Source organism: Ursus maritimus, unplaced genomic scaffold, assembly GCF_017311325.1.
Source record: "Ursus maritimus isolate PB19 unplaced genomic scaffold, ASM1731132v1 scaffold_26, whole genome shotgun sequence".
NCBI lineage: Eukaryota > Metazoa > Chordata > Mammalia > Carnivora > Ursidae > Ursus > Ursus maritimus.
This window is the reverse complement of record NW_024425119.1, coordinates 10,850,031-10,922,119: the sequence shown is the minus strand read 5'-3', so window position 1 is coordinate 10,922,119 and position 72,089 is coordinate 10,850,031. Positions and strand designations below refer to the sequence as shown.

Below are 72,089 nucleotides of genomic sequence, written 5' to 3'. Positions count from 1 at the left end.
AGCAGGAAGTCTGATGTTTCCATTTGTATGGTCAGTTTATTGAGGTGTTACTTTCTAAATGTCACATTAGCCATTTAAAGTAATGAAATGGTTGGTTGTCAAAGTGAGACTTTTTCTTTTGTCTTAAATTTTAACATTCAGGCATTGTGAGTACTTTTGTATTATATCTATGCTGTTAATTTTAGTTTCTCAGTATATTCAAGAAAACCATCAGCAGAGGGAAGAGATAGGAAACCTGACTCGAGAGCACCACATTTTGCAAAATGAGAGCTACTTAAAGGAGCGACTTTTGATAAATAAGACTTTAGAACATAACATTCTGAAAAATGAATCACTTCAGCAGAAAAAGGAACAGGATTTACTGTTTTCAGGTAGGACATATCAGAGAGAAAATGAAGGTATGAAGGGCATCTTGCATGAATGATTGCATGATTTGCTGTTATTTCTTCCCCTTCCAGAAGCCTTGAGGCCGAATAGGCAGGCTTATGACGTGTGCTAGTGGTCTAGGTTACTACACAACTTTCCATTTGTACCTCTGAGATGTAACATGAGTGTTTGGGTTTGCCTGAGTCAAATGTGAGACTGAGACCCCGGAAGTCGTGTTGGGATCAATAGAGTTCTCTATCTCCCCAAACTCAGTGGCAGTTCCTGCATTGGTACTGCTCCTAGAAGGTGAAATAGTATGTTGGCTTCCCTGAAAATGTGGATCATTTTGGACCTGGGGGTAAATTAGACACTCCACTTTGTGGGTGACACAAAAAATGGAGGCTATTAGTAAAACTATACTTAGGCTAAATGGACCCAAGGCCTTTTATTTGGATGCTCTCGTAAAGGTAATTGTGGGTATGTTTCCATTCTGCCTTGACCTCAGATATTTGGTCTATACACTCTCTGTAGTACTTCTGCCAGGTTTGCTGAGGTGTTGATGTTTGTATGACTCTGTGTGGTAATACCCTTAAAACACCGAAGAGATAAGAATATTAAATCTCATACAATAAAATCTGTTATGCAAATGATGGAACAAATTGACCTGGTTAATCCATTAGTATTAAATATTTGTTTAGGATTTGGGGTTTGCAAAAAGATTTTCATACTTAATATCATTTAGATATGGTAGCAGGAATTTATCTTCTGTGTTATTAAAGAATCAATAGTATTTTAAAAAATTGGTGCATTATGAAATATATGAGGAAAAGAAAATTTCCAAAGAATCATGTTTCTTTTATTTAAAAGGCATTCCAGAATCTTTTTAAAAATTTACTTTATTATTTAAAAAACAGCTTTATTTAGGTATTATGAATATGTGAAATATTGGGCATATTTAATGTATATTTTTGACAAGTTTGGACATAAGCAAATAATCTGTAAAATCATCCCCATTAGAATAATAGACATATCCATTACCTCCCAAAGTTTTCCCATGTCTTTTGTTTTAGGGGAGGGGATGTGAAGAACACTTAACATGAAATCTACCCTTTTAACAAGTTTTTAAGCGCACAATTCAGTATTGTTAACCACAGGCAGTATGTTGTACAGCAGATCTGTAGAAGTTAGTCATCTTGCATACCTGAAGCTACATCCCCAGTGAACAAAATCTCCTCATTTCCCCCTCCCCCAGTCACTGGCAACTACCTTCCACTTTATGTTTCCCTGAGTTTGACTATTTTTTATGTCTCATATAAGTGGAATCTCCCAGTATTTGTCCTCTTGTGATTGGCTTATTTCACCTAGTATAATACCCCCAAGGTTAATCCATGCTGGTACATATGACAGGATTTCCTTCTTTTTAAGGAGGAATAGTATTCTATTGTAGGTATATACCACATTGTCTTGATCCATTCATCCATCGATGGACACTTGGGTTGTTTCCATATCCTGGCTGTTGTGAATAATGCTGCAATGAGCATAAGAAATATATCTCTTGGCATTCCAGAATCTTGATGAACCTAATATTGTCATTATTGATAGCCATTAAGATTTTATTTAATTTTGGGGGGCTGATAAGTATATTGCTCTGTTTAACAGAATACCAGATAATGTTTCACTTTATACGTTGTAGGCAAACTCTGTGAAAACCGCCTGTCCTATCGTGGAATAAAGTATTATTATTTTATTCCTGAAAGTCAAAACTGGAAGGGATGTAAACAGACTTGCCAAAGTTATAATTCATCTCTTTTGAAGATAAATGATGAAGATGAACTGGTATCGTGGACTGTTTCATTCACTTTTATTTTCCTAACTATGTCTCTCATGCTTGGACCCAAGACATTGAGGAAGGGGGAGGCCAGAAAGAGGGACCTTCAGTTATTCTCTGTGTTGTGTCTGTCATGTGAGCAAAAATTGTGTAGGTAAGAAAGGTAAGGGTTCTGGAAAACCCTGCCTACTAATAGGCATATATGATCTTGCTACTTTCTAAGCATTCACTATGTATTATTTATCATGATGACCATTATTATTTCCAAGATGGAAACCCCCTTGAAGATTCAGTTTGGGTCTTTGCATTCATTTCCTTTTGTAAGGTGTGTGCAGGAGAACAGCTCACTGAGCAGCATGCCTCTCCTTCGATGGAGCCCTTAACCCTTTGGTATTTGCAGCCTGGAAGCAGTGGCTATTTATCCTTGCAAGGTGGCACCTAAGAACCTGGAGGAACCTAATGCAGTGGGTGCTATTAGGAATCCAGGATCCAGATTGCCTGCGATCAGGCAAACCCAGTTCTGCCACCTGTTACCTGGGTGACCTCGGGTGAATACTTGCCTTCTGGATCTCAGTTTTTCCATCTGCAGAAAGGAGATAATAATGAGGAATATAAAAGTGATAACAGTTTTACAAATTAGCCTCATGGTGATTTTCATGGCAGCCACGGGTAACTTTTCTTGATCAATATTCTCATATATTGTATAGTGATGTCTATCTTTCAGAAGGAATTGTGAAAAGGGAAAATGAAGTGACAGCAATTTCAAAATTATCTTTCAAGTTTATTACTAGGAAAAACTATCCATGCACAAAATGTTTTTGACAGGGAAATATTTTGAAAGATCAGCCTAAAACCTCTCTGTAGCCCTTAGGAAAGCAATACATTTATATGCAAATCTAATAGATGTGTCAAGTCACAACATAAAAGAATTTATGATATCAAGTCATGAAGTAATGTTTGTTTGTTGCAGTAAAACTCACTTAATTTAAACCTATATTTTAAAATATATTCAGCCGTTTAATCACACAATATATAAAATGTCTCTTTGGTGTATTTCATTTTTTGACCTAGTAAATATTTCCAAATACTGCCTTTTTACCATTCACCCCTTCCAACTACTAAACGTCTGCAAGCCTTTCTCTAATGAGGCACAACTTCCCACATGTAGTTGTTAGTGTAATAATTTTTTTGTGAAGATTCCTTTTTTCATTTAATAATAAGTAATGATCCCCTTCCACACCATTAAATATTTTTCTGGGCATAATTTTGAGTAGTTTCATGGTGATAGACATTACTTAACAAGTCTAATGTTAGATATTTAGATTTAAAGTGTTTTCATGTTTTAAATAATCCATGAGAGTGGGAGGCATTTTTAACAATAGTACATAATCTTTTTTATTTATTTATTTATTTATTTATTTATTTATTTATTTATTTATTTTTAAATGATTTTTTATAGTATTGTGTTAGTCACCATACAGATTAGTACATAATCTTTGAGGAAAAACTTACTTTGGACAATAAAAGCATGAGGATGGAGGGGAGGGAGGGTTTTATAGGAAGTAGAAATGAAGGATGGTGTGATGCGTAGCTGAGTGGTGTCCATAGAAATAGCTGGGACCTTCACCTTCCTCCTGTTCATGCATCTAACAGATGGGGCTAGTCACATATCTTTTGTTTCCTTACAGGCCTTTATTCAATCCCGAACTTATAGCAATAACTACTGGATTGGGTTATCGTATGATGATAGAGAACAAAAATGGAAATGGATTGACACTGGCCCACCTTTTGGGATGTAAGTCTCTGGAATGCAGTCAAGCTCCAACATTGATTAGTGTTGGGGTTGGGAGGATTGTATCTAATAAGAATCTTCTCTTATGTCATATGGTTTTCACACAGACGTCATTGGTAAGAATAAGTAGAATGATGAAGAATATATTTTAGGGAGTATAATTAAAAAGGAAGAGAAATGTCATACAGATTATGAACAAAATGTGAAGCTAAGCACATGCCCGTAAGTATGCATTATGAGGCACACCAAATAAACCCAAATCATAAAGTGATATGAAGGGATTGGACCATCCTGACTGAGCTATGGTATCCCTCCCACAATCACAAGTTAAGTATTTGGAGGATCCCCAAGTTCATTTGAAACTTTATAGGTGGTCCCTGACTGACAACGGTTTGAGTTACAATTTCTCTACTCCGCATTGGTGTGAAATCAACATCCATTCAGTAGAAACTGTACTTTGGATTTTTAATTTGATCTTTCCCTGGGCTGGTGTTGTGCAGTATGATCTTCTGCTGTGACGCTGGGTGGTGGCAGCTGGAGCTCCCAGTGAGACATGTGGTCCCAAGCGTCAACAACCCAGTACACTTGCAACCATCCTCTACCCATATGACCATTCTGGTTTTCACTTTCGGTGTAGTATTCAGTAAATCCCATGAGATGCTCAACACGTTGTTATAAGACGGGCTTTGTGTTAGATGATTTTGTCTAAGTGTGCTGATCCTATTTAAGGTCCACTAGGCTAAACTAGTAGGGTGGGCGTATTTCATGCATTGTTGACTTATGGTATTTTCAATTTGTGTTGGGTTTATCAGGACATAACACCATCAAACAATCTGTATATTATTAGTTTATGTTATTTAGAAGTACAAATATAAGTGAGTATACACACACAGGCATACATACATATGCCTTCACTGTAGGCTTTTTTGGGTTTGTTGTTTGTTTCTTTGTTTAACTAATCTCTACACCCAATGTGGGGCTCAAACTCATGACCTGAGATCAAGAATCACATGCTTTTCCAACTGAGCCATCCAGGCATCCCCATAGTTTTATTTTGAAGTGCAGTATTTTGTGAACTCTTGTGTTTGCACTTCCGTTAAAGTGTTCAATGATTTTTTAAAAATGTTAACTTTTATCCTTTTTTTTTCTAGGTATTCTGGTTTAACTTTTAAAATCTTCCTAGTTACTCACAATTTCAAGCTGTCTTTTATTTCTCCAAAGACATCAAACATGCTTATTGTATATTCGGCATCTGATAATTCTAATATTTGAAGTTTTGTGGGTGTGCTGTGTAGTTTCTGCTGGCTTTTGTTCATGGTTTCATTTTCTTTGTAGTGTATAGTGATTTTTTTTTCTTTTTGAGCTGCTGTGGAGATTAGTTGAGAGCTGAGATGAAGGTGGCTGCAAACTTACAAGAGATGTCATGCAGGAACTTACCTTGATGCAGTCATAGCCTGTGAGTACACATCCAGGCAAACGCCTCAGAGGCACAGAACAGAAATGCTCACGGGCCAAATTAAAGCAACTTGGACCAAGTAGCCCAATGCAAGGGGAAAGAAATGGGATAGCTTGTTACCTTGGGATGGGATAGGATCAGTTATCACACTCAGGATAAGGTGCAGTTGGGTGAAAGGATCACCGGAATCCTGGGTTACATAGTCTTCAGATGGCCTGACTCTTCTGCATCCCCTTTCCTGATAGTGGTGTGGTTTCTAGGGCATCAGTTGAGTTTTGAGTAAGGGGGCCCAACAAACAGAAGGCTCTATGGCCAGCATACACAGTTTCTCTAGTGGGGAGATGCGGGAGCGTGTAAGCCCGGGGACAGCTGCAGCTTTTCAGTGAACCTGAGGAGCAGCTATGGATTTTATTTGTGTTTGTTAGAGGGTCAGTATGAGTGTCAGCCAGTAGGAGGTGAATTTAAGACCTCATGGATGTAAGTGTCTATGTGCATAATGTATATTTTGAGTGAGACATGTAGTGCTACTTGGTTCTTTCTTCCTTTCTTATGTTGGGCATGCTGTACTTACAGTATCTATACCTGACACGTCTCCAAGGCTACTGACTTCCTCATCTGTACATATTGAACACATCTCATGCTCTCTGCTCATGCCTCCCAAACTACTTAGTTTCATTTATTTTCCTATTTATTTATTTATTTTCTGTAGGAGATTTGGATATTTAAATAATGTAGCAAATATAGATTGCATGAGGGATAGTTGGTAATTTTGGATTCTTAGGTGGGATTATTCATTTTTTCTTCTGCTTTAAGTTCAAGGTTCAAGACTCCTCAAGGGTCATTTTCATTGAAGATGTCTTAAGGGCCTCAACTCTTTGTAGGCTGTCTTCCATATAGAAACTTCAGTGGAATTCATATTTAATTTACTGTGTCAATTAAGGGAGAAAAAGACTTCAGTCTTTCACTTACCATCTTGGGTACCCACCTTTTCTTAACCTCAGCCTGAGGATGAATTTGCTTCTTGCCAGGTTATAAATTTATTCAAGAAGGTTTTAATTTTTTTAAAGATTTTATTTATGAGATAGAGCAAGAGTGAGAGCGAGAGTGAGAGAGAGAGAGAGGGGGAGAAGCAGGCTCTCCACTGAGCAGGGAACCCGACTTGGTGCTCGATCCCGGGACCCTGGGATCATGACCTGAGCCAAAGGCCGTTGCTTAACTGACTGAGTCACGCTGACATCCCTAAACAGTTGACCATGTGTGTTTTCTATTCTACAGTAACTATACATTCATGAGTTCTTCTGGAAGAGGACAATGTGCATTTTTAACCTCAACAAGAACAACACCTATCGAGTGCTCTAAGACCTACGGTTGTATCTGTGAGGGGAGAATTGATGATGTTTTCTCTGCCCACTTTGATAGATACAAGAAAAAAAGGTGAAATGGATCCTGTCACTGTTTTTTTGTTCCTGTGATAATTTGTGAATACTTACAAACTAATGTTTTTGCTAGTAGGACTTAGTTTCCTGCGGAAACAGACACAAGTGGGAAAAGGAAGGAAATGTTCTTTTGGACTATGATTTAAGAGATCAGATGCCATCTGTCTTCTTGAGGAAGAGTGCCTCCCTTTGTTTTGGAGAGCAGTTTCCCCTCTCTTTAATGGCCCTGAGAAATTCCCTTTGTCTTTCCCTGAACCATCCATACAACCAATTAGATAGCTCTGATAGCCTGGTCTTTTCCTTATTAATAGCCTGGGTCTTTTCCTTATTAATAGGATAAATTGGATAAACCATTTCAATAGCCTCCAGGTTTTAGAGATGGCACAATTAAGAACTAAAAAATAGTTATTTTTCCTCCCCTCCCCCATCTAGATAATCACCTCTCGTTAAAATGGTTTTACTTTACTATAACTTCATAGTTCCTCAATAGTTGAAACAATAGTTTCATATAACTCTCATATAACCTTTGTACATCATTACCATGTGTTAATATTTTGTTCCTTCTGTGCTTTACAGTTCTCTCTCTCTCTTCCCTACTCCCTTGCTGTTCCATTTGATAATAAATTAGGGACCTTAGGTCCCTTTATCTAAATATTTTATAAGAACAAGTATTTTGTCTTGTATAACCTTAGTAATATTATCAAAATCAGGAAATTTAGCATTGATAAGAGTACTGTGATTTCATCTATAACCCATGTTCAAATTTTGTCAACTGTCCTGATAATGTCATTATAGGTATTTTTCCTGCAAGTGCAGGATCATGTGATCCATTTAGTTGTGAAGTCTCTTTAGTCTCTTTTAATGTCGGAGAAATCCTCAGGTTTCTTTGTCTTTTTGACCTTGACTTTTTTTTTAATTTTACTTTATAAGATGTTATTTATTTATTTATTTATTTAGAGAGAAAAAGTGAGCGGTGGGAGGGGCATAGGGAGGGAATCTCAAGCAGACTCCATGCTGAGTGTGGAACCCTATCCCTGGGTCCATCTCAGGACTCTTGAGGTGAAATGAAGAGTTGGTCATTTAATGGACCGAGCCATCCAGGCACCCCTTGACGTTGACGTTTTAAAAATCAACTCTATTTAGTTATTCAGTCATGCAATAAAATGCACCCATTTTAATTTGAGGTCAATGGGTTTTTAGCAAATGTGTACATTTCTTAAACCCCATCAGGTCAAGATACAGAACATTTCTATTGCCTGCAAAAGCTCCTTTCTTCCCCCTCACTACCCACCTGGCCCCAGACAACTAGTGGTACACTTTCCGTCACTATGAATTAGTTTTGCCTCTTCTAGAATTTCATAATCATTTACTCTTTTATATCTGACTTCTTTTGCTCAGGATGTTTTTGATGTTAATCCGTGTTCTTTCGTGTATCAGTAGTTCATTCCTTTGTTGCTGGTGGTATCCCATTGCACTGATATACCACAATTGGTTCATTCACCTGTGGACATTTGGTGTCTTTCCTCTTTTTGGCTATTATGAAAAAACCTGTCATGAATACTTCTGTGCAAGTTTCTGTGTGGACAGGTGTTTTCATTTCTTTCTGTTTGTTAAATACCTAAGAATTTGATCATTGAGTCCTAAGGTAAGAGCATGTTTAATTTGATAAGAAGCTTCTAGTTTGTTTTCCAGTGTGGTTGCAACATTTTGCATTCCTGGTAGCAACATATGAGAGTTTCAGTTGCTCCATATCATTGCCAGTACTTGATATTGTCCATGGCTTGAAACTTAGCCATTATGGTATGTGTGTAATGGTATCTCATTGTTTTTTTGGTTTGCATTTTCCTGAAAAGTACTAACGTTCAGCATCTTCTCATGTGTTTATTGGTCATTTGTTTATCTTCTTTTGAGAAGTGTCTGTTCTGTTTTTTGCCCATTGAAATATCCATTCAGTCTTTTTAAATTTCTATTTTATATAATTTTTAAAAAAGATTTTATTTATTTGACAGAGAGAGAGAGAGAAAGAGCAAGAAAGCACAAGCAGGGGGAGCGGCAGAAGCAGGCTCCTCACTGAGCAGAGAGTCCAACACAGGGCTTGATCCCAGAGCCCCAGGACCCCAGGATCCCAGGACCCCAGGACCCCGGGATCCTGACCTGAGCTGAGGGCAGATGCTTAACCAACTGAGCCACCCAGGCACCCCTGTTCAATTTTTTTTTTTTAACTGGGTTTGTCTGTCTTCTTATGGAATTGTAAGTGTTCTCAAATAAATAAATAAATAAATAAATAAAATCTTTTAAAAAAAGGAATATAGAAAAGTTTACTTCTTCCTTCCCTTCCTTTTTTCTTCTTGCTTTATTCTACTGCTTAGGACCCCTGGTACAATGTTGAAGACAATGGTGATAGGAGTCATGCTTGTCCTGTTTCCCATGTTATAAAAAAAAAAGGTATTTAGTTTCCCACTTATATGTGAGGTGTGCTGCAGGTTTTAGGAGATCCTCTTTATCATGTTTAGGAAGTTCCCTTCTCTTCCTGTTGATTGAAACTTTTACCATGGATGGAAATTGAATTTTGTTATATGAATTTTCTGTATCTTTTGAGACTTTTATGTAGATATTCTCTTATATTTGTAATATGATAGATGGCATTATGGTTTTCAATGTTAAAGAAAACTTGTACTTCTTGGGTAATTCCCATGTGGTCATGTTGTTTTTATTACCATTTTTTATATATTGGTAGATTTGCTTGGGTAATATTTTGTTAAAAATTGTGTACCAGTATTCATGATGGATGTTGGTCTGTCATTTTATTTATTATTTATTTTTATTTATTTATTTATTTTAGAAAAAGATATCTTTATGTAAGAGAGAGAGAGCACATGTGAGCCAAGGGAAGGGCAGAGAGAAAGGATAATGGACAGAAGCAGAGCCCCTGCTGAGCCAGCAACCCAAGGCAGGGCTCCATATCATGACCCTGAGATTATGTTCTTGAGCTGAAATCACGATTGGACACTTAACCAGCTGAGCCACCCAGGTGCCCCTAATTTGTTTAAATGTCTTTTTCTGTTTATGGTATTGGAGAAATACTGGCCTTATGTATTCATTTGGGATGTTTCTGAATAGCCATCCATTTTGTGGGGTAACATTTGAATTTTCATTCCTTAAGTGTTTGCTCAAATGTACTAGAGAAATAATCTGTGTCTGAAGTTTTCTTTGGGAGATTGTATTTCATTAGGAATACCATTTTTTAAATAGAGGCTCTTTAGTTATTCTGTTTCTTGTCAATTTTGATAATCTTTATCTTTTGAGGAATTTGTTGATTTTGTCTAAATCGTCAGATGAATAGTTTTAGTGTTTTTCACAGTTGTATTAATTTCCTAGGGCTGCTGTAACAAAGTACCAGGAATTCAACAGCTTAAAACCATCACAATTTATTTTCTCACTATTCCGGGAGACGGGTCCAAAATCCAGGTGTCACTACGCTTCTCCTGAGACTTTGGTGAACTCTTTCTCTGCTTCTTCCTGGCTTTTCCTGGTGGCCGTTCCCTCATGGCATTACTTTACGAAAACTCTGTAGAATGCAGAAATGCTAGTAATCTGTAACCATCTGATGAGCACAGGAAGCAGATCTTCTGTGCTGTGAGTAGATATTGGATGTCCCGAAGAGGTAAAGGCAAGGCCAAGTCAAGACGCTTAGTCATTGATCATTGTCTGAAGCTAAGGGCCCAAGTCTCACAATGACCTCTTAAACTTTACCTAGTGCAGAGGGCATACGATGCAGACGCAGAAAGTTGTACGGAGATGGGACATCTGTAATGGGGATGTCCCTCAGTGCAGCTGTGTGCTAACTCCCTAGTGTGCCTGATATGGCAGGGTTAGTTTCTTCTTTTCTTATTTGGATGCCTTTTCTTTCTTTATTAGAAATCATAAATAGGTTCTATAAGGCTAAAGGATATAAAATAAACATAAAACTCAGTTGTGTTTATATATACTAACAGTGGAAATTAAGAGACAATCCCATTTACAATAGCATCAGAAAGAATACAATGTTTAGGAATAAATTTAACCATGGGGTGAAACACAAGTACAATGAAAACCTCAATACAGCAATGAAAGAAATGTAAAAAACCCAATTGAAAAAAAGTTTTTGTTTATTCATTGGTTGAAAGACTCAGTATTGTTAAATGTCCACACTACGCAGAGCTCTCCACAATTTCAATGAAATTCCCATCAAATTCACAATAGACTTTTTGCAGAATAGAGAAAAACAATCCCATAATTTCATATGCTGTCACAACGGACCCCAGACAGCTCAAACAATCCTGAGAAAAAAGAATAAGCTGGAGGCACACTATATCCTCATTTCAAGATACAGTACAGAACTACAGTAATCAAAACAGCATGGTGTTATCACAAACACAGACACATAGACCCATAGAATACAACAGAGCTCCCAAATAAACACTTGCATATACAGTCAAATGATCCTTGACAAGGATGCCAAGAATACACAATGGAGGAAGGACAGTCCTCAACAAATGATGTCAGGAAAACTGGACATCCACACGCAAAACAATGAAACTGGACGCTTATCCTACATCATACTCAAAAATCAATTCAAAATGGATCAAAGACTTAAACATAAAAACTGACACTGTGTATATTCTATAAGGAAAGATGGGGTAAAGCTTTATGACATTGGTCATAGCAATGGCATTTATACGTATTACCAAAAGCACAGGATAATCAACAAAAATTAGAAAAGGGATCCTACATCAAAATAAAAGATTCTATACATGAAAGGAAACAGCAGAGTTAAAAGGCGACTGACAGAATGGGAGAGAGTATTCATAACCTAAGTTTCCTATAAAGGGTTAATATCCAAAATACACAAGTGACTTCTACTACTCAATTATTATAATAATAGTCCAATTAATAATAGGCAAAAGACCTGAACAGACACTTCTCCCAAGAAGATATGCAAATGGCCCAATGATATGTGAAAAGATAGATGTTGAAGACAACTAATCACCAGGGAAATGCAAATCAAAATCACAATGAGAGATCATCACACATCTGCCTGGACAGCTACTGTATTGCAGGATTAGTTATCAGGTGGTTTTATTAGTACAATAGTCCAGAGGCTCCAAGGTAAAGGAGGACATAATGGAGATGTCCAATTAAATAAAACTTGTATGTAAAGTAAAGTAGGAGAGGAACAGGTAGGAGGGGTCATTCCACTAGATAAAGAATCCCAACTTGTTGAGTAATTAGAGCTAATGAATGAGTAGTGGGAGGAGAAAGTGATAAAATCAAGTACAGCTTCATGACCTTCACTGGAATGAGGATATTAGTAGCTGTTTTCGTTATGTCTATGTGATAAGGGATTGTATATTTTTTCTTCTTCCTTTTCCATTGCCATTTTGTATAGGAAGTGTTAATAGGATTTATCAATGGTGTGCATATTTCCAGATTATGAGGGGCCACATGTGGAGCTGGTGGGGAAGATTCCATACCATTTGGAGGGCCCATGTTTGAGGTGGATGCAATGCCTAATGGGGCTCTGTGTGTCTTTTATTGGGAAGAGGGTGAGAGCCTCTTTCTTGGTATAGCAGGAGTGGCCTCATACTGGGTTGAAGCTTGAAACTGTTAAATAAGATTGACATAAGAATATAAGGATGGCAATGCCTTCTGGGCCTCTTTGTGCTCAGATGTATTCTTTGCTCTTAGTCTCCTCAACTTTGCATGGTAGGGCAGCTAACTCTTCCAGGTTGCATTTGCCTGTGTCCTAAAACAAAGCCTGAGGGCAAACCTTCAGTGCTATCAATGCTTTCCAGGGCAGTGGAAATAAGGGAAAAGAGCAGTGGAGCTAGAGAGGATGGGAAGCAAGTACAAGGTGACACATAACTGAGGTGGCCACAGCTCCATGAAGCAACAAGGCTGTCACTCGACCACGGGGAATGTGGCTGCACAGAAACATCCTAGGTGTAAGCAGTCCACGGAAGGGAGGAGTGGACAGATAATCCATGTGCCAATTCCTTTCCATTTCTTGTCTGTCATTAGTTATAGTTCATGCCTAGAGTAAACAAGTAACCTGCCCTTGTAGTGTGTACAGCTGCTAGTGAATCCCCATCTCATATATTGTGTTGTGGTGCTTCTCTGAGTCTGGAGATGGTATTTAGAGCTCGACAGTCCAGTGATTGACTTCACACAGTGGAAACACGAAGCCTTACCTGTGGGTGATCATTGCAGGGGCAACGGTGCAAGACCAGGGGTTAAGGCCCCGAGAGATGTGTGAAGCTGAGGTTGAGATTCTGAGAAGGTGCATAACATGTGTTTTGCAAAACCAAGTTCCAGGATTTAAGGTGGGTTTTGTCCATAGGAGAGGGTGACGGGAAGTTGGAGGATGGGAAACAGAGAGAAGGCAGGGTTGTTTTAAAACCTCTGGACTTGAGGTTGCATCTCCAGCAACAACTACTTTACTTCTATGTTCCTGCCTCTTGTTGGATGTCTCTTCTGCCAGTGATCCTGGCTCTGGGAAACCATCTCCTTCTTTTGATCCTAGAATGGGGCATAGTAGAGGCTTCCCTGTGTTGTTAAACTCTGAGTGTCCTTATCCTGGGTGGTTTCTGAGCATATCTGTCACCTTCTTAATTCCCTAAATTAAATACCCTTTGTTTTAAATACTCAGAGGCATTTCTCCCCCCTGTGGACACTTACTGATATGCATGTATCTTCTTTACCACTTTAACAATCCCATGAGATAATACATCATCCTTGTTCTATGGATAATGAAACTGAAGCTCAGTAAGATCAGTCAATTAATTAATTGTTGGTGTTGGGGTTTGTGCCCTGGCTGCTTGCCTCCCCTGTGACAATGGTGTAGCTCTGATGATTAGCTTTAGCTCGGATTCCTTTGCATTGTCTTAATAGGTGAGGAAAAATGCTTGATAATAATAATTAGTGATAATCGTGAATATGTTCCTGGGTACCAAGGCAGATGTATATGGTCTCGTAGGCATTTAAAAATGATAGGTGCAATGGTTCCATGCAAATTCTCAGGCTAATTATTTCCAATAGACCTTTCAGTCTGTTAGAGGAGCAGTAAGACCAGGTGTAGATATAAATTGAATCTGATAATAGAAAACAAAACAAAACATGAGAAAACAAAACCAACAATTGAACCTGATACTAAGTTCCTTGGGCAGTTCCCTACTCATGATGTAAAGAGAAGGAGAGAGCACCCAGTGCTCATAACCACACCTGCTCTCCTTAATACCCATCACCCCTCCACCCCCTCCTTTCTGTAACTTGCCCTTTGGTTCCTGGATTTCAGAGTCTGTCATGGTTTGTCTCCCTCTCTGATTTCTTCCCATTCAGTTTTCCCTCCCTTGCCCTGTGGTCTTCCCTGCTATTCCTTATATTCCACATATGAGTGAAACCATACGATAATTGTCTTTCTCTGCTTGATTTATTTCACTTAGCATAATCCCCTCCAATTTCATCCATGTCGATGCAAATGGTGGGTATTCATCCTTTCTGATGGCTGAGGAATATTTCACTGTATACTTGAACCACATCTTCTTTATCCACTCATCTGTTGAAGGATATCTCGGCTCCTTCCACGGTTTGGCTATTGTGGACATTGCTGCTATGAACATTGGGGTGCAGGTGCTCCTCCTTTTCACTACATCTGTATCTTTGGGATAAATGCCTAGTAGTACAATTGCTGGGTCATAGGGTAGCTCTATTCTGAACGTCTTGAGGAACTTCCATACGGTTTTCCAGAGGGGCTGCACCAGCTTGCACTCCTGAGCATTTTGATGGTGAAGACGAAATAATACTTTTAACATGCCTCCTGGCTGCTGAGGCTGACTCTAATATCTCAGAGAATAGGTCATCATCTCTTTCTGGGTCTGAGAATTCATCAGAATACAGAAAATACAGGAAAGATAATCCTGTTTTATTTGAGGTAGAGTCAGTGTGTGTTTGCTATTTAAGAGTTTTTTGTCATTTTGGGAGATAAACACTATGTCAGGAATTGTGTTCAAGTGAAAGGAAATGTCACTTGATACAGCAAAGTTCATTGTTGTCTTAGTTTAAGAAATTGCCGTGGCCACCCCAGCAGTCAACAACCAGCATCCTGGTCAGTCAGCAGCCATCAACATGGAGACTCCCCACCAGCAAAAAGATGGTGACTCACTGGAAGCTCACATGATGGTTAGCATTTTTTATCAACAAAGTATTTTTAAATTAAGGTATGCACATTTTTTAAAGACAATGCTATTACACACTTAAAAGATTACAGTATGTTGTAAACATGATTTTATAGGCCCTGGGAAACCAAAATATTAATTTTCTCACCCTCTTTTGATATATACCTTATTGAGGTGATCTGTAACTGAACCCAGAATATCGCTGAGGTATGCCTGTACATAATTTGAAATAGTGTAACACATAATATTAATATATAATAATAATAGGATAATGCATAATGAAATGTTGGCTAAATGAGATTTAAACATATTATTTATAGTAAAGGTTTTAGGTTATAAAAATGAGAGTGGTAAAACAGTAGCATTGCCATATCGTATACATATATTAATTTGAAGGAAAATAGTTAAAATAGCATTTTAGGGTATTGGGGGAAAGCAGGAGTATTGGATGAAGGTTGACCTAGATCAGAATCTTTGTGGCCCAGACAAGTTACTTAACTCTCTTTTCTCAACTATGAATAGATGAGAAAATAAAACCTTTTAAGGGTTGTTTTTCTGATTAGATGAAAAGCTCAGTGTAAATCACTTAGGACAAATGCAGACATATAACATAGGCTTTAAAAGAAATGTCAGTTCTTTTTTCAGATTCCCTGTCTAGTTCATGACATAGTTTAAGCAAATGAGCATTAAAAATGACCCTCCTATTATATTGAATTCTATTGAAGCCATGAAAGTTTTGAAAATGAGTGGCTTCACCTTTACCCAACGTTTTACCAACAAGTATTTGCATGTTTAAAGGTCTAGTATCAATCTTACGCTAAAAGGGCAGAAATATTAATAAAGGAAGTAGTATAAAAGGTCTTTACCTTTGACATTCCTTACAATGTCATATCTCTATTATTTTTTTAGGAGTTTTTGCTGTTATAGATTGAACTTTTTCCACTCCCCACAGGAAAACTTAGATATGCCAACAACAGCAATTACAAAAATGATGTCATGATCAGAAAGGAGGTAAGTTATTTTCAAATGTCTAATTTTTTACGTTTAGACCATTTTCTTCATGTCTTTTTTGAATTTACAAAAGTACATCTAAGGCTGTATTGCTGTAAAGAAGCCAATTGATAGATTGAAAAAGGAATCTGTTTAAATTAGATCTAAATGTAGCATGTGCAACAACCAAAGAAGCAATCTGAATATATTAAGTTGTAGTCCCACCTTTGAACATATAATTTTATTCATTTTATAGTTAGTGTTGTCTTTTTATCCCATTCCCTATTTAAACTAATTGATAGTCAAGATTTAAACACAGTATGAATTTTAAATGAAACGCTCAAAAGTTAGGGCTAGGGCAAAGTTCAGAGCAGTAACTGTGATGTCTACTTGTATTTGTCTCTGTTCACCTCATAGATTTTCCATTATCACCATTAACCACTCAGAGTTATTTGATTCCCGTGTTACAAAGGCAGAATCCAGGGCTTTAAAAGGGGCTAGTGTAAGTTATCTTTTTCTTTTCTTTTTTCTTTTTTTAATTCGAAGACAAACACATATTAAAGGAAAGGGTAAGAAAGTTAATAAAATCATAAGGATGAGTGATTCTCTCCCATCCTGTATTTTGGGATCAATATTAGATTTTTCTGTGATATTCTCGTTGAGTATTTACGGTTTGTAACTTTGTCTATCATTTCATTCTGAGTTGTGGGAGGTAATAGACACTGCGGAATTTTTATTGTCACTTGTTTTCAGGCTTATGTGCACAAGAGTGTAATGGAGGAACTGAAGAGGATTATTGACGACAGTGAAATTACAAAAGAAGATGATGCATTGTGGCCTCCCCCTGACCGAGTTGGCCGACAGGTTTGTATTCAGTGGTTCTTCACGTGCACACGTCTTAGAAATTGGTGATGTTATTGTTATGTTTCTCCTTATTTACTTGGCATAGATCCTCATCGATTCTTTGGTTTTGCATTTAGTAGGCACCGGTAAGTACTCTTTAATTTTATCCCACTTAGTCTCATTTTCTGTTCTATGTCTGAAGAGTAAAGGACTCAGTACAGAGCTCTAAATTTAGACATCTTTCTGACCAGTCTTCTCTGTAGCCTCAGCAGTTAAAGTCAGGATGTGTTCACAGTGTTATGGATAATTGCTCTTGTATATTAACTACTTCTGTTAGGAATAAGTGCAGTGCTTGTGAAATTCCAGAGAGGAGTCTTATTGACTGTAAAATTCACTTTCTTCATTTTTATAACCTTGAGAACTCTTATTTGCACCCGTATGCCCAAGAGAGGGATTTGGTTTCTTTTTCAAACTGACCATTGCTTTTGCCTCCTATTCCCTTCAGAGTAATTAATGTTTCTCAAAGGGCTTCTGGAGAAGTTTGAAGGTTTAATTTCACTCTGTAGAAAGACAGTTGGATTGGGTTTTTTCAACTCTTAAAGAAATGAGATACAACTCCTGGAGGAAGAAACACTTAATTTCACTTTTGTATATTCCTGAGGATAGTATTGCCTGTTCCTTTTGTATATTCCTTCTTTGACGAGAAGAAAATGTGGAGAAATCAAATAGATGCTGACGTTCTGTGGCAGTCACTTAACTCTTCTATGTAAAGAAGCATCATTTAGGAAAGCAAGGGTCATAGTTACCAGTATTTAGGTTACGCACTGTGAACACTTTAAACAAGTAAATTTAAATCTCGGTTTGTTTTATGCAATAGGTACATACGTACTAAAAAGCAGACACAACAGCAGTAAGCTGTTTATCTCCTTCAGACTCAGGGAGAACCTAGTATTATCATCTACCCACTTGATGATGTGTTCGTATCTTTTAGTTAGTGGGGAGGGGTAGGCATGTTCCAGAAACATCTATTGGATCTTTAAGTCAAAGATTTTATGATCGTTTGAGAGCCTTAGTTAATTCTCCATTTTGCGGCTACCATAAACTGCACAATTACGTCTCTTGGTCAAATCAAGAGTTAGACCATCTTTAATGGCATTTGTTATTTAACCTGATAAATCACTACAGACATAGCCTCTAGATTTGCAGATAAAATCTAGGGAAAAATTTATACAACAACTATGGCACACTAAGAATGTCTACAGTATGTTGTATTTGTTTTACCAGGTCTTAATTTTAAATGCTTTGTGAAGGCAAACAACGATGAGTGTTTCAGTCTTTTATTATTTTTAATTTTTTAAAATTTAAATTCAATAAGTTAACATATGATGTATTATTAGTTTCAGAGGTAGAGGTCACTGATTCATCAGTCTTATATAATATCCAGTGCTCATTACATCACATACCCTCCTTAATGTGTATCACCCAGTTACCCCATCCCCCCACCTCCCTATCTCCAGCAACCCTCAGTTTGTTTCCTGTGAGTAAAAGTCTCTTATGGTTTGTCTCCCTCTCTGATTTTGTCTTGTTTTATTTTTTCCTCTGTTCCCCTATGATCCTCTGTTTTGTTTGTTAAACTCCACATATGAGTAAGATCGTATGATAATTGTCTTTCTCTGATTGCCTTACTTCGCTTAGCATAATACCCTCTAGTTCCATACACATTGTTGCAAATGGCAAAATTTTAGGTTTTTGATGGCTGAGTAATATTCCATTATATTCCATATATATACTCCACTATATATACATATATGTGTATATACATACACACCATACCTTCTTTATCCATTCATCTGTCACCTGGGCTCTTCCCATAGCTTGGCTTGTGGACATTCCTACTTTAAACATTGGGGTACACATGCCCTTTCGGATCACTATAATTGTATCTTTGGGGTAAATACCCAGTAGTGCAAGTGCTGGGTCGTAAGGTAGCTCTATTTTTAACTTCTTGTGGAACCTCTATACTGTTTTCCAGAGTAGCTGTACCAGCTTACATTCCCACCAACAGCATAGGAGGGTTCCCCCTTCTCCGCATCTTTGCCAACATCTGTTGTTTCCTGACTTGTTAATTTTAGCCATTCTGACTGGTGGGAGGTGGTATCTCATTGTGGTTTTGATTTGTATTTCCCTGATGCTCCATGATGTTGAGCACTTTCTCATGTGTCTGTTAGCCATTTCTATGTCTTCTTGGGAGAAATGTCTGTTCATGTCTTCTGCCTCTTTCTTTCTTTCTTTCTTTCTTTCTTTCTTTCTTTCTTTCTTTCTTTCTTTCTCTGTTCAGTTAGCCAACATATAGTAGTACATCATTAGTTTTTGATGTAGTGTTCAATGATTCATTAGTTGCATATGACACCCAGTACTCATCACAACATGTGCTCTCCTTAATACCCGTCACCCAGTTACCTCATTCCCCCAACCCCCTCTCTTCTTAACCCTCAGTTTCTTTCCTAGAGTCCAGAGTCTCTCATGGATTGTCTCCTTCTTTGGTCTTCTGTTCATTTCTGGATTGGATTATTTGTTCTTTGGGTGTTGAGTTTGATAAATTCTTTATAGATTTTGGATACTAGCCCTTTATCTGATAAGACATTTGCAAATATCTTCTCCCATTCTCTCCATTGTCTTTTGGTTTTGTCGACTGTTTGCTGTGCAGAAGCTTTTATCTTGATGAAGTCCCAATTTTGCCTTTGTTTCCCTTGCCTTTGGAGATGTGTCTAGGAAGAAGTTGCTGTGGCTGAGATCACAGAGGTTGCTGCCTGTGTTTTCCTCTAGGATTTCAATGGATTCCTGTCTCACATTTAGGTCTTTGATCCATTTTGAGTCTATTTTTTGGTGTAAGGAAATGGTCCAGTTTTATTCATCTGCATGTGGCTGTCCAATTTTCCCAGCACTATTTGTTAAAGAGAGTGTTTTTTCCACCCATTGGATATTCTTTCCTGCTTTGTTGAGGATTAGTTGACTGGAGAGTTGAGGGTCCGTTTCTGGGTTCTCTGTTCAGTTCCTTTGATCTATGTGTTGTTTTTGTGGTAGTACCATACTGTCTTAATGATTACAGCTTTGTAATAGAGCCTGAAGTCTGGAATTGTGATGCCACCAGCTTTGCTTTTATTATTTTTCTTTTTTCTTTTTTTTAAAATAATTTTTATTTTGTTATATTAGTCACCATACAGTACATCCCCAGTTTTTGATGCAATGTTCCATGATTCATTATTTGTGTATAACGCCTAGTGCACCATGCAATATGTGCCCTCCTTAATACCCATCACCAGCCTATTCCAGTCCCCCACTTAGCATTATCTCCTCCAGTCCCATCCACATTGCTGGAAATGTTGGGTAATCGTTCTTTCTGATGGCTGAGTAATATTCCATTGTGTATATGGACCACATCTTCTTAATCCAGTCATCTGTTGAAGGGCATCTCAATTCCTTCCACAATTTAGCTATTGTGGACAATGCTGCTATGAACATTGGGGTGCATATGGCCTTTCTCTTCACTACATTTGTGTCTTTGGGGTAGATACCCAGTAGTGCTTTTCTTTTTCAACATCCCTCTGTCTCTTCAGGGTCTTTACTGGTTCCATACAAATTTTAGGATTATTTGTTCCAGCTCTGTGAAAAAAGTTGATGGCATTTTGATAGGGATTGCACTGAATGTGTAGATTGTCTAGGTAGCGTAGACATTTTCACAATATTTGTTCTTCCAATCTGTGAGCATAGAACGTTTTTCCATCTCTTTGTATCTTCTCAATTTGTTTCACAAGAGTTCTGTAGTTTTTAGAGTACAGATCCTTTACCTCTTTGGTTAGGTGTATTTGTAGGTATCTTATGGTTTTTGGTGCAGTTGGAATTGGGATCTACTCTGTAATTTCTCTTTCTTCTGTCTCATTGGTATTGTACAGAAATGCAACTGATTTCTTTTTTTTTTTTTAATGATTTTTTATTATATTATGTTAGTCACCATACAGTACATCCCCGGTTTCCGATGTAAGGCTCGATGATTCATTAGTTGCGTATAACACCCAGTGCACCATGCAATACGTGCCCTCCTTACTACTCATCTTATGTTAGTCACCATACAGTACATCCCCGGTTTCCGATGTAAGGCTCGATGATTCATTAGTTGTGTATAACACCCAGTGCACCATGCAATACGTGCCCTCCTTACTACCCATCCCCAGCTTATCCCATTCCCCCACCCTCCTCCCCTCTGAAGTCCTCAGTTTGTTTCTCATAGTCCATAGTCTCTCATGTTTCATTCCCCCTTCTGATTACCCCCCCTTTCTTTATCCCTTTCTTCCCCTACCGATCATCCTAGTTCTTATGTTCCATAGATGAGAGAAATCATATGATAGTTGTCTTTCTCTGCTTGACTTATTTCACTTAGCATTATCTCCTCCAGTGCCATCCATGTTGCAGCAAATGTTGAGAACTCGTTCTTTCTGATAGCTGAGTAATATTCCATTGTATATATGGACCACAACTTCTTAATCCAGTCATCTGTTGAAGGACATCTCGGCTCCTTCCACGATTTAGCTATTGTGGACATTGCTGCTATGAACATTGGGGTGCATATGGCCCTTCTCTTCACTACGTCTGTATCTTTGGGGTAAACACCCAGTAGTGCAATGGCTGGATCATAGGGTAGCTCAATTTTTAACTTTTTAAGGGACCTCCACACTGTTTTCCAGAGTGCTGTACCAATTTGCATTCCCACCAACAATGTAGGAGGGATCCCCTTTCTCCACATCCTCTCCAACAATTGTTGTTTCTTGCCTTGTCTATATTTTTGCCATTCTATGGGGTAAGGTGGTATCTCAGTGTGATTTTGATTTGAATTTCCCTGATGGCTAATGATTTTGAACATTTTTTCATGTGTCTGTTAGCCATTTGTATGTCTTCATTGGAAAATGTCTGTTCATATCTCTGCCCATTTCTTGATTTGTTTATTTGTTTCTCGTATATTGAGTTTGAGAAGTTCTTTGTAGATCTTGGATACCAGTCCTTTATCTGTAGTGTCATTTGCAAATATCTTCTCCCATTCCGTAGGCTGCCTCTTAGTTTTTTTGACTGTTTCCTTGGCTGTGCAGGAGCTTTTTATCTTGATGAAGTCCCACAAGTTCATTTTCTCTTTTGTTTCTCTTGCCTTTGGGGATGTGTCATGAAAAAGGTTGCTTTGGCCGATGTCGTAGAGGTTGCTGCCTATGTTCTCCTCTAGAATTTTGATGGATTCCTGTCTCACATCGAGGTCTTTCATCCATTTGGAGTTTATTTTTGTGTATGGTGTGAGAGAGTGGTCAAGTTTCATTCTTTTGCATGTAGCTGTCCAATTTTCCCAGCACCATTTATTGAAGAGACTGTCTTTTTCCCACCGGATGTTTTTTCCTGCTTTATCAAATATTAGTTGCCCAAAGAGCCGAGGGTCCATTTCTGGGCTCTCTATTCTGTTCCATTGGTCTATGTGTCTGTTTTTGTGCCAGTACCATGCTGTCTTTGTGATCACAGCTTTGTAGTACAGCTCGAAATCCGGCATTGTGATGCCCCCAGCTTTGTTTTTCCTTTTCAACAGTTCCTTGGAGATTCGGGGCCTTTTCTGTTTCCATACAAATTTAAGGACTGTTTGTTCCAGTTCTTTGAAAAATGTCCTTGGTATTTTGATCGGGATAGCATTGAAAGTGTAGATTGCTCTGGGTAGCATGGACATTTTAACTATGTTAATTCTTCCAATCCATGAGCATGGAATATCTTTCCATCTTTTTATGTCTTCCTCAATGTCTTTCAAGAGTGATTTATAGTTTCTAGAATATAGGTCCTTTACGTCTCTGGTTAAGTTAATTCCAAGGTAACGTATGGTTTTTGGTGCTATTGTAAATGGGATGGATTCCCTAATTTCTCTTTCTTCGGTCTCGTTATTCGTGTATAGAAATGCAACTGATTTCTGAGCATTTATTTTGTATCCTGCCACGTTACTGAATTGCTCTATAACTTCTAATAGTTTGGGAGTGGCTTCTTTTGGGTTTTCCATATAGAGTATCATGTCATCTGCAAAGAGAGACATTTTGACTTCTTCTTTGCCAATTTGAATACCTTTGATCCCTTTTTGTCGTCTGATTGCTGTTGCAAGGACTTCTAGTACTATGTTGAATAATAGTGGCGAGAGTGGGCATCCTTGTCGAGTTCCTGATCTTAAGGGAAAGGCTTCCAGCTTTTCCCCATTGAGAATAATATTTGCAGTAGGCTTTTCATAGATGGCTTTTATGAGATTGAGAAATGTACCTTCTATTCCTACACTCTGAAGGGTTTTAATCAGGAAAGGATGCTGTATTTTGTCAAATGCTTTTTCGGCATCGATTGAGAGGATCATATGGTTCCTGAGTCTTTTCTTGTTGATATGATGTATCACGCTGATTGATTTGCGAATATTGAACCACGCTTGCATCCCAGGTATGAATCCCACTTGATCGTGATGGATACTCCTTTTAATGTACTGTTGGATTCTATTAGCAAGTATCTTGTTGAGGATTTTGGCGTCCATATTCATTAGGGAAATCGGTCTGTAATTCTCCTTTTTGAGGGGGTCTTTGCCTGGTTTGGGGATCAAGGTAATATTGGCCTCATAGAATGAGTTTGGTAGCTTTCCTTCTGTTTCTATTTTTTGAAATAGCTTTAGGAGAATAGGTATTATTTCTTCTTTGAATGTTTGGTAGAATTCCCCAGGAAAACCGTCCAGGCCTGGAGTTTTGTTATTTGGAAGGTTGTTTATCACTGACTCAATTTCTTCATAATTAATTGGCCTGTTTAAGGAATCAATTTCTTCCTGTTTCAATCTTGGTAGTTTATAGGTTCCCAGGAAGGATTCCATCTTTTCCAGATTGCTTAGTTTATTGGCATATAGCTGTTGATAAAAATTTCTAATAGTCCTTTCAATTTCAATGGTGTTGGTCGTGACCTCTCCTTTTTCATTCATAATTTTAATAATTTGGGTACTTTCTCTTTTCTTTTGGATAAGTCTTGCCAGTGGTCTGTCAATTTTATTGATTCTCTCCAAGAACCAGCTTCTAGTCCTGTTGATCTGCTCTACTGTACTTCTGGTTTCCGATTGATTGATTTCAGCTCTAATTTTGGTCAACTGCTTCCTCGTGCGTGGATTAGGCCTGTCCCTCTGTTGCTGTTCCAGCTTCTTGAGGTGAGAATATAAAAACCGCATTTTAGATTTTTCTATTCTTTTGAGTGAGGCTTGGATGGCTATGTATTTCCCCCTTAGGACTGCCTTTGCAGTATCCCATAGGTTTTGGACCGTTGTGTTTTCATTCTCGTTGGTCTCCATAAATTGTTTAAGTTGATTTTTGATTTCTTGGTTTATCGAGTCATTCCTGAGCAGGATGGTTCTTAATCTCCAAGTGTTTGAGTTTCTTCCAAATTTTTCCTTGTGGTTGAGTTCCAATTTCAGAGCATTGTGGTCTGAGAATATGCAGGGGATACTTCCAATCTTTTGGTATCAGTTGAGACCTGTTTTGTGTTCCAGAACATGGTCTATTCTTGAGAATGTTCCATGGGCATTAGAATAGAATGAGTATTCTTTGGTTCTGGGGTGTATTGTTCTATATATATCTATGAGGTCCAACTCGTCGAGTATGGCATTCAAAGCCTTTGATTCTTTGCTTAGTCTTTGCTAGGGTGTTCTGTCTATTTCTGATACTGGAGTGTTGAGGTCCACTACTATTAATGTATTTTTATCTATATGTCTCTTTATTCTGGTTAAGAGTTGGCTTGTGTATCTTGCTGCTCCCCTTGGGGGCATATATATTTATAATTGTCATATCCACTTGTTGAATACTTCCCTTAAGAATAATATAGTGCCCTTCTGCATTTCTAACTATAGTCTCTAGTTTAAAATCCAATCTATATGAAATTAGAATTGCTACCCCAGCTTTCTTTTGAGGTCCATTTGCGTGAAAGATGGTACTCCATCCCCTTACTCTCAGTCTGAATGCATCTTTGGGTTCGAAATGAGTCTCTTGTAGACAGCAAATGGATGGGTCATTTCTTTTTATCCAATCTGCAACCCTGTGGCGCTTTATGGGATGGTTCAAACCATTTACATTAAGACTGATTACTGAGAGATATGATTTTAATGTTGCCATGTTGCCAGTAAAGTCTTTGTTTGTATTGACTGTGACTTTCTGTTCTGTATCACTCTTGGGGCCTTTTTACTTTTATAGAACCCCCTGTAATATCTCCTGTAGGGCTGGTTTCGTGGTTACAAAATTGGTTAGTGACTGGCGATTCTGAAATGTCTTTATTTCTCCATCAATTCTGAATGACAGCCTTGCTGGATAAAGGATCCTTGGCTGCATGTTTTTCTCTGAAAGAGCTTTAAATATGCTCCCCCAACCCTTTCTCTCATTCCAGGTCTGTGTAGACAGGTCTGACGTAATTCTGATGCCTTTGCCTTGGTACGTGAGAAATTTCTTTGCCCTGGCCGCTTTCAATACTGTATCCTTGCATCTAATATTTGCGAATTGCACTATGACGTGACGTGGCGTAGGTTTGTCGTGGTTGAGCTTGGGAGGGGTCCTCTCTGCCTCTTGGACACGAATGTTTGTTTCCCTTGCTAGATTAGGGAAGTTTTCAGCTACAATTTGTTCAAATATCTCTTCTAGACCTCTGTTTTTCTCCACCCCCTCGGGGATGCCGATGATTCTAACATTGGATCGTTTCATTGAGTCAGTAATCTCCCGTAACCTACATTCGTGGGCGTGGATTTTTTTAAGACCATCTTCTATTTTCATTTTTTCCTCTATTAACCCATCCTCCAATTCACTAACCCGTTCCTCTGCTTCTGCGACCCTGGCCGTCAGAGCCTCTAGTTTTGCCTGCATTTGGCTCATAGAATTTTTAATTTCTGTCAGATTCGCTCTCATTTCTGTCCTTAGGGATTCTATATTCTCAGTAACCTTTTCGTTAATACTTTTTTCAATTCTACTCATCATTTTGACCATCGTTACTCTGAATTCCATTTCTGATACTTTGGTTACATCCATATCCATTATTTCTGTGGCAGAGGCCACAGACTCACTGTCTTTTCTTTGCTGGGGGGGGCTTCTCCTTCTTGTCATTCTGATGAAGAGAGGTTGCGGGGTTTCCAGAGCCCAAATTATTGACTGGGTCCCAGGCCGTGCCCCTTGTTTTATAGTCAGCAAGAACGGGAACAGAAGCAGGGGAGTGGGAGAGGAAGAAGCAGGCTCCCAGCGGAGGAACCCGATGAAGGACTCCTTTCCGGAACGCCGGGATCACGCCCTAAGCCGAAGGCAGGCGCTCAATGACTGCGCCACCCAGGCGCCCGGGTTGTGGGCTTCTTGATTTTTCAGCCTGCCTTCTGTGTTCTGGGGGAGGGGCCTGCCGCACTGATACTCAGGCAACCCTGTTTGGTTAGAGTCTCCGCATCGCCTGTGAGGGGGGATAGGATGGGCACTCCCTGAGCCGGTATTTCCAGGCTTTTGTTCTCTGGCGGCTTTCCCTGGCGGTTTGCTGTGCCTCTTCTGAGAGTCAGAGCAGCAGCGGCCGAATTTCAGCCTCTGTCACAGAACAGAGGGACTGCGGCCCGTTCTCCACTGATGTTCTGGCCACTTTAACTCCGTTACTGTTGGTGCTGCTCAACCCTGCAGCATCCCGGGATGTGCGCCCCACACCCGGCGTCCTAGCCCTCACTTCCAGGGCCGGTGCGTCTCTGTCCTTTGTGTTTCTAACGCCACCAGCTGCCAGCCGCCCCACGCGCTCCCGGAGGTCCCGGTCTTAGTCTGGATCCAGTGAGCGCACCGGGATTCCGGGGTTCCGCGAGATGCCTGGTGGCGCGCGCACCCGGCTCACGGTCTCAGTCCGCTCTCTCGCGGATGCCGTCCGTGAGTCCGTCACTCCCTCGTGCAGGTGGCTACTGCTTCCCGGCGCCTGAACGCGGCGTCTCCCTCCCCTTCTGTTTATCTTCTGATATCTGTGCGCGTTTTCACTGCTCCCCACTTCGTACCTCAATACTCGGCGCTGGAGATGTTCATTTGTAGAGATCCAGATGCATCTTCCTGTGTCTCAGGCTGGTTCCGTGGTTGTTTAGGCTGGTCTGGTACCTATCTAGCTCGACTCAGGGGACCGGCTGAAAAAGGGGTCCCCTACTCCTCCGCCATCTTAACTCCTCCTCCAATGCAACTGATTTCTGTGCATTGATTTCATATCCTGCCACTTTGCTGAATTCCTGTATGAATTCTAACAATTTTGGGGTGGAGTTTTTTGGGTTTTGCACATAGAGTATCATGTCATCTGCAAAGAGTGAGAGTTTGGCTTCCTCTTTACCAATTTGGAGGCCTTTTATTTCTTTTTGTTTTCTGATTGCTGAGGCTAGGACTTCTAGTATTATGTTAATCAGCAGTGGTGATAGTGGACATCCCTGTTGTGTTCCAGACCTCAGTTTTTCCCCATTGAGAATGATATTTGCTCCAGGTTTTTCATAGATCACTTTTATGATTTTGAGCTATGTACCCTCTATCCCTACACTGTGAAGTGTTTTAATCAAGAACAGATGCTGTACTTGGTCAACTGCTTTTTCTGCTTCTATTGAGAGAATCATATGGTTCTTCTCCTTTCTTTTATTTATGTAGTGTATCATATCGATTTGCAGATATGGAACCCCCCTTGCAGCCCATGAATAAATCCCACTTGGTTGTGGTGAATAATCCTTTTAATGTACTGTTGGACCTGTTGGCTAGTATCTTGGTGAGAATTTTTGTATCCATGTTCCTCAGGGATATTGGTCTGTAATTCTCCTTTTTGGTGGGGTCTTTTGTTTTGGGACCAAGATAATGCTGGCCTCTTAGAATGAGTTTGGAAGTTTTCCCTCCTTTTCTATTTTTTTTGAAACAGCTTCAGAAGAATAGGTATTAATTCTTCTTTAAATGTTTGGTAGAATTACCCTGGGAAGCCGTCTGACCCTGGAGTCTTGTCTGTTGGGCGAGTTTTGATTACTGCTTCAATTTCCTTGCAGATTCTGGGTCTGTTCCGGTTTTCTATTTCTTCCTGTTTCAGTTTTGGTAGTTTATATATCTCGATGAATGCATCCATTTCTTCTACATTGCCTAATTTGTTGGCATATAGCTGCTCATAATATGTTCTTATGATTGTTTGTATTTCTTTGGTGTTAGTTGATATCTCTCCTCTGTCATTCATGATTTTATTTATTTGGGTCCTTTCTCTTTTCTTTTCGATAATTCTGGCCAGGGGTTTATCAATCTTATTAATCATTTCAAAGAACCAGCTTCTAGTTTCGTTGATCTGTTTTACTGCTCTTTCAATTTCTATTTCATTGATTTTTGCTCTAATCTTTATTATTTCTCTTCTCCTGCTGGATTTAGGCTTTATTTCCTGTTCTTTCTCCAGGTCATTTAGGTGTATGGTTAGGTTGTGTATTTGAGACCTTTTTGTTTCTTGAGAAAGGCTTGTATTGTTATACACTTCCGTTTTAGGACCACTTTTGCTGCATCCCAAAGGTTTTGAACAGTTGTGTTTTTATTTTCATTTGTTTCCATGAATTTTTAAAAATTCCTCTTTAATTTCCTGTTTGACACGTTCATTCTTTAGTAGGATGCTCTTTTGTAACAGTTGAGACCTGATTTGTGACCCAGTATGTGATACATTCTCGAGAAAGTTCCATGTGCACTTCAGAAGAATGTGTATTCAGTTGCTTTAGGCTGGAATGTTCTGACTATATCTGTGAAATCCATCTGTTCCAGTGTGTCATTCAAAGCCCTTGTTTCCTTTTTGATCTTCTGCTTAGATGATCTGTCCATTGCAGCGTGTGGGGGGGTTGTTAAAGTCCCTGACTATTAATGCATTATTATCAATATGTTTCTTTACTTTGGTTATTAATTAGTTTATATATTTGGCTGTTCCTATGTTAGGGGCATTATTATTTACAATTGTTAGATTTTCTTGTTAGATAGACCCTTTAATTATGATACAGTGCCTTTCCTCATCTCTTATTATAGTCTTTGGCTTAAAATCTAATTTGTCTGATATGAGGATTGCCACCTCAGCTGCTTTTGAATATATTAGCATGAGAAATGGTTTTCCACCCCCTCACTTTAAACCTGGGGGTGTGTTTTGGTCTAAATGATTCTCTTCTAGACAGCATATGGATGGATCTCACTTTTCTATCCAATCTGATACCCTGTGTCTTTTCATTGGGGCATTTAGCCTATTTACATTCAGAGTAACTATTGGAAGATATGAATTTAGTGCCATTGTATTACCTGTAAAGTCACTGTTTCTGTATATTATCTCTTTTCCTTTCTGGTCAGTGTTACTTTCGGGCTCTCTTTTTACTTAAAGTATCCCTTTTAATATTTCTTGTAGGGCTGGTTAGGTGATCACAAATTCTTTTAGTTTCTGTTTGTTCTAGAAGCTTTTTATCTCTCCTTATATTTTGAATGACATCCTTGCTGGATAAAGTATTCTTGGCTGCATATTTTTCTCATTTAGCACCCTGAATATATCATGGCAGTCCTTTCTGGCCTGCCGGGTCTCTGTGGACAGGTCTACTGTCAGTCTAATGTTTTGACCCTTGTCGGTTACAGACCTCTTGTCCTGAGCTGCTTTTAGGATTTTCTAGTTGTCTCTGAGATTTGCAATTTTCATTATTATATGTTAGGGTGTTTACCTATTTTTATTGATTTTTAGGGGAGTTCTTCTGTGCCCCCAGGACTTGAATGCCTGTTTCCTTCCCCAGATTAGGGAAGTTCTCTGCCATAATTTGCTCCAGTATATCTTCTGCCCCCCCTTTCCTCTTCCACTGGAACCCCAATTATTCTCATATTGTTTTGCTTTATGGTATCACTTATCTCTCAGATCCTCTGCTCATGATCCAGTAGTTCATCTCTCTTTTTTTCAGCTTCTTTATTCTCCACCATTTTGTCTTCTATATCACTAATTCTCTAATTCTCTCTTCTGCCTCATTTATCCTAGCTGATAGAGCCTCCATTTTTTATTGCATTTCATTAATAGCCTTTGTGATTTCGACCAATTAGATTTTAGTTCTTTTATTTCTCCAAAAGCAGATTCTCTAGTGATGTGTATGCTTTTTTTCAAGTGCAGGGAGTAGTTTCATAATCGTTATTCTGAACTTTAGTTCTAACATCTTACTTATATCCATACTGATTAGGTCCCTGGCAGTCAGCATTGCCTTTGTTCTCTTTTTTGAGGTGAGTTTTTCTGTCTTGTCATTCTTGCAGAAAGTGGTCACTTCTCCATTTGTTGAGTTGCAGCTATTCCTTTCTTTGATCTCTGGTTGAGTTTGCAGGTGTTCAGGAATATTTGATCACTATCTAGCTGAATTCCTGGGACCAGCTAACACTAAGGTCTCCTAATCCTCTGCCATCTTGGCGAGTCTTTCGGTCTTAATATTTCAGGACTCAGATATCAGTATCATCACTTATCAGTGCTTGTAAATATCCGTTTTTTTCTAGGCTTGATGAGTCTTGTATCTTGCATTTGTAAAATACCCTGATAACAGTGTTTTAGGGATTACAGAGTATGTTTGTAAAGTCCCTAGATGCTGGGCATCATAGATAGTAGATGCCAAAGAGCTGCTATTAGTATTATGCATTTTTAAAATTATTTTCAGTTAAGTAGTATGTATTTTATTTATAAAGCCTGGTAGAAAGGTTACATGTGCTTGTATTTATTTATTAAAAATAGGTTTATACCCATATTACTTTTTTAGCATTACAAAGTAATGTCTTTAGTTTTTACTGACATAAGAAATGTTTATGTGCACTCTTATATATATCATTCATATTTATAATGTCTTCTTTATGAGATCTCTGGGAATCAATACTGGTTGATCCTAATACCTGGGACTCCTGAATAGATGATGAGGTTTTTATTTTACAGACAGAGATTATATCTATCAGGTCACATTTCTTTTATTTTTCTTCTTTTCTCTTTTTCTTTTATTTCCCTCTCTTCTATGACTGCTAGAAAACTTGCAGCTAAAATTGGAACCTCTTTGTAAATAGAATACAGATACCTCTGAGGTGGAGTTTTATATTAACTACATTAATCTATTTTATTTTTTTCAGGAGCTTGATGTTGTAATTGGAGATGAACACATTTCTTTTACCACATCAAAAATAGGTTGTCTTTTCTGTTCCATTGATCTATGTGTCTGTTTTTGTGCCAGTACCATACCGTCTTGATGATTACAGCTTTGTAAGAGAGCCTGAAGTCGAGAATTGTGATGCCACCAGCTTTGCTTTTCTTTTTCACTATTCCTCTGACTATCTGGGCTCTTTTCTGGTTCCATACAAATGTTAGGATTATTTATTTGTTCCATTTCTGTGAAAAAAGTTGATGGTATTTTGATAAGGATTGCATTAAATGTGTAGATTACTCTAGGTAGAATAGACATTTTAACAATATTTGTTCTTGCAATCCATGAGCATGGAACTTTTTTTCATTTCTTTGTGTCTTCCTCAATTTCTTTCACAAGTATTCTACAGTTTTCTAAGTACAGATTCTTTGCTTCTTTGGTTAGATTTATTCCTAGGTATCTTATGGTTTTGGGTACCATTGTAAATGGGATTGACTCCTTAATTTCTCTGTCTTCTGTCTCATTGTTGGTGTACAGAGATGCAACTGATTTCCGTGCATTGATTTAATATCCTGCCACTTTGCTGAATTCCTGTATGAGTGCTAGCAATTTTGGGGTGGAGTTTTTTGGGTTTTCCACATAGAGTATCATGTCATTTGCAAAGAGTGAGAGTTTGACTTCTTCTTTACCAATTTGGAGACCTTTTATTTCTTTTTGTGTCTGATTGCTGCGTCTAGACTTCTAGTGTTATGTTGATCAGCAGTGGTGATAGTGGACATCCCTGCCATGTTCCTGACCTTAGGGGAAATTGACCCTCAACTCTATGGTCAACTAATCTTCAACAAAGCAGGAAACAATACCCAATGGAAAAAAGACAGTCTCTTCAACAAATGGTGTTGGGAAAATTGGACATTCACATGTAAAACAATGGAACCAGACCATTTCCTTACACCATACACAAAAATAGACTCAAAATGGATCAAAGACCTAAATGTGAGATAGGAATCCATCAAAAACTTTGAGGAGCCAGGCAGCTACCTCTCCAACCTCAGCTGCAGCAGCTTCTTCCTAGACACATCGCCAAAGACAAGGGAAACAAGGGTAAAAATGAACTATTGGGACTTCATCAAGATAAAAAGCTTTTGCACAGCAAAGGAATCTGTCAAGAAAACCAAAAGACAACCGACAGAATGGGAGAAGATATTTGCAAATGTCTTATCAGATAAAGGGCTAGTATCCAAAATCTATGAAGAGCTTATCAAACTTAACACCCAAGGAACATAGCTGTATAGCAGCTATGTCCACAATAGCCAAACTATGGAAAGAGCCTAGATGTCCATTGACAGATGAATGGATAAAGAAGAAGTGGTATATGTATGAACAATGGAATATTATGCAGCCATCAAAAAAATGAAATCTTTCCATTTGCAAGGATGTGGCTAGAACTAGGGGGTATTATGCTAAGCAGAATAAGTCAATCAGAGAAAGACAATTATCATATGATCTCACTGATACATGGAATTTGAGAAACAAGGCAGAGGATCATAGGGGAAGAGAGGAAAAAATGAAATAAGATGAAACCAGAGAGGGAGACAAACCATAAGAGGCTCTTAATCTCAGGAAACAAACTGAGGATTGTTGGAGTGGAGGGGAGTGAGGGATGGGGTGGTTGGGTGATGGACATTGGGGAGGGTAGATGCTATGGTGTGTGCTGTAAATTGTGTAAGACTGATGAATGACAGACTTGTACCCCTGAAACAAATAATACATTATATGTTAATAAAAAAAAGAAACAAAAATATAGGTTCTCTTATTGATGTAAATCAGTTAAAGTGAGTATGCTAAAATATTTTGACTAAATTGATATAATTTATTTGAGAGGCTCGTTTGTTTTAGAAGGAACACTATTCAGTTTTCTAAGATTATTTCAGTGGCAACTTATCAGTTTATCCTGCAGATATAATTCTGACTTTTATGTCATTAAAGACTTGCTTTCAAAGTGGTTAGCAGTGTATTTTTCAATTGACAAAGAAATCTTCATCTGACCACTATATATAACAGTGGCCAAATTTTAAAAGCTATTTTTGGTAAAAATCTGGATAGAATTTTATAAAATTGAAAAGAAATCCTTGTTTCATTGAACACTACATCTGAAACTAAGCATGTATTTTATGTTGGCTAATTTAATTTAAATTAAAAAAAACTTGAAATGAAATCCTTATTGGATTGTATCAGCCTCATTAGCCTAATATCACATCATTCTCCTCCTTGAGTTTAATATTTGAAAGAAGTTGAAAAAAATCAGTATACCTTAAGTATGATTTTAGCTTCCTTTGTCTTCCCAAATTTGTCTCCTCTGGGCCTTTGTAGGACTTACTATTGTTTTTGTCTGAAAAATTTCTATGCTTCCACTTCTTTTCTCTCTTATGCCACAAAATTTTCTTAGTGCTCTTTCTTCTATCACCCTAAATTGTTAGAACTTGTTTGCTTTTCTGGCTTGAATGTGAACTGCATGAGTACCTTGCTGTGTCACCAAAGTTAGCACAGTGTCTGGCACACAAGAAGTGCTTTGTAAGTATTTATTAGAGCAAGAGAAAAAGGAATGAATGCATAGTGACTATTGGATACGAAAGGCTGCGTTCATAAAGACCAATCAGATATTTTTGAATTATCACGTTGATTTTCCTACAGTTGATGAGGATGTGGTGTTCATACCCTAACTGGGATTTTAAATTGGTACAGTGTTTTTTGGGAAACAGTCTGATAATTATGCATCAAAACCTGCTAACATTTTCAATTCACCTTTGACTTAGTAATTTCATTTCTGAGCATCTATTTTAGGGAAAACTCTCAAATAATAAAAAGGCTTTATTATGGATGAAGATGGTCATTGAAGTCTTACATATAATTTGGAAGAAATCCAAATGTTTAACAAAGAATTGTTAATTAAAAGTCACTTGTGAATTATTGTTAATGTAAGGGAAAACGTAATATTTAAAACTGAGGCTTCAATGTGTGTGTGTGTGTGTGTGTGTGTGTGTGTGTGTATTCTAACTGTTAAGAGCATGGGTTCAACTCATGATTTTCAGTTTCCTACAACATCTTTCTGATAAAATTGATCTTTCATTACTTCCCCTATTAGTAACTATGCCCTGGTATTGTTATTCGTTCATCTGAATCCCCACTCTTTAAAAGTATGCGGTCCTAGTAATGATAATTCACTCGCCCCTGAGACAGTTAAGGCTGACCTTATTGGGAAGAATTGGTCTCTGAAGGTTTGCCAGTATTTCTGAGCTCGGTTCTAGAGTTATTCTGTCCCATAAACTTCTTTGAGATAATAGAGACATTCTGTATCTATAGTCTAATAAGGTAGCCATTAACCTTGGCACGTGGCAACTTAAATATTTGAGATGTGGCTAGTATAACTGAATTTATAGTCCTATTAATCTTTTTTCAAGATTTTATTATGAAAAATGTCAAGCATTGAAATTGTTATAAGAATTATAAAATTAATATCCATGTGCCAATCTAGATTCTATAATTAACAATTTTTTTAATGGAATCTATTGCAAATCATGTCCTATTGGTTTTTTACATAAGAATAGAATAACTAGTGTAATTAATATCAACAGACCACTTTTTTTAGTGCTATTTAATTTTGATTAAATGTAGGTAGCCAGTGTGCCTTGTGGCTACCCTGTGGATATTGTAGCTCTAGAGCATGTCTTGGCAGCCTGTTTGCCATGGAGTCCTGTCTGGTCTTTCACACTGCATGAAGATCCATGGCCTTCCTCCAGGTTTGTCCTGAAAAGTCACCTGAAATTCACTGTGCAAGACTATACTGTTAGCACCTCCAGGTCTCTTAAGAAAATAAACATTTCAAGTTGTAGACCTCGATGGATATGCAATGTCAAATCATGTTGTAATTTTCTTGCACTTAGATGTCAACCTCAAGGAGAAAGGGAGAAATGACTGCTCTTTTAACCGGGATGGGATTGGGTACAATTTTTGGTTGCTCCTCAAAATAACCATTCTGTGGCTCGTGAGTAAGACATTGAGTAAGATGATAAAGATGGAGCAAAGCTGGGAGAAATAGTTTTTCAATTTAACATGTTAACTCCTTGTCTTCATTCTCTGACTTCTCCTCTCATGCTGACTTAACTTGTTACGCTCTGTCCCCACCGTCTACTGAGTTTCTCACATTCAAACCAAGATTGAAGTCCACATCATTACTATAAATATTTTATATTGTCTCTGATTTCTTTCTTTTTTTTTTTTTAAGATTTTATTTATTTATTCAACAGAGACAGAGACAGCCAGCGAGAGAGGGAACACAAGCAGGGGGAGTGGGAGAGGAAGAAGCAGGCTCATAGCGGAGGAGCCTGACGTGGGGCTCGATCCCCTAACACCGGGATCATGCCCTGAGCCGAAGGCAGACGCTTAACTGCTGTGCCACGCAGGCGCCCCTGTCTCTGATTTCTTTAACCTTGTTTGAACTGGCTCTTACCTGACAGTAAGCTGCTAGTGGACAATGATCACTAACATTTAAATTCTGTATAATACTAGTTTTATATGAAACTGGAATGTTACAGCACTCAGGTCAGCAGATACATGTTCCCTTCCCCCTCACCCCATAATAGAGAGAACTTTTGTAATCCAAACTTCTTTTCCAAGTACTGGTTCTGTGCCCTATCCTTCCTTTGGCCCCTTTATGGGATGGAGTGTTGCTTCCCAGCATCTAGCCCAATATTTTCCCCAGAGTAGATGCTTTGTTAAAGTTTATTGGGTTGATTGTCTTTTGTGCTTACCGCCATCAGATTATTTGTCTTTGTAACTTAGTCTGAAGGGGAAGAGATTTATTGCTGCTCCTATGGAAAACCTTTCCGCTACCATGAACTTTGCATCTGCAGGTAGTCCCGCCACAGAGTTGTATATTCAGACACCTTGGATAAGGGTGTGTCTTTTGGATGTGGTCCAGCTGTGATCCTAATTTCTCAAGTAGAGCACTCTAACTTCACTCAAACAGAGCAACAGATGATGGCACAGCAAAGAGCGCTGGTGAGACTGGATGATCTTCCAGCCTCTACCACTCTCTTTTATTTATTTTATTTTGAGTTTCTGGGTTTTGTGTCTCTGCTTCTCATAGTGACGAGTGCAGGCAGGTATTTCATCAATCCAGGCTAGGTTTATATTCATATGGACAGTTTTAATATAAATTAAATGATAGCTGAGATTCTTTATTTTGTGTATCCTATTGTTAGACTATTCTGTTTTGAAATAGGTGAGACCTGTGAACATGGGTTGTGCTGTATGTTCAGCCACTGATCCCTGTGATTGTTTTGTAAAGACTGTTTTGGGAGCAATTTTAGGTTCACAGAGAAGGGAGACGAAGGGACCGAGATTTCCCACATACTCCAGCCCACACACGTGCATAGCCTCCTGTTATGAACATTTTCCACCAGAGTAGTACATTTGTTATATTTGATGAGCCTCCATTGACACATCATAATCACCTAAAGCCCATAGTTTCCTTAGGGTTTGCTCTTGGCAGTGTATATTCTATGGGTTTAGGCAAATGTGTAATGACATATATCCATCATTATAGTATCAGAGCTAGTATTTTCACTACCCTAAAATTCCTCTGTGCTCCATCCATTTCTCTCTGCCCTCATCCCCTACCCTCATCATTACTTTCATCATTCTCTTTATATTGTCTCCATAGTTTTATCTTTTCCATAATGTCATATAGTTGGAATCATACGATATGTACCTTTTCAGATTGACTTCTTTTACTTCTTTCACTTACCTATAAGTTTCCTACACGTTTTTTCATGACTTGATAGCTCATTTCTTCTTAGCACTGAATAATATTCCATTGCTTGTGTGGACCTCAGCTTATCCGTTTATTTAGTGAATTACATCTTGGTTGCTTCCAGGTTTTGGCAATTACAAATAAAGCTCCCATGAACATCTATGTGCCGGATTTTGGGTGATCATCAAGTTTGTTGATCATTTTAATAATTGGCTTCTTATCATTATATGGTAATGAGCTAGAATAGAACATCCACCAAATTTAATAAAAAATAAAAAACAAAAGTAAGTTAATGATTTGAGGGTAAGCCCAGTGTCTGAACTGTGTGAAACAGTGGAGGGAACACTAATTGGAACATCAGAATTCTTAATTACGCCCGTAATTTTCAGAATGATTTTCCCTTTCATCGTGTTATTAGAGAGCTTATCCTTTATTAGCAGAGAGCTCAAATAGCCCTCTGAAGACCTTTTTTTGCCATAATTTTTTCAAGATTACTTATTTCCTGAGGTGGTCTTCTCATTTAGTTATTTAGAAATTGGAGGCAGGATGGGTACTGTTTGATTGACTGCTAGAGGGCAGTTGGACCCATATACAGGATTTGATCTCTAGAGCATTAGAACAGATTTTATTGTAAAGACAAGAAAGACAAATGAGGTAGTTAGTTAGGGGAACAATAACTTTTTGTTCCCATTTATTTTATTTTTTTATTTTAATGTTTTTTTTTTATTATATTATGTTAGTCACCATGCAGTACATCCCTGGTTTCTGATGTAAAGTTCGATGATTCATTACTTGCATATAACACCCAGTGCACCATGCAATACGTGCCCTCAAGGGAAACAATGAACTTTTAATGAGGTCTTTTGAGTTTTTGCAGCAAGAGCTTAGAAAATTATCATTGCTCAGTGTCATAAAGGTCAGGCATGAAGTCTAACTGTGGAGGTGGGAACCCGGCGAGGTGAGGTACTCTTCTCAGTTAGAGGGATGCAGACCGTCCTTCCCTAGGAGCTGGTGTTTCCTCTAGACATCTTTCACTTTGGCCTACCAGTGGAAGAACAACATGCTGCTGTGAAATGATAAGCCATTGAGGTTTGAAGGTGTGACCAGAAAGTTTGAAGGTGTGACTAGAAGCTGTGAGCTAAGCTAGCTGACAAAGTTAATATGGTCAATAAGGGCTGGGGTAAAATGTGTGGTTTCTCAAATGAAAGAGGTTTCACAGCAAAGCATCCAGGAAGTAAATAAATAAGTGCTTCATGTATTCATAGTGTGTATGTGTTATGTGTGTCGTGCGAATTAGTGAATTCAAATGAATTTCAAAGTATAGGAATATTCAAAATATTCTTTAAATTTTTCCTCTCTCTTTTTTATGAGCCAGTGGTTGTTCAGATGAAGTTTGGTCCTTCCAATTTTGTGCCGCTTTGATCAAAGGGCCATGCTAGGAGTTTCAGTTGGTCCCACCTGAAGTCCATGCCATTATTATCTGATGCTTCTTGTCTTCTCCCTTAAGAAGAAATTGCCTCTTGCAGAAATTAGAGCTTCATAACAAAATAAAGAAACCACATAACTAGAGCTTGGAAGGAACTGCTACACAATTTGGCTTCCCAGTCATTCATCTTATTGCTTTTCTCTAAAACTGAAAATCTAGATTTTTTAGTCAATTCCTCTTTTTTTTTACTTTAGAAAATATAGTTTTTTTTCTTTTTTATTTATTTTTATTATGTTCAGTTATCCAGCATATAGTACATCATAACTTTTTGATGTAGTGTTCCACAATTCATTAGTTGGGTATAACAACCAGTGCTCATCCCAACACGTGCCCTCCTTAATACCCATCACCTGGTTACCCCATCCCCATACCCGCCCCCCGTCACCATTACTCAGTTAGTTTTTCCGGAGTCCAGAGTCTCTCATGGTGTTGTCTCCCTCTCTGATTTCTTCCCATTCAGTTTTCTCTTCCTTCCCCTGTGGTCCTCTGCTCTATTCCGTATGTTCCACATATGAGTGAAACCAGTTCCTCTTAACGTGCACCACCTTGTTCATCAAGGGCACATGTCGGCATCATATGTCTTGTCTGTGCTACAGTTACAAATAGGAACCAGACAGACGTGGTACTCAGCTTACAGAGTGTATGCAGAGAGGACAAGACAACTATGGTAGTGTAAAACAGTGTTCTGCACCTGGCTAGCCTGCGTCAGGAGAACTGACCACCCTCTCACCAGCTCTAAAGATGTAAATCAAAACCGAATAAGGCTCAGCATTACTAGTAACTGCATGGCACAGGAAGATGTGAGTAACCGGATCTGAGGTCATAGAATGGAGAAGGCGGTATGCTACCACATGTTTCCAGCTCCTAGATTGTATTCATGTGCCCCCTGCCCCTCCCCACAGCCTTTCTTCCAAGCATCTGCACTCCAAACCTGACATGTGAGGACAGGGAAACTAGCTTTACCTGTCAGGATATCTGGATTGTCTTCCTGGCTCCTCCACTATTTATAAAACCTTGGGAGAGAGGAAAAAAATGAACATTTATTTATTTTGATGTCTGAGAAATCCTATCTAGTGCTAATCTCACTGAATTCTTCCAAGTGTATAAAATGAGTGATATTGTTTTTATTTTATTTAAAAAAATGTTTGTAACAATTTTTTATTTATTAACTTGTCAGAGAGAGGGAGCAAGAGAGCACAAGCAGGGGAGCAGGAAGCACAGGGGTAAGCAGGCTTCCCACTGAACAAGGAGCCTGACAGGGGACTTGATCCCAGGACCCTGGGATCATGACCTGAGCTGAAGGCAGTCGCTTAACCAACTGAACCACCCAGGTGTCCCAGAAGTGAGTGCTATTCTTACTGAGCACGTGAGTAAAGGGTCTTGAAGATTAGGAGCGACTTGTTCACATTTTTACAGCTAGGAAGGATTTGAAACTTGGACCTCAAATAACAATATTCAACATTGAATGAGCCTGATTTTAAACACGGGTCAAGATTTAGCAATAATGTGTTCTTTGGCAAGTCAATTAACTAATTAACATTAGTTTCCTCATTTGTAAAATGGGGGCAATATTAAATAGCTGTCAGTGTTGGGAGGTTTTGATATGGTTATACATACAGTGGGTCCTTCAATAAATGACAGTGTCTCTCTCTGCCAGGTTTTTTGATCATCTTTAATACCTCTCCCACCCCTAGTCCCTATGTTCTTTCAGCAGAAGTTGTTTTTTTCATTAGTTAATTAACTAATTTGTTTATTTTTGCCTTTAGAATAGAGGGCTAGGATCTTTCCCTGTTTTGGGATTAACAAAGCCAAACCAGGATTGGAGTAAAGAGAAGGAAATGCCCAGCAGCTGGTATTTTTGAGGTGTTCAGACTCTACGCATGAAACTCTGCCTATGTTATTGCATTAAATTAGCGTGTGGGAGGTATTTCAGCTGCCTGCTTGCAGATGATGACAAAGCGGTGATCAGAGATCAAGGAGTGCTTTGGGGACAGAAGTGTATCAGCTGAGGGCCAAACCACAGCAGGGTAACCTAGCTGGTCCTAGTGGTCAGAACACTCAGTAGCTGTGTTTGTAGAGTAGTTTGGGGGAGAGGTGGGAGGTAGGAGCAAACTGAAGAGTGGGAAATCCTTCCAAAGTACGATGGTTTAGTTGTGGCTGGAGGTTGGTAAGGAAAGAAAAGAATAAGTAAGGAGCTTGGTCAGATCCTGCTGNNGTAAGGGTGAGCTGTCCCTGCATGAAAATTTTCTGCTTCTCATCTACCTCTCTCCTCTTCTGCCACACTCCATAGTAACCATAATCATCTCCTTTGGAGAGCAACTTCAGTTGGTTTCATAGAGCTGTAGGTCAGAAGATGGACAAGGCCTATATTAAATGAAAATGAACTTCAGTGAGGTTTGGGTAAGGTCTGGCTCATAGAAACAGAGTTACAGAAATGAATTTCTTTTAGCTGGAAGTTTGTAGGTCTTCATGAAATAAGATTCATGCACAAAACTCAAGTAGAGGAATACTTCAACAGTATCTCTTTTGAAAAAATCAAACGTGAGCATTTTTACATGCCACTGGTGGTATATACATGGGAGCAGCTTCTCTGGTAGGCATTGCGCAATATGTATCAAAGTTCTTTAATGTATTGAGCCCCTAATTTTATATTTAAACATTTTTACTTGTATAACATTATTTGTGAGTGATATTCTTGTAATGTAAGGCCAAATATTTTTTATACTAGGAATAAATTGGAAAACAACCCAAATGTCCAACAGTAGGGGGTTGCCTAAATAAACTGTGGCATAATCTGTATGGGTAATAGCTATATATGGGTTTTAGAACCACATTTTAGATGAATATTTTTTAAGTGAAGAAACATTTATTAGAAAATAATAAATCAAAAAAATTGTATAATAATGCCAACTTTCATAGTAACCATAGTGTGTTGTTAAAAAACGGGAAGAATATACACCAAATTTTTAAAAGTGGAATTATGGATGCTTTAAAATAATTTCTAAATTATATATATCTGTAGTACCCATAAATGGAAAAAAGAATCTTTTTTTTTTTCAAATAGCAACATGTAAGAGGAAGTTTCTAACAGACAGTCTATTTAAGAGTTAAAGAATTTAGTGCTAATATTTCTTAGGTATATGTGTACCTACATTTTAATCATTTGGTTTTGCTTGTAGTTTCTTTTAAATATGCTAGTTTTTGTTTAAGATGTTAGTTCTTATTTTTTCCAAAGCCGTGTTCGCTTATAGTATCAGTCCTCAAATACTGATTTTGAACGTTATTTCGCAAGGAGTATGGAGTGGTTGGTTAGTTGAAATGGAGGAAGATATACCTCAACATCAGCCTTTTCATACAGTTTCCTTTCAGCACTTTGGTCAAGAGGAGGGGCAGTAATTTCTGAGTGGGAGTACCATTCTGAAACAATCGTTTCTGCTTGCTGTCTTATAGCCCTCACGCGCACAAGGGACCAGGATCAGAAAGGCCAGCTTCTTCCTCCTCTTTTCTGGGTCAGCTGTCTCCACCTGCCACCCTGCGTGGCATAGACACAGGTAACGTCTGCTTCTCTTCCCCCAGGTCTCTGTTATCTGAGCGTCCTACTCGTGCCACTTATAAAGAAGAGATTCTGGGAAAAAAGATTCTAGGAAGGTGGCATTTGGTTATAAATGGCTTGGCGTGAGTATGGGATTGATAGAAAAGCGTTTTCTATTGATTATTTTAGAACTGCATTAACTGTAAAGGATGTGAAAACTGTAGTGCAAGATTCACGGAAAGTTGTTTTCTTTTTCTCGCTATACTGTGACTTTTGCTTTGTGTTGAATGATGTACATATTATCCACCCTAAAGGGCTGTATAATAGAAAAGACTCCTTTTCCTTAGCAAATTAGGGAAAATGTGATTAAGTTTAGAAAATTTTGTAAATTAATAGAAAATTTAAAGAGATATAGTTACATGTGCAATTTGTTTTCCACATTATATGTTTCTTTTCACATGACTCCTATAAGAAGCAAGGTGAAATTGAAAGGCTTCGTATTTAATAATTTCTCTTTACATTGATATCCATTAAGAGATTGAATCTTTTATGGATATTAATTAATGACTGCGTGTTGACAAATTTTATTTTCTAGAGGCTTCTCTGGCAACATACACTAGAAAATTATTTCTAAAATTCAAATACAGATGGAACCTTTTGGCATTAAAAATACAGGCGACTGGGCTTCAACAGAGAGATTTTTACTCAGCACATCTTGCACAGGGCACTGGAGTCTGGATTGTTGACCAATCTGCCATGTTAACCTTTAATAATTCTTTGCAGATGGTGTATGGATTGTTCTTTGGAAACACTCTGGTGGAGTCATGTCATAATTGAAAAGAATGCAAGAACTTTTACATATTTATATGTAGATCTGAACATGTGTATTAAGGCCTTTTTATAAACCAAGATATTTATATTTTTTCAGAATTCCTAAAATAGAATTTCGTTTTTTGAATTGATAGTTTTAAAGTGTCTCAGTGATTTATACTTGTGCCAATTTTGCCCACATTTGTATATGTATGTTGAACATTTTGAGCTAAACTGGCTGGGTGAATAGGACCCAGCCTATTCAATGTATTGGGAGATTAAAAAAACTCTTTCCTTATTTTGTAATAATGGTGTCAGTAATCACTAGGAGTATAAATGAGTTTAACAGAAGTATTGAAAGTTTTTCCTTTCTTACATAAATCAGGCTCAGTCCACATGCTTTGCACACTTGAAGGAGTTAAACACACATTAACACTTACAGATACACACGCAAGCCTCTAGGTATGTCCCTGGTACGTTTCTACAGCCTGACATTTTAATGTTTCTTTTGACAGAAATCATCCTGTTGTGAGGTTTTAATGCAAAACATAGTTCCCTTCTTACTGTAGAGATGAGCAATGAGCAAGTGATTTATTCCACCCTGAGATTTCTTCGGTCTCCTTCAGAGTCACCAAATAGATTGAGGCCAGGTGGGACTCAAAGGCCTGGGAAAACTGATGACACAGGTAATATGTCTTAAGCATCTCTTACGGATTGCCAAACTTTGACATTTGAAAAAAGGTTCCTGCCTGTCCTTCAGGTTCTCAAATGGTAAAGGAAACCATAATGGTGTAGAGTAGCAGAACAAGTCTTTTTTTTTTTTTTTAATTGAGGGAATGGAGACATTAATGAATTGTTTTAAATTTGCAATGCTAATAAAATGTTTTTATTCAAAGTGGTCAAAAGGAATTTGTGAGGGCTTTAAAAAGTAAAGGACAGATTAGAGTCTCAAGAAAACATTGCATATCCCAGAGAAATAAAGGTCTTAGAGAATGTTTGAGAAATGAAAATATTTGTTAGAAACAGTGTTTTTGTTTAGACAAAAATTTTTTCGGTGTCTTAAATATTTACCAATCCTTTATTTTCCCCTTTTTATTTTAAAGGCTTTTTAAAAAAAGATTTTGTTTATTTATTTGTCAGAAAGAGAGAGAGAGAAAGCATAAGGAGGGGGAGCAGCAGGCAGAGGGAGAAGCAGGCTCCCCATTGAGCAAGGGGCCTGATGCAGAACTCGATCCCAGGATCCTGGGATCATGACTTGAGCTGAAAGCAGATGCTTAACTGACTGAGCCACTCAGGTGTCCCAATAATTACCAATCCTTAATTGGCAAAGAAGTTACAGAAATTTATTCAACAGGAGAGTTCACTTTTTGGTGTTGTCTTTAGTATTTATTTATTTAACAGAGAAAGAGAGAGCACACAAGCAGGGGGAGTGGCAGGAGGAGAGGGAGAAGCAGCAGACTTCCTGCTGAGTAGGGAGCCCACCTGGGGCTCCATTCTAGTACCCTGGGATCATGACCTGAGCAGAAGGCAGATGCTTAACCAACTGAGCCACCCAGGCACTGCTTCTGTTCTCTTTTCTGTTCCTGCTCTCTACCTTCAAATATTGTCACAAAGTGTAAATTGAGAATGACTTTTACTGTCTTAATTTAGTGACAGTCAGAGATAGAATTTTCAGACCCAGGACCTCAAAAGTACGAAGATAAATGTAATATTGTCTAGGGAAACATAGGATTGATGAAAAAGAAAGTTCAGTTGATTTCTAGAAATTCTTTTAAGGATGGACCCCAATCACATTTCCAGCCTCATAATATCCACTGTGGCTACCAATTCCTCAAGAATAATGACTGCTTTTTCCTTCCTCTTCATGGTTAGTTGAGATCCCAGGAAGGAGTATACCTGTCAGTGTGGATTCTTATAAATGTGTATTATGTCTATTGCCATCAGTGCTTTTTTCTTAAACTTGGTTGAAATTTTTCATTGACTTATAGTTGACACACAGTGTATGTGAGTTTCAGGTGTAGAGCATAGCGCTTGGACAACTCTATATGTTACACCACCTGTGCCATCTCTAGGGGAAGTGCTTTTAAAATCCTGGAGGACTGTTCTCGTGTGTAGGTTTTCTACAATGGGTGTATGGCATCAGAAATCTGAGACTTTAAAACTGTAATTACTAGGTTCCAAATATAAATCAATTTGTATGATACATTTCTCTAAAATTTTTAGAGAAGATTGTCTCTTTATTTCAAATGGTATCCCAGGTTAAGGTTCGTAGTGGGCAAGGCTCTGCCCCTGATGATTATCTTTCTTTTTTATTTAAAGGGTTTTCAGTGCCCTGGCATCTCATTTCAGTGACTCTTGGGATCCTGTGTTTACTATTATTGGTGACAGTTGCCCTACTGGGGACAAAGAGTGAGTAATTAAAATACATGCTTCAAGTCTGAGTAACAGCAGTGACTGCTAGTTGCACAGACACTAACTGCGCTCCATTAACTGTTCCCTGGCCATCGTCAGGGAATGTCCCAGACATGTCACAGTGTCACTTTCATTTTACTCACCTATTCCGATGCCTCTGCAGTTTAATGAGCTGTCCTGTTCTGTACAATACATGGTAGCATTCCTTTGGATACAGGACCTAGTCATATCATGCCGTCTGAGCTTAATCATTGTGAATTTAGATACACATTCTTCGAGAAACAGTTGTTCAAAAGAAATTATGACTTTCTCTTGATTTTTTTTCCAAGCATGTAATGAAGATACAGTTTCGTAAAAATATTGATTTTATACATGAACATTAGATGATCTCAATTTCAACTTTTATCTTTTATTTGCATTTCTTGACATCTTTAGAGAAAATCACTACCATGTGGCACCCAGATAAATGTACATATTTATGTCTTCCTCTCTTCTCTCCTGTGGGTATTCCAGGTACTCCAATAACAATGATGCTGTTACTTCATGTTTCTTAGTGCAGCTTTTCATAATTAGAAGATGTGTTGCTAAGTGTTGACTGGTTTTTACTCTAGTACCTATTTAAAATTTTGTGCTGTTAAGAAACTGAACTGAATGGTAAGGTGTCACCATCATAATTTTATTCAGATATCTTATTGTATTTATTCTACGCGGAAGTTGCTAATAGCAGGAAGTCTGATGTTTCCATTTGTATGGTCAGTTTATTGAGGTGTTACTTTCTAAATGTCACATTAGCCATTTAAAGTAATGAAATGGCGAAATAATGAATCATGGAACATTGCCTCAAACACTGGGGATGTACTGTATGGTAACTAATATAACAAAATAAAAATTATTAAAATAAATAAATAAATAAAATAAATATAAAAAGCAAGTGCTAAAAAAATAAAAAAAATAAAGTAATGAAATGGGTTGGTTGTCAAAGTGAGACTTTTTCTTTTGTCTTAAATTTTAACATTCAGGCATTGTGAGTACTTTTGTATTATATCTATGCTGTTAATTTTAGTTTTTCAGTATATTCAAGAAAACCATCAGCAGAAGGAAGAGATAGGAAACCTGACTCGAGAGCACCACATTTTGCAAAATGAGAGCTACTTAAAGGAGCGACTTTTGACAAATAAGACTTTAGAATATAACATTCTGAAAAATGAATCACTTCAGCAGAAAAAGGAACAGGATTTACTGTTTTCAGGTAGGACATATCAGAGAGAAAATGAAGGTATGACGGGCATCCTGCATGAATGATTGCATGATTTGCTGTTATTTCTTCCCCTTCCAGAAGCCTTGAGGCCGAATAGGCAGGCTTATGACGTGTGCTAGTGGTCTAGGTTACTACACAACTTTCCATTTGTACCTCTGAGATGTAACATGAGTGTTTGGGTTTGCCTGAGTCAAATGTGAGACTGAGACCCCGGGAGTCGTGTTGGGATTAATAGAGTTCTGTATCTCCCCAAACTCAGTGGCAGTTCCTGCACTGGTCCTGCTCCTAGAAGGTGAAATAGTATGTTGGCTTCCCTGAAAAGGTGAATCATTTTGGACCTGGGGGTAAATTAGACACTCCACTTTGTGGCTGACATAAAAAAATGGAGGCTATTAGTAAAACTGTACTTAGGCTAAATGGGCACGAGGCCTTTTATTTGGATGCTCTCGTAAAGGTAATTGTGGGTATGTTTCCATTCTGCCTTGACCTCAGGTGTTTGGTCTATACACTCTCTGTAGTACTTCTGCCAGGTTTGCTGAGGTGTTGATGTTTGTATGACTCTGTGTGGTAATACCCTTAAAACACCGAAGAGATAAGAATATTAAATCTCATACAATAAATCTGTTATGCAAATGATGGAACAAATTGACCTGGTTAATCCATTAGTATTAAATATTTGTTTAGGATTTGGGGTTTGCAAAAAGATTTTCATACTTAATATTATTTCGATATGGTAGCAGGAATTTATCTTCTGTGTTATTAAAGAATCAATAGTATTTTAAAAAATTGGTACATTATGAAATATATGAGGAAAAGAAAAAATTCCAAGGAATCATGTTTCTTTTATTTAGAAGGCATTCCAGAATCTTTTAAAAAATTTACTTTTCTTATTTAAAATACAGCGTTGTTTAGGTATTATGAATATGCAAAACATTGCACATATTTAATGTATGTAATTTGACAAGTTTGGACATAAGCAAATATCTGTAAAATCATCCACAATTAGAATAATAGACATATCCATTACCTCCCAAAGTTTTCCCATGTCTTTTGTTTTAGGGGGAGGGTAGTGAAGAACACTTAATATGAAATCTACCCTTTTAACAGGTTTTAAGTGCACAATTCAGTATCACTCATTTATGTAACATAAGAAATAGGCAGATTGGTAGGAGAAGAAAGGGAAGAATGAAGGGGGGTAAACAGAACGGGGAATGAACCATGAGAGACTATGGACCCTGGAAACAAACTGAGGGCTTCAGGGGAGGGGGGTGGGGGATTGGGATTGGCTGGTGATGGGTATTAAGGAGGGCATATATTGCATGGAGCACTGGGTTTTATACGCAAACAATGAATCATGGAACACTACATCAAAAACTAATGATGTACTGGATGGTGACTAACATAACATAATAAAATATTATTATTAAAAAAAATTCAGTATTGTTAACCATAGGCAGTATGTTGTACAGCAGATGTGTGAAGTTAGTCATTTTGCGTAACTGAAGGTACATCCCCATTGAACAAAGCTCCTCATTTCCACCTCCCCCAGTCACTGGCAACCACCTTCCACTTTATGTTTCCCTGAGTTTGACTATTTTTTATGTCTCCTATAAGTGTAATCTCCCAGTATTTATCGTTCTGTGATTGGCTTATTTCACTTAGCATAATATCCCCAAGGTTAATCCATGCTGGTACATATGACAGGATTTCCTTCTTTTTAAGGAGGAATAGTATTCTATTGTAGGTATATACCACATTGTCTTTATCCATTCATCCATCGATGGACACTTGGGTTGTTTCCATATCCTGGCTGTTGTGAATAATGCTGCAATGAGCATAAGAAATATATCTCTTGGCATTCCAGAATCTTGATGAACCTAATATTGTCATTATTGATAGCCATTAAGATTTTATTTAATTTTGGAGGGCTGATAAGTATATTGGTCTGTTTAACAGAATACCAGATAATGTTTCATTTTATACCTTGTAGGCAAACTCTGTGAAAACCGCCTGTCCTATCGTGGAATAAAGTATTATTATTTTATTCCTGAAAGTCAAAACTGGAAGGGATGTAAACAGACTTGCCAAAGTTATAATTCATCTCTTTTGAAGATAAATGATGAAGATGAACTGGTATCGTGGACTGTTACATTCGCTTTTATTTTCCTAACTATGTCTCATGCTTGGACCCAAGAGATTGAGGACAAGGGGAGGCCAGAAAGAGGGACCTTCAGTTATTCTCTGTGTTGTGTCTGTCGTGTGAGCAAAAATTGCGTAGGTAAGAAAGGTAAGGGTTCTGGAAAACCCTGCCTACTAATAGGCATATATGATCTTGCTACTTTCTAAGCATTCACTATGTATTATTTATCATGATGACCATTATTATTTCCAAGATGGAACCCCCCTTGAAGATTCAGTTTGGGTCTTTGCATTCATTTCCTTTTGTAAGGTGTGTGCAGGAGAACAGCTCACTGAGCAGCATGCCTCTCCTTCGATGGAGCCCTTAACCTTTTGGTATTTGCAGCCTGGAAGCAGTGGCTATTTATCCTTGCAAGGTGGCACCTAAGAACCTGGAGGAACCTAATCCAGTGGGTGCTATTAGGAATCCAGGAGCCAGATTGCCTGCGATCAGGCAAATCCAGTTCTGCCACCTGTTACCTGGGTGACCTCGGGTGAATACTTGCCTTCTGGATCTCAGTTTTTCCATCTGTAGAAAGGAGATAGTAATGAGGAATATAAAAGTGATAACAGTTTTACAAATTAGCCTCATGGTGATTTTCATGGCAGCCATGGGTCACTTTTCTTGATCAATATTCTCATATATTGTATAGTGATGTCTATCTTTCCAAAGGAATTGTGAAAAGGGAGAATGAAGTGACAATTTCAAAATTATCTTTTAAGTTTATTACTAGGAAAAACTATCCACGCACAAAATGTTTTTGACAGGGAAATATTTTGAAAGATCAGCCTAAAACCTCTATGTATCCCTTAAGAAAACAATACATTTATATGCAAATCTAATAGATGTGTTAAGTCACAACATAAAGGAATTTATGATATCATGTCATAAAGTAATGTTTGTTTGTTGCAGTAAAGCTCACTTAATTTAAACCTATATTTTAAAATACATTCAGCCATTTAATCAGATGATATATAAAATGTCTCTTTGCTATATTTCATTTTTTGACCTAGTAAATATTTCCAAATACTGCCTTTTTTCCTTTCACCCCTTCCAACTACTAAACTTCCGCAAGCCTTTCTCTAATGAGGCTGAGCATTCTGGTGCACAACTTCCCACATATAGTTGTTAGTGTAATAAATTTACTGTGACGATTCCTTTTCTCATTTAGTAATAAGTGATGATCACTTTCCACACCATTAAATATTTTTCTGTAGCATAATTTTGAGTAGTTTTGTAGTGACAGATATTATTTAACAAGGCCAATGTTAGATATTTAGATTTAAAATGTTTTCATATTTTTTTAATGATTTTTTATTATATTATGTTAGTCACCATACAGTACATCCCCGGTTTCCGATGTAAGGCTCGATGATTCATTAGTTGTGTATAACACCCAGTGCACCATGCAATATGTGCCCTCCTTACTACCCATCACCGGTCTATCCCATTCCCCCACCCCCCTCCCCTCTGAGGTCCTCAGTTTGTTTCTCATAGTCCATAGTCCCAGAGAGTAAGTTGTTAATTCAGAATCATTCGAGCTGGCTTCACGCAGAGTTCTTGTCTCCACCTCTGTGGAAACACATATTCCTACGTTTGAACAGTGGATTCAAAAGAACACGATAGAGCAGTGATCAGGATAAAGACGAACAGAACTCAAGTTACTTCAATTCTGTCATTCTACGTGACCATTTGGAGCTTTTATATGCGTTTAAAATTTAACACAGTGGAACAGTGGAAACCGTGAAATACAATTTTTTTGAAGGGTGAATTTTAGTTCATAAATGAAATGTTTCACTAGTTTTTAAGAGAGCTGAAATGTGTTCTTTTTAAATTCTTCATTGTTTTTGAACCTAAAGAACAAATCAAGAAAATAATTAGTTTTGCTACTTACTGCATTATTGTTGTTGAAAAGAATTTTGTCATATAAAGAAGACAAATGACATTCTTCAGGTGTTGTATGTCCATTAGGTAATCACTGCCAACACCACACCAAACGATGACGTGTTGGATACGGTCCTCCCTAGTTGGGCATCAAGTGCCTGTGTTTTAAGGATGCCCATAGAATCTTCAGATGTCCTCTTTTGTATCTGATTTTTTAATCTACTCAAAATTATGACTGAAATTCATCCATGTTGGTGGCTGTATCTGGAGTTCAATTTCTTCAATCTTCTCAATATGGTGTGTTTCTCTTGCCTTTGGGGATGTATCATGAAAAAGGTTGCTTTGGCCAATGTCGTAGAGGTTGCTGCCTATGTTCTCCTCTAGAATTTTGATGGATTCCTGTCTCACATCGAGGTCTTTCATCCATTTGGAGTTTATTTTTGTTTTCATGTTTTAAATAATCCATGAGTGTGCAAGGCATTTTTAACATTAGTGCATAATCTTTGAGGAAAAACTTACTTTGGACAATAAAAGCATGAGGATGGAGGGGAGGGAGAGTTTTCTAGGAAGTAGAGATGAAGGATGGTGTGGTGTGTATGTAGCAGAGTAGTGTCCAAAGAAACAGCTGGGACCTTCACCTTCCTGTTGTTCATTCATCTAACAGGTGGGGCTTGTCACATATCTTTTGTTTCCTTACAGGCCTTTATTCAACCTCAAACTTGTAAGAATAACTACTGGATTGGGTTATCATATGATGATAGAGAACAGAAATGGAAATGGATTGACACTGGCCCACCTTTCGGGATGTAAGTCTCTGGAATGCAGTCAAGCTCCAACATTGATTGGTGTTGGGGTTGGGAGGACTGTATCTAGAAAGAATCTTCTCTTATGTCATATGGTTTTCACACAGACGTCATTGGTAAGAATAAGTAGAATGATGAAGAAGACGTTTTAGGGAGTATAATTAAAAAGGAAGAGAAATGTCATACAGATTATGAACAAAATTTGATGCGAAGCACATGCCCGTAAGTATGCATTATGAGGTACACCAAATAACCCCAAATCATAAAGTGATATGAAGGGATTGGACCATCCTGACTGAGCTATAGTATCCCTCCCACAATCACAAGTTAAGTATTAGGAGGATCCCCAAGTTCATCTGAAACTTCTTTATAGGTGGTCCCTGACTGACAACGGTTTGAGTTACAATTTCTCTACTTCACAATGGTGTGGAAGCAATTTGCATTCAGTAGAAACTGTACTTTGGATTTTTAATTTGATCTTTCCCTGGGCTGGTGTTGTGCAGTGTGATCTTCTGCTGTGACTCTGGGTGGTGGCAGCTGGAGCTCCCAGTGAGACATGTGATCACAAGGGTCAACAACCTGGTACACTTGCAACCATCCTCTACCCATATGACCATTCTGGTTTTCACTTTCAGTATAGTTTTCAGTAAATCTCATGAATGCTCAACATGTTGTTATAAGACGGGCTTTGTGTTAGATGATTTTGTCTAAGTGTGCTGATCCTATTTAAGGTCCACTAGGCTAAACTTGTAGGGTGGGCGTATTTCATGCATTGTTGACTTATGGTATTTTCAATTTGTGTTGGGTTTATCAGGACATAACACCATCAAACAATCTGTATATTATTAGTTTATATTATTTATAAATACAAATATAAGTGAGTATATACACACACACATGCATACATACATATGCCTTCACTGTAGGTTTTTTTGCATTTGTTGTTTGTTTCTTTGTTTGTTTAACTAATCTCTACACCCAATGTGGGGCTCAAACTCATGACCTTGAGATAAGAGTCACATGCTCTTCCAACTGAGCCATCCGGCATCCCCATAGTTTTATTTTGAAGTGCAGTATTTTGTGAACTCTTGGGTTTCCATTTAGTTATAATCTTCTGTTAAAGTGTTCAATGGTGTTTTTAAAAAATCTTAACTTTTATCCTTTTTTTTCTAGGAATTCTGGTTTAAGTTTTAAAATCTTGCTAGTTACAATTTCAAGCTGTCTTTTATTTCTTAAAAGATATCAAACATCTTTTTATATTTGGTATCTGATAATTCTAATATTTGAAGTTTTATGGGTCTACTCTATAGTTTCTGCTGGCCTGTGTTGATTTTCTTGGTAGTGTATAGTGATTTTTTTTCTTTTTGAGCTGCTGTGGAGATTATTTGAGGACTGAGATGAAGGTGGCTACAAACTTAGAAGAGATGTCATGCAGGAAATTACCTTGTTGCCTGTGAGTACACATCCAGGCAAACGCCTTAGAGGCACAGAACAGAAACGTTCACGGGCCAACCGAAGATGCTCAAATTGTATAGTTAATTAAAGCAACTTGGACCAAGTAGCCCAATGCAAGGGGAAAGAAATGGGATAGCTTGCTACCGTGAGATGGGATAGGATCAGTTATCACACTCAGGATAAGGTGCAGGTGTGTGAAAGGATCACCGGAATCCTGGGTTACATAGTCTTCAGATGGCCTGACTCTTCTGCATCCCCTTTCCTGATAGTGGTGTGGTTTCTAGGGCATCAGTTGAGTTTTGAGTAAGGGGGCCCAACAAACAGAAGGCTCTATGGCCAGTATACACAGTTTCTCTAGTGGGGAGATGCGGGAGCGTGTAAGCCCGGGGACAGCTGCAGCTTTTCAATGAACCTGAGGAGCAGCTATGGATTTTATTTGTGTTTGTTAGAGGGTCAGTATGAGTGTCAGCCAGTAGGAGGTGAATTTAAGACCTCATGGATGTAAGTGTCTATGTGCATGATTTATATTTTGAGTGAGACATGTAGTGCTACTTGGTTCTTTCTTCCTTTCTTATGTTGGGCATGCTGTACTTACAGTATCTATACCTGACACGTCTCCAAGGTTACTGACTTCCTCATCTGTACATATTGAACACATCTCATGCTCTCTGCCCATGCCTCCCAAACTACTTAGTTTCATTTTTTCTTTCTTTCTTTCTTTCTTTCTTTCTTTCTTTCTTTCTTTCTTTCTTTCTTTCTTTCTTTCTTTTTTCTGTAGGAGATTTGGATATTCAAATAATGCAGCAAATACAAATTGCATGAGGGATAGTTGGTAATTTTGGATTCCTAGGTGGGATTATTCATTTTCTCTTCTGCTTAAGTCCAAGGTTCAAGACTGCTGCAGGGTAGTTTACATTGAAGATACATCTCTAGGGTCTCAACTCTTTGTAGGTTGTCTTCCATATAGAAACTGCAGTGGAATTCATATTTAATCTACTATATAAATTAAGGGGAAAAAAAGACTTCAGTCCTTCACTTACTCTTCTGGGTTCCCACCTTTACTTAACCTCAACCGGAGCATGAATTTGCTTCTTGCCAGCTCATAAATTTATTCAAGAAGGTTTTAATTTTTTTAAGGTTTTATTTATGAGATACAGCAAGAGCGAGAGCGAGAGAGAGAGAAGCAGGCTCTCCACTGAGCAGGGAACCTGACTTGGGGCTCGATCCCAGGACCCTGGGATCATGACCTGAGCTGAAGGCAGACACTTAACGGACTGAGTCACCCAGACATCCCTAAACAGTTGACCATGTGTGTTTTCTATTCACAGTAACTATACATTCATGAGTTCTTCTGGAAGAGGACAATGTACATTTTTAAGTGCAACGAGAACAACACCTGCTGAGTGCTCTAACACCTACAGTTGTATCTGTGAGGGGAGAATTGATGATGTTGTCTCTGCCCACTTCAATAGTTACAAGAACAAAAGGTGAAATGGAACCTCTCATTGCTTGTTTGTTTGTTCCTGTGACAATTTGTGAATATTTACACTATTGCTTTTTCTAGTAGGACTGAGTTTACGGTGGAAACAGAGATGAGTGGGAAAAGGAAGGGAAATGTTCTTTTGGACAGTGATTTAAGAGATCAGATGCCATCTGTCTTCTTGAGGAAGAGTGCCTGCCTTTGTTTTGGAGAGCAGTTTCCCCTCTCTTTAATGGCCCTGAGAATTTCCCTTTCTTTTTCCCTGAACCACCCAAACAACCAATTAGACAACTCTGATAGCCTGGTCTTTTCCTTATTAATAGCCTGGGTCTTCTTATGAATAGGATAAGTTGGATAAATCATTTCAATAGCCTCCAGGTTTGAGAGATGGCACAATTAAGAACTAAAAAATAGTTATTTTTCCTCCCCTCCCCATCTAGATAATCACCTCTCATTAAAATGGTTTTACTTTGCTATAACTTCATACTTCCTCAATAGTTGAAACAATAGTATATAAAAACTCCTCTATAACCCTTGCACATCATTACCATTTGTTAATATTTTGTTCCTTCTGTGTTACGGTTCTCCTCTCTCCTTCTCCCCTACTCCCTTACTGTTCCGTTTGATAATAAATGAAGGACCTTATGTCACTTCTAAATATTTTATAAGAACAAGTACTTTGCCTTGTATAACCATGGTAATATTATCAAAATCAGGAAATTTAGCATTGATAAAGTACTGTGATTTCATCTATAACCCATATTCAGATTTTGTCAACTGTCCTGATAATGTCATTATAGGTATTTTTCTGCAAGTGCAGGATCATGTGACCCATTTAGTTTTGATGTCACTTTAGTCTCTTTTAATCTCAGAGAATTCCTCAGGTTTCTTTTTCTTTTCAACATTGACATTTTATTTTACTTTATAAGATGTTATTTATTTATTTATTTATTTATTTATTTATTTATTTATTTATAGAAAGTGTGAGCGGTGGGAGGGGCAGAGGGAGGGAATCTCAAACAGACTCTATGCTGAGTGCGGAATCCGACCCCGGGCTCCATCACAGGACTCTGAGCTGAAATCAAGAGTTGGTCACTTAATGGACTGAGCCACCCAGGCGCCCCTTGACCTTGACATTTAAAAAATCAACTTTATTTATTCTTTCATGTAATAAATGCACTCTTTTTTTTAAAAAAGATTTTATTTATTTATTTGGCAGAGAGAGAGACAGCCAGCCAGAGAGGGAACACAAGCAGGGGGAGTGGGAGAGGAAGAAGCAGGCTCCCACCAGAGAAGGGAGCCAGATGGATGCAGGTCTTGACCCCAGGACTCCGGGATCACGCCCTAAGCCGATCGCAGATGCCTAACGACTGAGCCACCCAGGTGCCCCAAAGTGCACCCATTTAAGTTGAGGTCAATGGGTTTTTAGCAAATGTATATTTCTTAAACACCTTCAGGTCAAGATACAGAACATTTCTATTGCCTGCAAAAGCTTCCTTCTTCCCCCTCACTACCCACCTGGCCCCAGACAACCAGTGGTACACTTTCCGTCACTATGAATTAGTTTTGCCTCTTCTAGAATTTCATAATCATGTACTCTTTTGTATCTGACTTCTTTTGCTCAGCATGTTTTTGATGTTAATCCATGTTCTTTCATGTATCAGTAGTTCATTCCTTTGTTGCTGGTGGTGTCCCATTGCACTGATATACCACAATTGGTTCATTCACCTATGGACATTTGGTGTCTTTCCTATTTTTGGCTATTATGGAAAAACCTGTCATAAATACTTCTGTGCAAGTTTCTGTGTGGACAGGTGTTTTCATTTCTTTCTGTTTATTAAATACCTAGGAATTTGATCGAGTCCTAAGGTAAGTGCATGTTTAATTTGATAAGAAGCTTCTAGTTTGTTTTCCAGTGTGGATGCAACATTTTGTATTCCTGGTAGCAACATATGAGAGTTTCAGTTTCTCCATATCATTGCCAGTACTTGATATTGTCCATGGCTTAAAACTTAGCCATTATGATAAGTGTGTAATGGTATCTCATTGTTTTTTTTGGTTTGCATTTTCCTCAAAAGTAATAACATTGAGCATCTTCTCATGTGTTTATTGGCCATTTGGGTATCTTCTTTTGAGATGTGTCTGTTCCATTTTTTCCCATTGAAGTATCTGTTCAAACTTTTATAATTTTTATTTTATATTATTTTTTTAAGATTTTTTTTTTCTTTGACAGAAAGAGCAAGAAAGCACAAGCAGGGCGAGCAGCAGAAGCAGGCTCTGCACTGAGCAGAGAATCCAACACAGGGCTTGATCCCAGGATCCCCAGGACCCCGGGATCCTGACCTGATCTGAGGGCAGATGCTTAACCAACTGAGCCACCCAGGCACCCCTGTTCAATTTCTTTTTAAACTGGGTTTGTCTGTATTCTTATGGAGTTGTAAGTGTTCTCAAATAAATAAATAAATAAATAAAATCTTTAAAAAATATATAGAAAGGTTTACTTCTTCCTTTCCTGCCTTTTTCTCTCTTTTTTTATTCTACTGCTTAGGACCTCTGGTACAATGTTGAAGAGAGTGGTGATAGGAGTCATCCTTATCTTGTTTCCCATGTTACAAAAAAAAAAAGGTATTTAGTTTTTCATGCTTCTATGTGAGGTCTGCTGCAGGTTTTTGGAGATCCTCTTTTCCATGTTGAGGAAATTCCCTTCTATTCCTGTTGATTAAGACTTTTACCATGAATGGAAATTGAATTTTGTTATATAAATTTTCTGTATCTTTTGAGTCATTTATAGAGATATTCTCTTATATTTGTAATATGATAGATGGTATTATGGTTTTTCGATGTTAAAGGAAACTTGTGCTTCTTGGGTAATTGCCATGTGGTCATGTTGTATTTATTATCATTTTTTATATATTGGTAGATTTGCTTGGGTAATATTTTGTTAAAAATTGTGTACCAATATTCATGATGGATGTTGGTCTGTCATTTTATTTATTTATTTATTTATTTATTTATTTATTTATTTATTTAAAAGATTTATTTATGTAAGAGAGAGAGCACATGTGAGCCAGGGGAGGGGCAGCGAGAGAGGATAATGGACAGAAGCAGACCCCCTGCTGAGCCATCAACCCAAGTCACAGCTCCATCTCATGACCCTGAGATCATGTCCTGAGCTGAAATCACGATTGGACACTTAACCAACTGAGCCACCCAGGTTCCCCTAATTTGTTTAAATGTCTTTTTCTCTTTATAGTATTGGAGAAATACTGGCCTTATGTTTTCATTTGGGATGTTTCTGAATAGCCATCTATTTTGTGGGGTGGCACTTGAATTTTATTCCTTAAACGTTTGCTCAAATGTACTAGAGAAATAACCTGTGTCTGAAGTTTTCTTTGGGAGATTCTATTTCATTAGGATTACCATTTCTTTAATAGAGGCTCTTTAGACATTCTGTATCTTGTCAATTTTAATAATCTTTATCTTTTGAGGAATTTGTTGATTTTGTCTGAATTGTCAGATGTATAGTTTTAGTGTTTTTTACAGTTGTATTAATTACCTAGGGCTGCTGTAACAAAGTACCACGAATTCGCCAGCTTAAAGCCATCACAATTTATTCTCTCACTGTTCTGGGAGAGAGGGGTCCAAAATCCAGGTGTCAGTATGCTTCCTCTGAGACTTGGGTGGACTCTTTCTCTGCTTCTTCCTAGCTTTTCATGGTGGCCGTTCCCTCATGGCATTACTTGGCTTATAGTTGCATGTCTCACTTTCTGCCTCTCTTAGCACATTGCATCCTCCCTGTGTGTCTCTGTCTTACCTACAGTTTCCTTTCCATACAGGATGCCAGCCATATTGGATTAGAGCCCACTCTAATGACCTCATCTCAACTTGACTGCACCTACAGAGACCTTATTTTCAAATAGGGTCATGTTCATAGGTACAGGGGTTAGGACTTAAGCATATCTTTTCAGAGGATACAATTCAACCCATAACAATAATATTGCCTTATTATCTGTATACCATGTGTAGGATCTCTAATCCTGTCTTTTTTTCTGATATGTTTATGTTTCTGATGTTGTTGTATTTGTGTTCTTCTGTTTTGGTAAGTCTAGCTAGAGATTATCAAATTTTGATCTTGCCAATGAACCAGATTTTTGTTTCATTGATTTGTTTATATTTGTCCATTTTTCATTTTATTTATTTCATCTTTTATCTTCATTATTTTCTCTCTTCTACTTATTTTGAATATGACTGCTTTTATTTTCATGCCTTCTTCAGTGAAAGTGTTTTTATTTATTTACTAATTTGAGAAAGACAAAGAGAGAGAGCATGAGCAGGGAGAAGGGCAGAGGGAGAGGGAGAAGCAGACTCCCTGCTGAGAGCAGAGCTTGACACAGAGCTCCATCCCAGGACCCTGAAATCATGACCTGAGCCAAAGTCAGACCATTCACTGACTGAGCCACCCAGGTGCCCCTCAAGTGAAAGCTTTAAATCCTGTTGTCACACATGGATCTTTACCTATATGAGACCTAAAAAGTTTGTGAAGTTTTAATAAAGGTTTTGAGCATCTCGCGTCATTGGGCAGTGTGCTAGAGCTGTTTATGTGCTTTCCCTGGTCTCTCAGCCCCATCGGTCTCACTCTGCTGAATGCTTACCCAGTTCCCAGGAAGCCCAGCCCCAGCAACACATGTTCTGTACCCCTGGTTATAAAACTAGGTCATCATAACCTGTACAGTGGCCAGACTTTGGCATGGCCTCCACTGTGTGCACCTTGGCAGGAGCCACAGCAGATCCCGTGCCCAGGTTGACCAGATCCCTCAGAGACTCTGGGTTTCCAGAGGTTTCCTGAAGTGTTCAGGTAACACAATGCAGAAATGCAAGAATATAAGACCCTACATGGCAACTTTTCACAGCAAAAGACAGAAGACAGGAAAGAGGCTGTCAATGAGTTGCAAGCCCCCTCCACCAATGTAATGAACTGTTTAGAGATGCAGAGTTTCTGTAAGGGCTCCTCAGAGATGTTTCATTGAATGAGTAAAAGCCTGTTTTCCTGTGCAGCTGTGGCCAGCCTCAAATCCTACCATCTTGTGCTTCCTTTTCCTCCTTGCCTGACTCATTTCCCTTTCCTTTTGCCTCTCATGCCTGCTTCCTTTGGATTTTACTCCTTTCCCCCATTAAGTGGGTTATCACCTATAATGTTGGCCTCAGCCTGTGTTTTCAAGGAACCCTGGTCTAAGATGGTGCTCTCTAATGAAAGGCAGGATTGTGGCTATCCAAGGGAGTTTACAGTGAGGATTTGGTTGACGTCACATAACCCTCTCTAAATAAGTATGTATGCCATTAACCAGCAAGAAAGGCTATAGTGTTTACAATATGACAGAACAGAGAATTCTATATTATCTTCAATCACTTCCTTAGGATCCAAACCATACTTAGAGAGCAGGTGTAGGGACAGCTCTCCTCATGTTGTCTCATGCCTGCTTTAGAAATGAGAACTCAAATCTCCTCCACAAGATATTTAGTTATTTGTACTGCTACCATTAAATTGTCAGGTGATTTAGGAGGGTGAAATGTAATCACAGATGATCAAAAACTCTTTACGAAAAACGTGTAGAATGCAGAAACGCTAGTAATCTGTAACCATCCGATGAGCACAGGAAGCAGATCTTCTGTGCTGTGAGTAGATATTGGATGTCCCGAAGAGGTAAAGGCAAGGCCAAGTCAAGACGCTTTGTCATTGATCATTGTCTGAAGCTAAGGGCCTAAGTCTCACAATGACCTCTTAAACTTTACCTAGTGCAGAGGGCATACGATGCAGACGCAGAAAGTTGTACGGAGATGGGACATCTGTAATGGGGATGTCCCTCAGTGCAGCTGCGTGCTAACTCCCTAGTGTGCCTGGTATGGCAGGGTTAGTTTCTTCTTTTCTTATTTGGATGCCTTTTCTTTCTTTATTAGAAATCATAAATAGGTTCAATGAGGTTAAAGGATATAAAATAAACATAAAACTCATTTGTGTTTATACATACTAACAGTGGAAATTAAGAGACAATCCCATTTACAATAGCATCAGAAAGAATACAATGTTTAGGAATAAATTTAACCAAGGAGGTGAAAGACAAGTATAAAAAAGTACAATGAAAACCTCAATAAAGTGATGAAAGAAATTTGAAAAACCCAATTGAAAAAAAGTTTTTGTGTATTCATGAATTGAATGTTTCAGTATTGTTAAATATCCACACTATGCAAAGCTCTTCACAAATTCAATGAAATTCCCATCAAATTCACAATATAATTTTTACAGAATAGAGAAAAGTAATCCCAAAATTCATATTCTGTCACAAAAGAACCCAGATAGCTCAAACAATCCTGAGGAAAAAATAATAAGCTGGAGGCATCCTATATCCTCATTTCAAAATACATTACAGAACTACAGTAATCAAAACAGCATGGCGTTATCACAAACACAAACACATAGACCCATAGAACACGACAGAGCCCCCAAATAAAGGCATGCATATATAGTCAACTGATCCTTGACAAGAGTGCCAAGAAAACAATGGAGAAAGGAAAGTCCTCAACAAATAATGGACATCCACATGCAAAACAATGAAACTGGACGCTTACCCTACATCATACTCAAAAATCAATTCAAAATGGATCAAAGACTTAAACATAAAAACTGAAACTGTGTATATTCTAGAAGAAAAGATAGGGGTAAAGCTTTATGACATTAGTCATAGCAATGGCATTTATTACCAAAAGCACAGGCAAAAACAACAAAAATTAGAAAAGGGAGCCTACATCAAAATTACAGATTCTGCACAGCAAAGGAAACAGCAGAGTTAAAAGGTGACTGACAGAATGGGAGAGACTATTCATAACCTAGGTTTCCGATAAGGGGTCAATATCCAAAATACACAAGGGACTCCTACAACTCAATTATTATAATAATAGTCTAATTAGAAACAGGCAAAAGACCTGAACAGACACTTCTCTCAAAAAGACATGCAAATGGCCCAATGATATGTGAAAAGATAGATGTTCAAGACAACTAATCACCAGGGAAATGCAAATCAAAATCACAATGAGAGATCATCCCACACCTGCCTGGACAGCTACTGTATTGCAGGATTAGTTATCAGGTGGTTTTATTAGTACAATAGTCCGGAAGCTCCAAGGTAAAGGAGGACATAATGGAGATGTCCAATTAAATAAAACTTGTATGTAAAGTAAAGTAGGAGAGGAACAGGTAGGAGGGGTCATTCCACTAGATAAAGAATCCCAACTAGTTGAGGAATTAGAGCTAATGAATGAGTAGTGGGAGGTGAAAGTGATGCTATCAAGTATGGCTTCATGACCTTCACAGGAATGACGATATTGGTAGCTGATATTGTTATGTCTATGTGATAAGGGATTATATATTTTTTCTTCTTCCTTTTCCATTGCCATTTTGTATAGGAAGTGTTAATAGAATTTATCAATGGTGTGCATATTTCCAGATTATGAGGGGCCATATATAGAGCCGGTGGGGAAGATTCCATACCATTTGGAGGGCCAGTGTCTGAAGGGGACACTAATGGGGCTCTGTGTCTCTTCTTATTGGGAAGAGGGTGAGAGCCTCTTTCTTGGTATAGCAGAAGTGGCCTCATACTGGGTTGAAGCTTGAAACTGTTAAATAAGATTGACATAAGAATATAAGGATGGTAATGACTTCTGGGCCTCTTTGTGCTCAGATGTATTCTTTGCTCTTAGTCTCCTCAACTTTGCATGGCAGGGCAGCTAACTCTTCCAGGGTGCATTTGCCTGTGTCCTAAAACAAAGCCTGAGGGCAAACCTTCAGTGCTATCAATGCTTTTCAGGGCAGTGGAAATAAAGGAAAAGAGCAGTGGGAGAGGACAGGAAACAAGTACAAGGTGACACATAACTGAGGTGGCCACAGCTCCATGAAGCAACAAGGCTGTCACTCGACCACGGGGAATGTGGCTTCACAGAAACATCCTAGGTGTAAGCAGTCCACGGAAGGGAGGAGTGGACAGATAATCCATGTGCCAATTCCTTTCCATTTCTTGTCTCTCATTAGTTATAGTTCATGCCTAGAGTAAACAAGTAACCTGCCCTTGTAGTGTGTACAGCTGCTAGTGAATCCCCATCTCATATATTGTGTTGTGGTGCTTCTCTGAGTCTGGAGATGGTATTTAGAGCTCGACAGTTCAGTTATTGACCTCACACAGTGGAAACACAGAACCTCACCCATAGGTGATTATTGCAGGGGCAACGGTGCAAGACCAGGGGTTAAGGCCCCGAGAGATGTGTGAAGCTGAGGTTGAGATTCTGAGAAGGTACATAACATGTGTTTGGCAAAACAAGGCTCCAGGATTTAAGGTGGGTTTTGTCCATAGGAGAGAGTGATAGGAAGTTGGAGGATGGGAGGGAGGGAGAAGGCAGGGTCGTTTTAAGCCCTCTGGACTTGAGGTTGCATCTCCAGCAACAGCTACTTTACTTCTATGTTCCTGCCTCTTGTTGGATGTCTCTTCTGCCAGTGATCCTGGCTCTGGGAAACCATCTCCTTCTTTTGTTCCTAGAATGGGGGGTAGTAGAGGCTTCCAAGTGTTGTTAAACTCTGATCAGTCAATTAATTAATCATTGGTGTTGGGGTTTGTGCCCTGGCTGCTTGCCTCCCCTCTGACAATGATGTAGCTCTGATCTTTAGCTTTAGCTCGGATTCCTTTGCATTGTCTTAATAGGTGAAGAATAATGATTGATAATAATAATTAGTGATAATCATGGATATGTTCCTGGGTACCAAAGCAGATGTATATGTTCTCATAGGTGTTTAAAAATGGTAGGTGCAGGGGCGCCTGGGTGGCACAGCTGTTAAGCGTCTGCCTTCGGCTCAGGGCGTGATCTCGGTGATCTGGGATCGAGCCCCACATCAGGCTCTTCTGCTATGAGCCTGCTTCTTCCTCTCCCACTCCCCCTGCTTGTGTTCCCTCTCTCGCTGGCTGTCTCTATCTCTGTCAAATAAATAAATAAAATCTTTAAAAAAAAATGGTAGGTGCAAGCAACAGAAACAGTCATCAAAACAAAGAGGCAACCCACAGAATGGGAGAAGATATTTGCAAATGAAACTACAGAAAAAAGGCTGATATCCAAGATATGTAAAGAACTTCTCAAACTCAACACCAGAAAGAAATAATCAAATCAAAAAATGGGCAGAAGATATGAACAGACACTTTTCCAAGGAAGACATACAAATGGCTAACAGACACATGAAAAAATGTTCAACATCATTGGCCATTAGGGAAGTTGAAATCAAAACCAGATTGAGATACCACCTTACACCAGTTAGAATGGCAAAAATTGACAAGGCAGGAAACACTAATGTTGGAGAGGATGTGGAGAAAGGGGAACCCTCTTACATTGTTGGTGGGAATGCAAGTTGGTACAGCCACTTCGGAAAACAGTGTGGAGATCCCTCAAAAAGTTAAAAATTGAGCTACCCTATGACCCAGCAATTGCACTACTGGGTATTTACCCCAAAGTTACAGACGTAGTGAAGAGAAGAGCCATATGCACCCCAATGTTCATAGCAGCATTGTCCACAATAGCTAAATAGTGGAAGGAGCCAAGATGCCCTTCGACAGATGACTGGATTAAGAAGATGTGGTCCATATATACAATGGAATATTACTCAGCCATCAGGAAGAATGATTACCCAACATTTGCAGCAACATGGACAGGACTGGAGGAGGTTATGCTAAGTGAAATAAGTTAAGCAGAGAAAGACAATTATCATATGGTTTCACTCATTCATGGAATATAAGCAATAGCAGGGAGATTGGTAGGAGAAGGAAGGGAAGAATGAAGGGGGGTTGTAAACAGAAGAGGGAATGAACCATGAGAGACTATGAACTCTGGGAAACAAACTGAGGGCTTCAGAGGGGAGGGGGGTGGGGAATTGGGATTGGCTGGTGATGGGTATTAAGGAGGGCACGTATTACATGGAGCACTGGGTGTTATAGGCAAACAATGAATCATGGAACTTTACATCAAAAACTAATGATGTACTGGATGGTGACTAACATAACATAATAAAAAAAAGGTAGGTACAACGGTTCCATGCAAATTATTATGCTAATTATTTCCAATAGGCCTTTCAGTCTATTACAGGAGCAGTAAGACCAGGTGTAGATACAAACTGAATCTGGCAAAAGAAAACAGAACAAAACATGAGAAAACAAAACCAACAGTTTAACTGATAGTAAGTTCCCTGGGCAGATGCCTACTCATGATGTAAAGAGAAGGGTAGAGCAGATTAACTGTGGTAGAGAGCTGTTGTCCATTTTCTCCTTCGTTTGAATTTATCTGCCATGTCTTTGTTTGTATCTCCAAGTAGAATCCAGGTATTTTACACCAAAATCCCTAAGGTAAGTTGGGCTTCTGAAGTGGTTATTGTACTTTGAATTCTGTATGCCCAACAGTGGTTGTTTCCCCCGTGGGTCCCCTAGCACGAGTTCCATTTGGCTGGATGTGCTTTTTCCTTTCTCAGCTTCTCTGGGGAGTCAGCTCACGTGGGACCTTTGTAGAGTTGATCACATTCCAGCCAGTCAGCATTAACTCCGCTCTCCTGCTCAGGGAAACTTCTTTGTCTTCTGTTATGTCCCTTCGGATTGCATTAAGTCAATGTTTGTTCATATGAATTGCATTGGGAAGTATTGTTTAACCTTCTTTCATAAATTATGTTAATTTAAAACAGGTTTATTTCCTCACTTAGTAGCAGTTTGCTTTTGTTATTAAAGTGATACAAAAAAACCCACGTTAGTGGCTTTTATAGGGATATCTTAAAAGAGCGGTGAGCATTTAAAAAAAGACAGAATTTCTTTGATTGAATATGAAGAAAACTATTTTCCAGTGTCAAAAAGTATAAGCAGAGGATTGGTAGCTCTAAGACTTCCTTTGAAAAAACTTTCGGAATATTTATTTTGGTAAAACCGTCAGAGGACATAAAGCTCTGGAGAGTGTGTACTTAAAGTGTCACATATGCACAATGTACTTCAAAGGTAAAAATAAAGAAATTTTTAGAGTTCATTTTTATTCAAGAAATATTAATTAAGCAAACTACCGTGTATAGGAAACTATGGTAAGTAAAAGATATTTAGAATGAATATGCACGTCACTGCCTAATCTAGGCTGAATGGCAAAGTGATTATTAATTAACAAGCAAAACCAAGATAGGAAATAGCTTATTAATGAGAAATGGCTATTATAACAGGAAGAGGTTCAGAATATAAATAACATGAAATACAGGGCTGCTAAAGCTTAGAAATATAGATAATATTTACCTTTACTTTTTACACATTGACCCATTTGATTACTTACAGGATGTGCTAAAGGTGCAGGTTTATACACTGAAAATCAGAGACAAAAATAATGAGAAGCAACTCTTCACAGAAACGTGTTTAGGGACAGATGTAAATGTTACATTAATGTGGGACATTTATTCCTGTTTTGCATAACATATTGCTAATGAGAAACAACACAATGCCCATATCATGTAATGTCATGTTTTGAAGTAAAAGCAACAAACCCTTATTCTATAACTTTGTTTATGTTTCCAGACGTGGCGACAACGCTGTACATAATATATAATACATATTTTATCATATAATTTAATTATTAAACCATATTCTTTTATTCTTTCATTGAAAGAAAAGAAAGTTGTGCTGTTTTTTACCCAATAATTTAACAAAGTAAAAACATAAGAACAGTTATAAAATGACAATATTTCAGGATTTATAATCTTTTCTCTGGCTAATTAAGAGATCATTTTTCTACCTCTCCATATACCCATGGTTTGAATTTGTAGTGTTTTCGAAGCAGAGAATTCTCTTGTGCATTTGCTCCTTTAACTCTGTCTGCCCTGCTGTGGCAAGTGCTGTAGACAGAACAGTCTTGTGTCCTCTTAGTTCTTCTTAGATTTCCTCTGCCATCATGCAAACATCAGGGAAAAACGAGAGCTCCGTATGGAAACTACATGCAAAATGATTACAGAGATTCTTAGCTAAGTAGTCACAATTTTGACCAAATTATTTCCCTGTCTCTTTTTTTTTTCTGTCTCCTTTCTTTCTTTCCTTCCTTTCTTTCATTATCTCATCATCTACATTATTTTTTCCCCTCCAGTTATGAGTCAAAAATATTTATTCGTAGATGCTTGTTTTTGGCTCTATGCCCTGGGTAAAGAGAGGAGCAAGGGTCTTTTAAGAAAAATGTAAACATAGGGTGCCTGGGTAGCTCAGTACTGGGATCAAGTCCTGCATCGGGCTCCCTGCTAAGCTTCTCCCTCTGCCTCTGCCCCCTCACCTGCCTGTTCTCTCTCTCTCTCAAATAAATAAATAAATAAAATATTAAAAAAAAAAGAAAAATGTAAACGTATGTAAAAATTATGACCAGAACAGAAACCTTCAGAGTGTCTCTGAAAGGTCAAGATCTCCTGTCCTACTGCTGGGATTATTTTCAATTGTTCAGCACATCAGATCTTTTCTTTCTGTTCAGTCTGTATTAGGGAAAGTGAACCCCTCTCACCTCTCTTTCTTACCAAACTGTGTGTGGCACTTTCCGGTAAGGTCAAACATGTGATCAACTACTGTTTCTAGAGATTTTGTTAACATCCTTAATTCTGTCTGACGGGGATTGATATTTGAAATTCAAGAACAGGAGAATAAACTCAGAACAATAAAACTTAGTGAAGGGAGTAAATCTCCTGGATTAGAATATTTCCAAGTAGAATCCCACTAAATTAGAAGGAGGTCATTGAGTAGAAGAATTTCTATTCTGGTGATGGAATAATGCCGGGTCCTCCAGAGTTTCTTTCCTTTGGAAGTACATTTCAAAGACCAAGAAAAGTGAAGATACAAGTTTACCTTTGTTCTTTAGAAATAGTATTTTTGTGAATGCCTTGTATCATCTTTTTAAGTTAGCCTTTATTCTTAATTATAAACTATAATGCAGAAAAGGAATGTTTTGTTCTTTGGAGGCATACAGATAAACAACTCTATGAGATTTCTTTTTTCCTTATAAGTTGAAAACTTTTTAAAAATGAGTAGTTTTATATTAGCTGAGAGAAACCCTTTTGAGGGAATCAAATCATTCTTTTTTAAATACTTTAAAGACTAATGGCTCCTTCTTTTTAGTTTTGTTTGTAATTATCTCCCTCAAAAAGAGCATTCATTTGTTCCTTTATTCAGTTGTTCAAGAGTGTTTAACACTTACTATGTGTAAGGCATTATACTTAGCACTGAAATGATATTGTAATTAAATCATAGAGCCTCCCCTTGACGTGCTCAAACCTTGTGGGGAGAAATATCCACAAATAATTGAAATGTTATGCGAAAACACAAGTAATTCGGTCATAACTACGGTGATCTGAGAACCCATAGGTAGGATGGGATTAACTCTGCTCAGGCACGGGGAGGACTTTTTCAAAGAAATCCATTCAATTTTATTTATAGAATGAGTATGTGTTTTGCCAGTTGGACAAGATGGAAGAATGAATTTCACTCAGAGCGATTATAGGCCAAACACATAACTCTCCATAGACCATTGTGCTGCCAGAAGGAAAGTGGGACATTGTTGGAGGAGCCATGAATAGGGACAAACCAGCATGGTGTTCAGCCAGAGAAGACAAATAAAGGGTAGCTATTTAAAAAGCAGATGTGAGAATGGATATTGTAGAAAGATCAAAAATGTATCTGAAGATTCCTGCTGAGGCCTAAACGGTTTCTCTTTCTCTTTTTTGGCTCAGGTCCAGGAACTCATCCCTCTTTACTTCTCTATTAAAGATTTTCCTTCCTTCCTGTGGTCATCACCCCTACCCTGGACACAGACCTCAGGTGGAATCCTTCTAACTCCGTTGTGTTTATTTCCTCAGAGGCAATGATTTAGATTCCTTTGCTTTTAAGGTTGGTTTGTCTTTTATTCATTCATTTATTTGTTTATCTTTACTGATTATTGCTACAGATAAACTAGCAGAGGATAATAATACCAAACAAGTAACACCGTGGAAGGGTTTTCTTTATTCCCTATATCCTGTGGTATATAGTTACTAGTTTCTTTTCTGTAAGGTAAAAATGCCCTCTGGACCCATTACCTCTACATTTATTTTGGGGGATAAGTAGTAAGTAAATTAAACATTTGTTGATACCTGGTTAAATCTTGTGTTAGCCTTAGCCTAGGGTGGCAGAGACTGTTGGCCAATCCATGAGCTTTTCCAAATCACCTTTTCTCCTGCCATTCCTACAAGTTACTCCCTTTCCTGGCTCCCCTTGCAGTGGGAGTAGCCACGCAGCCCACCTTTGGCCACTGAAACTTAAGACAAAGTTTGCTAGAAAATTTCTGGAGTGGCTTTCATTGTCTCTATTCTCTTTTTGTTTTCCTGAATACTGACAGTTACCTGGAGCTGTGGCAGCTATTTTGTGGCAATCAGGTTGTCAACATGCCCAAGGACATGTTGAGAGCCAATGGCATTGATGATGTTGTCAAACTGTTAGACCAGTGCTTAGTTACTTGATCTCTGGATTTCTTTGATATCTATGTCCAGATACACGTCTAAGAACCAATTTCAATTGGTTCCTCATCACACAGAAGAGGGAGCTCACACTGAATTAAAAACATAAACTCGGTAATTTGACAAGTGGGAAAAACAAGATGGAGAAATCAGAAGAATTTTGTATTTACTATTATTGTAGCTATAAACTGCGTTCTTATAATCTGATATTACAATATACAGAGAATGTGTTGCACTGTAAAGCAAGATGGTTTAAGAGTAAAAACTAAACAGGGCAACATAAATGGAAAACCTTGTGATTTGTGGCTTAGAAATAAAAGGGCCTTCAATCTTCAAACTCTCAGGCAGCCAAAGCTGCAGCTTCTCTCCCTGCTTTTTCTCTGACAGCTGTGCTCTTATGTATTTTAGTTCCTGACCCGTTATTTCAATTTTTTTCTGATTATAGATCACATTTTGTCTTAACACCTAATGGTTTCGCTCTCCTCGGATTAAGCTATTTCTCCATCTATCATCGACACAGCAGCACCCCTCAGATCTACAGAAGGTCACAAATGGGAAATCCCAAAGTAAGCTTTACTTAGAAAGGCCCTTCAAAGGAAGTCTCATACAAAAGGAAGAAAATCTACTCCTATATTATTTTTTATTGACAACTAAAACCCATATGTCATAGGGGATGTAGGAATCGTATGTAATGGTTTTTTTGTCTTGAACCATTATGGAGAAGGTTCTTCTTTCCCCATATTTTATCTCAATATGTTTCTCTGCTCTCCCAAAATGACTGAGGAGAATATTTACAGAATGTGAAATCTCATGATGGAAGAAAATACAATCTAGAACTGACAGGAAATATGATCATAGTGAGCATTTATTTTTACAGAACCTTATGTTCGAACAGGATCTTTATGTCCAGAAGTCCCTGCTAAGTGGTGATCTACCCTGTTTGAACACCTCTGGGGAAATCTAACTCATTTTTTCCCAAGGCAGTCAATCACAGATTTTAACTGCTTCTAGAATAGTTTTCTTTATTATGGATCAAAATTTGTCTTCTTGCATCTGATCTGCATAAACATTACTCCTGAGCATTTTAATGGTGGAGAAGAAATAATACTCTTAACATACTTCAGGTCTTCTGAGGCTCAGTCCAGCATCTCAGAGAACAAGTCATCATCTCTCCCTGGATCCGTGAATTCATCACAGTGCAGCAAGTACCAGAAAGATAATCTTGTTTTATTTGATGGAGAGTCAGTGTGCATTTGCTGTTTAAGGTTTTGTTTGTTTGTTTGTTTTGTCATTTAGGGAGATAAATACTAATGTCAGGAATTGAGTGGAAGTGAAAGGAAAAGTCAGCCGATACAGCAAACTTCACTGTTCTCCTAGTTTAAGAAACTCTGCAGCCACTGCAGCCTTCATAACCAGCACCCTGGTGAGTCCACAGGCATGGACAGCAAGACCCCCCACCAGCAAAAAGATGGTGACTCACTGGAAGCTCACATGATGGTTAGCATTTTTTAGCAACAAAGTATTTTTAAATTAAGGTATGCACATTTTTTAAAAAGACATTTCACACTTGAAAGATTACAGTATAGCGTCAACATGATTTTCTAGGCACTGGGAAATGAAAATAATCATTTACTCACCTGGAACTGAACCCACAATATCTCTAAGGTATGCCTGTACATAATTTGTAATGGTGTAGCACGTAATATTAATATATGATAATAATAGGATAATGCATAAGGAAATGTTGGCTAAATGAGATATAAAGATATTATTTATGGTAAAGATTTTGGGTCATAAAAATCCAAAACCTGTGTGAAAGGTAAGGATTTAAAATTACTATTTTGGGGACACCTGGGTAGCTCAGTCAGTTAAGCATCTGCCGTCAGGATCTCAGGTTCCTGGGATCGAGCCTGGCATGGGGCTCTCTGCTCAGCAGGAGCCCGCTTCTCCCTCTGCTCCTCTGCCTGCTGTCCCCCGTGCTTGTGCTCTCTCTCTCTGACAAATAAACAAATAAAATCTTTAAAAAAATAAGTAAAATGTGCTATTTTTGTAACAATTGAAGTTTAACGCTTAAACAATAGGTAACTGAATGGCCTGTAGTTTCAGTTAGGTCACAGTGGGAAAAGCAAACAGGTCCCAAACTCTGACTAAAAATGAGTTGTTTGACAAAATCTTTCCTGAAATATTTTGCTTTTTGATCTAAGGACATTACTGTAAGCCCGGGAAGGTACAAAGGACATAGTAAAGCACCTGTTGGAAAGTACAATTATAGCCTTAGAGAAGTATAAAAAAATTATAGGAATAACAAGCAAAATGAAGGTTAAAAACTACTGCTATGTTTTAAGTTGAGTTTACGTATAAGAACAGCAATAGATTTTGAAATAATCTTATTTGCGTATGTTTGCCACTTGAGGCATTTGAGGTGTCAAAAGAGGTAGACTCTCTGATTGCATTTTAAATTTTGTATAGGACTTGAGCAATTAAGTTGAAATGTTTAAGCAGGTTTCAAATTCCCTTTATTGCGGAATTAGCTAATTCTGTGCCATGAATTACCCTACAACCGATCTCACAGTTTTTGTGTGTCAGCAGCTAGGCATGGCTCCTCTGGGTTGCTCTGACTCTGGTTTCTCACAAAGCCGCCCTCAGGGCGTGGGCCACAGTTGGGGTCTCACTCAAAGCTTGATGAGGAAGGGTCTGCTTTGGAGCTCACTCATGTGGCTGTTGGCTGGCCTCAGGACCTCCCTGGCTATTGCCTGAGACTTCAGTTCTTGCTTCATGGGTCTCTCCACAGGGCTAGTCACACCAGAGCTGTTTGTTTCTTGCGGGGGTGGGAGGAGATGGGGGAGAGATATAGAAACCAGTTCTCACTCCTTAGAAAGGGATTAGGCAATGGCATGAATATCAGAAGGTGGGAAAGACAATTGGAGGCTATTTTAAATAATTCAAAATACAAATATTAGTAAATATTATTTTCCATTTGCAAAAGCCTATGGTCAGGTTTGTAATGGTCAGTTTGCTTCCCGATTTGTATCTTTTTTTTTTTTTTTAAAGATTTTATTTATTTATTTGACACAGAGAGAGACAGCCAGTGAGAGAGGGAACACAAGCAGGGAGAGTGGGAGAGGAAGAAGCAGGCTCCCAGTGGAGCAGGGAGCCAGATGCAGGGCTCGATCCCAGCACTCTGGGATCACGCCCAGAGCCAAAGGCAGATGCCCAATGACTGAGCCACCCAGGCGCCCCCGATTTGATTAAACCTATAAACTCCTTGAGGTCGTGTGCTATGACTCACCTTTTCTTCAGCAATTG

General features: G+C 38.3%; 2 protein-coding genes across 4 annotated transcripts in view; both read left to right on the top strand.

Moving 5' to 3' along the window:
- The window catches only part of LOC103669171 (killer cell lectin-like receptor 3), a gene marked incomplete at its 3' end in the record, with an annotated part of 13,020 nt that extends 3,997 nt beyond the window's left edge, over positions 1-9,023 (top strand). Inside the window, exons 4-8 of the mRNA XM_008697501.2 lie at positions 186-371; positions 2,060-2,202; positions 3,883-3,989; positions 6,718-6,876; positions 8,888-9,023. Coding sequence (XP_008695723.2) covers positions 186-371; positions 2,060-2,202; positions 3,883-3,989; positions 6,718-6,876; positions 8,888-9,023 — 731 coding nt within the window. The remainder of the gene's footprint in view (positions 1-185; positions 372-2,059; positions 2,203-3,882; positions 3,990-6,717; positions 6,877-8,887) is intronic.
- A 6,967-nt stretch (positions 9,024-15,990) lies between these two features.
- LOC103669122 (killer cell lectin-like receptor 3) lies at positions 15,991-56,378 on the top strand. Of its 3 annotated transcripts, XM_040642157.1 has the most exons (10): positions 15,991-16,102; positions 16,835-16,945; positions 41,858-41,958; positions 43,265-43,435; positions 45,069-45,158; positions 46,225-46,410; positions 48,410-48,552; positions 51,182-51,288; positions 54,069-54,227; positions 55,440-56,378. In XM_040642157.1, exons 4-10 carry the CDS (start codon positions 43,321-43,323, stop codon positions 55,585-55,587), a joined length of 948 nt encoding a protein of 315 aa, XP_040498091.1. In that variant the 5' UTR covers positions 15,991-16,102; positions 16,835-16,945; positions 41,858-41,958; positions 43,265-43,320; the 3' UTR covers positions 55,588-56,378. The 3 variants fall into 3 exon arrangements, 2 of the variants coding, with proteins under 2 accessions (XP_040498091.1, XP_040498092.1); XM_040642158.1 differs by lacking the exons at positions 15,991-16,102; positions 16,835-16,945; positions 41,858-41,958 and having other exon boundaries at positions 42,658-43,435; XR_005837860.1 differs by lacking the exons at positions 41,858-41,958; positions 43,265-43,435; positions 45,069-45,158; ... (3 more) ...; positions 54,069-54,227; positions 55,440-56,378 and adding an exon at positions 31,847-31,937.
- The last annotated feature ends 15,711 nt before the right edge of the window (positions 56,379-72,089 follow it).

Excerpts from the sequence above, each read along its gene's own strand:
- LOC103669122 (XM_040642157.1), top strand. The coding sequence starts at position 43,321 with ATGAGCAATGAGCAAGTGATTTATTCCACCCTGAGATTTCTTCGGTCT. Across the intron at positions 43,436-45,068 it reads TGGGAAAACTGATGACACAG|GGTTTTCAGTGCCCTGGCAT; the intron begins GTAATATGTCTT and ends TTTTATTTAAAG. Across the intron at positions 46,411-48,409 it reads ACAGGATTTACTGTTTTCAG|GCAAACTCTGTGAAAACCGC; the intron begins GTAGGACATATC and ends TATACCTTGTAG.